This window comes from Coloeus monedula (assembly GCF_965178545.1).
Source record: "Coloeus monedula genome assembly, chromosome: 10".
NCBI lineage: Eukaryota > Metazoa > Chordata > Aves > Passeriformes > Corvidae > Coloeus > Coloeus monedula.
The window spans coordinates 25,810,041-25,880,896 of NC_138790.1; the positions used below are offsets into that span (position 1 = coordinate 25,810,041).

Genomic DNA, 70,856 nt, shown 5'->3' on the forward strand with positions numbered 1-70,856 from the left:
GGCTGGGTACCAGGAGGAGATACAGCTGCTGAACAAAGCCTACAGAGAGCGGGAGGAGCAGGGGAGCAGCAACTGAAAGGTGTTTATCTACACACCTCAACTGCTCTGACAGACAGTGCTCCCCTTGGCTCAAATTACCCAAGCAAATACAGTATCAGCTGTTTTTCTCCTAGCATACAAATTTTATTTGGGTGCACTGTTGAATAGATTCAAACTGTTAATGCTGTATCAAGGGGATAACAAATACTCAAGTGCTTTACAGCTTTCCGTAGTGAATTTTAAGTTACTTATTTATATATCTATTTATTTGAGGAAAACGTGTGTCTAAAGGGAATCCTAAATAAAGTCTTAAACCCCAGTTGTGGTGTTTGTTGGCACTGGGTGGTGTGTCTGCAGGAACCAGTGGAAATGAGGGGGCAGCTCCACAGGTGGGAAGTTATGGTGGTTTTGACGCACTTGCAGTTCTTGTCAACATCTAAATCAACATAATACTAGAAATACTTTTCTAACACCTGGACATCACTTAAAGCTCATTGGCTGCTCTTTGTTTCACAGATTCAATCTCCTTTCTTGTTGATTAGGCCTGAAAGTATACGAAGATCAGACGTTAACAAAATGACACGTCTTTCCCCATTCTGCAACACACCGGCCGGTCGGGGACTCGAACCCGGGACCTGGGCGGGTCGGGTTTGGGTTTGGTCGGGCCGAGACTCGAACCCGGGCCCAGCCGCGCTGAGGGGCGGCGGGCGGAAGTGCGGCGGCGGATGAGGCGGGCCGCGCCGGCGGATGAGGCGGGGCCGCGCCGGGCCGATTTGAGCCGCGCCGGGCCGGGCTGTGCCGGCTGCTCTGCGCCGGCACTCGCGGCCATGAGCTACGAGCACCGCCGCGACTGGGGCCGCGGCCGAGGCCGGGGCCGCGGCGGCGATGGCGGCTCTGCCTCCGCCGCTTCCTCCTCGGCGGGCGGGCCCGGCGGGCGGGGACGGCACCCCGGCCACCTGAGGGGCCGCGAGATCGGGCTGTGGTACGCGCGCAAGCAGGGCCAGAAGAACCGGGACGCGGACCGGCAGCAGGTGAGGGACGCGGGGACGCGTCCCGGGGACAGGGCTCATCTGGCCGGGGGGACAAGGGTCTGTGCCTCTGCACCTTGGAACTGCGCGTAGGGAAAAACGCAGATCTTTGGTCATGCCGAAGAGCCTCGGGAGGCGGAGAACGCCGTGCGAGTGTTGCTAACGTAATTGTGGATACACGAAGTCCGCGCTGATGGAGGCTGTGCTTTTCTGCCCTAGAGAGCTGTTGTGCGCATGGATGAGCGCAGGGAAGAGCAAATCGTGCAGCTGCTGAATTCTGTCCAGACTAAAAACGACAAAGAGCAAGAAGCCATGTCCTGGTGGTCTGGAGATGAAGAAGGGTAAAGAGATACAATTACTAGTTCTTGTATTTGTTTTAAATTGCACGAACTTTCCATAAGCTGACAGCAAGATGTATCAGAAGTTATTTACCTTTATTGAGTGAATTGGCTCAACAAATATCCTCAGATTTTTCCACATGTATTGTCACATTGAAATGATTGTACCCATTGCTGTAAAACGCTCTCATTATTGCTGAGTTTGGGGTGTTAAATTTCAACTTAAACTCATAAAACTTACAACTGATCTCAAGGCATACTACGGTACGTGTACTCTTCCAGAGGTGGCTTTTGACTTCTGTTTTCAGTTACTGAGCTGTCTTGGAACATTTTCTCAGTGTCTGAAGCAGGGTCTGTTCTGGGCTCATTAAGGATTTTCAGGAATAGCTGGAATAGGCAGGTGTGCTGAATTAAGGGGATTTGGGATCCATTTTTTTGAGGGATCCAGTTATGGGGCAGTGGATCAAGTGGCAATTGATGGTGCTTTGTGGCTTTTGGTGCAAAAGAATGTGGTTTTTTTAGAACCTGATGTCAGGTTTTCGGTGGTTGGTAGTTTGAGACTTTAATTGGTTTAATGACTTTCACTGTAGTGACAGACCCAGAGCAGCTGTGGCTGCCCCATCCCTGGCAGCGTCCCAGGCCAGGTTGGACAGGGCTTGGAGCAGCCTGGGACAGTGGGAGGTGTCCCTGCCCATGGCAGGGGTGGCCCTGGATGGGCTTTAAGGTCTCTTCCAATCCAAACCATTCCATGATTGTCTGTTCCCATGGGCTGCTGGTTCATTAACTGCTGGATGTAATTACATGCACTCTGCATGTGGCCAGGCACAGCTGGGAAATCTGAAGTTTTTGTTCTGTGTTTCCAGCCCTACTCCAGAACAGCCTGCCAAAGTGAAACCAGATGCTGAAAAAGCTCCTGTAAGACAGAGACCAGCCTTGGAAAAAACATCCCTGGATTGGGATGTGGAATATCTCTGTGAAAAAAATGAGCAGGATGCTGATTTAGATGAGCGGCTTAAAGAAGACTTAATGAAGAAGAGATCTGATCCCAAATATATTGAAATGCAGGTACTTTTCCCTGTGTGAAGTTGAAAACTTTTCATTGACTTTTTAAAAATTAATCTAACCTGAAAATGTAATATCTTGCAATTTCCTAGAAAGTTGTCATAATGTTACTTTTGCTAAGAATTATCTTTAGAATTCATAAAATTCATACCTGTTGATAGAACAGTAATTAAAAATGGGAAATTACAAATTTCAGAAACATTTAGAATCTGAAATTTGAAGCTGACATGTTGTTTCATTGGGTGAGTTTCTCTTTCTTTCTCATGGATTGTATCCGTGCAGTTATGTCTGAAACTGAAAGCACAACACTGGATTCTGAAGGAATTGCCTCTTGAAAACAGTGGTTTTGTTGTTAACATCCACCTATAGAAAATTGTCTTACCCTGAACACCAGTTCTCTCTTCCATACCAGGCTCTGCTCCTGCACCTGTATATACCTACCTTATCATGTACTGAATTGTTGGGCTGAAATCATTTTTCTAAATAGAATGCAACAGAAGCCATACATGGAATTAAAGTTATTTCCCATGGGCCTGTGTTTATACAAGTGTTGCTGAGCAGTTTGTCATTATTTTGCAGTTTAGCCCAGATTAGAGGCGAAATCTGTTCTGTTGCTTCAGTGTTGAAAAGGTGTTTAAAGAGAAATGTTTTTTTCTTTTTCCCCAGAGATTCCGAGAGAAACTCCCCTCATACGGGATGAGAGAGGTGAGCGCGTATTTAAAGAGAGACAGTCTGTGGTGCTGGGCTCCAAAGCAGGAGAAAGCAGTTGTGAAAGCCCTGTGACTGGCAGCAATCCTTTGTGGCCTTCAGGAAGGGAAGAAGCCTCCCAGGTTCTGACCCTGGGGGTGATTTCTTTCCAGACTGTACCAGGGGCTCACTGATCATTATTATGGGGCTCAATACAGTGTTCTCATGGGAATATAACTGGGAATACATGGCTGCTACATACATTTAATAATAGGTCTTCTTTTTCTGCCAGTTAAACATCTAGAAGGTTTGTGGTTACTCAAATTGTCGTGCTTTCTTCTGTGTATAGAATTGTGCCCTTTGTTGCACAATTAGCCAGTGTAGAATTGAATATAATGCCAATTAAGCCTTTTTAGCTTTAACCACAGACTTAATGGCTGCACTGCTGGCCTTCAGTGCCATTAGTTTCCCAGTTGCAGGATAAGGTCAGTGACAGTAGGGGCTGTTACTAATTGATATTAATTCTTCAGGTGGTATCCCCTGTATGCGGTAGGAATGGAGTATTCTGATATGTTTGCTTTTGCAGGCTCAGTGGATGATTAGTGAGCTCCTTCCTACAGTTTCTCTATTTGCCATAATGTCCTTTCTGTTAGCATTTGTTTCTTAAAATAGTCATACTCCCCTTAGCAGTCCTTGGGGTGGGGAGGTGGAGGCTGGGAAACTGTTCCTGTTGGTACAAGAAATGTTAAAATACTGTGCTGAAAACCTTTAGTTCATGCAGGCTTGGAGTCCAACCAGGCAGCTTTGTGTTCAGTCTCCAAAGATTTACAGGAGCCAAGTAGGAAGCAGAAAGTTTAAAAGTGTATTTCAGGCTTTCATTTTCGTTCTTTTATGTTTTTTTCATACAGGATCTAAAGTATTTAAAGCTAGTGTTGAGGTTGGGTGTGCTTTAAACCCTATGCATGGGAAGTGCAAATGTGCAAAAATTACTTCTGTGAGGTTTAAACTAAACTGGTTTTTGTAGCATTACCAGAAGCAGCCTAGCGTTTCTTCTGCTGCTGACACTTTGCTCAGCGTTCATCCCACAGGAGCAGAGAATTGTCAAAATCCTCTAAAATCCATTTGCAACAACAACACAGTAATTGTTTTGTCTTCGTTTGGGCCAGGAGCTTGTGAAGCTGATCAACAACAACCGTGTGACGGTGATCAGCGGCGAGACAGGCTGCGGGAAGACCACGCAGGTGACACAGTTCATCCTGGACGATCACATCGAGCGCGGCCTGGGCTCCACGTGCAGGATCGTGTGCACCCAGCCCCGCAGGATCAGCGCCATCTCCGTGAGTGCCCCTTCCCCCGCGCCCTCGCTCCACACCCCGAGCTTCCCGCCTTCCTTCTGGGGCGCCTCAGAGTCTGCTGCAAAGAACAGTTCTGTTAATGTGCACTAATTGGATATTCACAGGATCTGGCCATTGATGGAGTATGGCACTGCAGCCTTGTTCTTCCCTGGCTTTAGTCATGTGTTATAACTGTGATTTTAATGGATTTGGGCAGTGCAAATGTCAATTAAGATAAAAACTAATGTTGTGCCAGGCCCTCTAGAGGTGTATTAATGAGCAGGAAGGAATCTGGCTTTCAAGTTCTCTGTAGTTACTCTCCTTGATAGTTCAGTGTCAGACGGGCAAAGCTCATCCTGCTGAAAGTGGTATGTGCTGCTAATGCCCGAGTGGGTGTGTTTCTCTGAAGTCTTGTCCCTGGGTTGCTGCTCTCAGGGGAAGAGAAAAGGTTGTTTTCAGGGCATTTCTTTGTTATTTACAAACCATCTCAGTTCTGGGTGTTCCTACTGATGAGCAGCTCACCACAGATCAGCCTGATTTTCTTTCTCCCCCTCAGGTGGCTGAGAGGGTGGCTGCTGAGAGGGCAGAGGGCTGTGGCAATGGCAGGAGCACGGGGTACCAGATCCGCCTGCAGAGGTGAGCGGCTCTGTGGGAAGGGCCTGTTGTTATCCAAAGGAGACAATTTGAAAAGTAGTTCTAAAAAGAAATAACTGCTTTCCTGCTGATATTTCCCCTAAAGGAATTCCTTCGAGGAAGGAATGAGGTTTTTGAATTTTATGAAAAGGTTTGGGTGCAGTTACTGTGGTTTATGCCCCATGTGACAGTGACTAGCCCGTTAGACTTTGTTGAGTAAGTCCTGTTTTCAGCTCTTGTAAAAGGTTCTGCTGTGGGCAGAAATAAAACTGATGTCCCTAATCCCATGAATTTCAAGGAAAAGTGAAAATGCTAAAGGAGAGAATGCTCCAAACTGTATTTCTGTGGAAAGCTCTGTTTGCTACATGTATCTATGGACTAATTCCGTGGGACCATGTAATAGGTGCAGTAACAGGAGCTTGCAGAGCAAAAGCTCTTATATTTGGAGTTGGCTATAATTTTAAAGAGTATCTGAAGTGGTACCAGCACATAATGGAACCCTATTGCTGAAGCAAAACTGCTGGTGAGAGAGGACAGCTCAGCCCTCACAGCATTTTAACTGGAATTCATAGAATCTCTCTGCTATTTCTCTTTGTTCACAATCCTGTGCATGTGAGTGCCCTCTGTTCTGAGCCTGGAGAGCTGCAGGAGCTGGGGATCAGCACCTCAATGTGCAGGAGATGGCAAGGGATGTCTGGGAAGCCAGGGCCTCTCCCTGGTCCATTCCCCGTCCGCAAAAGTGATGCAACAGTGACCTAATTCCTTGTTCCTCCCGTTGTGCTGCGAGTGAGGGAGGCAGTGAGGCACATCTGCATCGTGTCTGGCATGGCACCTGCAGTTGGGGTTTAAGGTTTTGAAGTATTTTGTTAAATACAAAGGAGAACTGAGGAGTTGTTGTTGTGTCTCTTTCAGTCGGTTGCCAAGGAAACAAGGCTCGATTTTGTACTGTACCACGGGAATTGTCCTGCAGTGGCTCCAGTCAGATAAGTAAGAGCTCCTATTAATGAGACACTGAATGCAATTATGAAATGAATCCTGAGCTGTTCCAAACTTAGTCATGGCTTTGCTGTATAATTTTTCTAAAAACAAAAGTTTAACTTCCTCCCCTTCTATTTTAGGCACTTGTCCAGCATCAGTCATGTAGTTCTTGATGAAATCCATGAAAGAAATCTTCAGTCAGATGTTTTAATGAGCATTATTAAAGATCTTCTGAATGTTCGACAGGATCTAAAAGTCATACTGATGAGTGCTACTTTAAATGCAGAGAAGTTTTCTGAGTACTTTGGTAGGTGAAATGCTTCCTAGGAATGTTCCTCTTAAGTAATTTAGGCTTCCACAGTATAGTGCAGTTCTTGAATTACAGAATTTATTTGTATTAAAAGAAGAAATTACTTCAATTTTACAAAGATTTGGCAGCTTCTGGAGATGCAGTTTATCTCAGTTTTATCTCATTATGACCTGATCTTGCTTCTGGTTTTGCTTTTCAGACATGTTATGGAAGCAGAGTCCAAAGTGTTTTCCTAGTAAATATTTACCATGTTTTAGCATTCTTGGTGTGAGTGGGCAGGGAGATTGAGCTTTTAGTTGTTCAGTCTCCCAGCTTTTTCCAGCAGCTGGAACCAGCTGAACATCCTGGTATCCAAAATACTGCCTGCTGCCTGTGCTTTTTTATTCAGCAGCCTTATTTGGGGGTGAATTTGGCATCTTCCCTGACAATTGGAAATGTCCTGTAGACATGGCAGCTTTATTGCAGAAATAGTGAGGAATGTTTACTGCTTCTACTCTTCCAGTGCAGTATTTCATCAGTAGTTTTAAAACCAAGTTCTGCCTCCCTCCACAGACCATTGCCCAATGATTCACATCCCTGGGTTCACTTTCCCGGTGGTGGAATATCTGCTCGAAGATGTCATTGAGAAGTTGAGGCAAGTGTTTTTTCTGAACATCATTTCAGACAGTATTTGGGAGGGGGTTTAGCTTAGTGTATGTATGCTCTAAGAGTAACTTGGCATAAAGAAGAATTGCCTGCATTTTTCAACAGAAAACCTTTGAAGGGGGGCCTTGTACTGTAATTACAGATGACACACGGCTACCTGGGAATGTTGGCTTGAGGGGAAGAACAATTTCTCTGTTGGTGTGGTGAATTTTCAGATCTCTAAATCAAACTAGTCTTTCTTGCTGTTCACTTCTTTTTCCCTACATGTTCTCATGCTTACTAGGGTTGGTCCCTGCTTTTGTAAGATTTCTGTCAGAACAGAAACTGAAGGATCTTACACATGGGCCAGCTAAAGCACATCATATTGCCCATGGTTTGGAAAACTGCTGTGCAGCTGCTCCAAATTCCCTCAGTTTCAAATGGAATTGTGTTTGCTCCTCCTGTGTATAGGTACACCCCGGAAAAGATGGACCGTCGGCTGCACTGGAGGAAGGGCTTCATGCAGGGCCACGTGAGCAGGCCAGAGAAGGAGGAGAAGGAGGAGATCTACAGGCAGCAGTGGCCAGGCTACCTAAGGCAGCTGCAGGGCAGGTTGGGCCCAAGTTTCTCTTCTGTTTTCAGTTTTCAGGCAGCTCTGAAGTGAGAACCATAAATCAGTGCTGTATTGTGTTGCTGGGCTTTCATAACAGTGGGGTAGTGGCTGCTGTGGAAAATGATGATGGAATTCCCTGTGTAGTTGGCTGGCAACCAGTGAAGTGCTTTAGAGACAGCAGAATTAGCTCCCTTTGAGTTACTCAATGTAAATTTCAGTTCATTACCTAAATAGAGATTTTCAGTCCCTGGCTCATCCATGAGAAGGAGAGAGGTCATGTAAGTGCTTCAAAGACAATTCAGTCATGACACGGTAACTCTTCAGCTGTACTGAACTGACAATAATCCCACTGAACTAAATGTGGAGAGTACTTCGGAGGTGCAGGAACTGCTCAAAGAACTGAGCTGATTAGAGGTGGGTTCATGGCTGGGTGGCTCACTCAGAGCCTGGCAGCAGGAGCAGGAGCCCCTGGCTTTGCCTGTTCCGAGGGACCAGTGTCTGTGCTTTCCCTGCTGCAGGTATTCAGCAAGTACAATTGATGCCCTGGAAATGATGGATGATGACAAGGTGGACCTGGACCTTGTAGCAGCCCTGATCAAACACATTGTGCTGGAAGAGGAGGTACAGTGGGACTGAGCTGGGGGCAGTGGCAGTGCCAGAGCTGGCATGGTTGGTCACACAGAAAGAAGGGAAATTTTTGTTTGTGCTTCTAAGTAATTGAACAGCTTTGAATTAATCTTACATTCAGATAAATACATGTAGGTAGCTCTTTTATAGAAAAAAAGCCTTGATAGACTCTTCCAGACTGGGTCAGTGAGGTTTCAGATCTCACATGCCCACCATGTATGCAAGGAGCTGGCTCCCTGTAGTGTGTGATGTGTTCTGACCTCTCTTTCCTTCACTCCCTTTTTTCTCTGTAGGATGGTGCAATTCTGGTGTTTCTGCCAGGCTGGGATAACATCAGCACTTTGCATGAGCTCTTGATGTCACAAGTCATGTTTAAGTCAGGTAAAACCCAAACTCTCCGTGGGGGTTCTGGTGGTAGCATTGGTGGCAGACTCTTCTTGCATGGGGTTGCTGCTGTTGCACTGGATTAATTTTTTCCCCTCATCTCTCCTCTCCAAAATGTTCAGCAGTTTTTGTGTCTGTGGTATCTTTCCTCTGCTAACAACAACTCATTTTCCTCAGTGTGGGAGTGACAATCTGAAAAACAACCTGACCTGCATCTTCTTCCTCTTGTCCTTTCCTGTAGCTGGGAGAACTCCCATCCAAAATAACTCCATTGTGCATGTGCCTCCTCTGCGCTCCATCCTTGAGCAGCTTCCCCTGCTTTGCTGATAGTTCCTTAAATCCTGTTTATTCGAGAAGCTTTCTTACAGATTCTCAAGTACTCTGTGCCTGTCTGTCACACTTTAACTTGTCCCTTTGCATCTCTCATGTTTGTCTCACCTATCTTAGCTGGGCTCTTGACTGTTCACATGTTGACTTGCAGTGTGGTTGTGTACATGCCAGAGATGCAGAATTCCAGTTTATTGAAAGATTGTGTCAGTTTGTGTATTAAACTTGACCAATTATTAAATAACTCCAGAATTTAAAAATTAAATCTAAATTACTGTAAATAACTTCATATATTTTCTTGAACTTGTCATGTTATAGCATCATAAAAAAGGCCTTTATACCTTTTTACTTTAGAATTTACTGTTATGATACAAATACATGTGATCTCAGAGCAAGAAACAATAGCCTGACTTGCAGCCTATTTTTTCTGTTCTGCATAGTTGATTTAGTTGATTTTCCTGTAAAATTGGAAGTTTCTGTGCTTACACCATATCTTTTACTGATTTTTAACTTTCAGATAGGTTTATTATCATACCTTTGCATTCATTGATGCCTACTGTTAACCAGACTCAGGTATGCTGCTCTTTTATTGCAATATTTCACAACTACCAAAAAAAAAAAAAAAAAAAGAAGCACATGTTTGGTTTTGGCAAACACATCAATGGGCCCTGGATAATTACAGGTGTTCAAGAAGACCGCGCCAGGAGTGAGGAAAATCGTGATTGCAACCAACATTGCAGAGACCAGGTAAATGCCTGCCTGCCCAGAGCCAGGAAAGCTGTGTGTTTAACAAAAGAAATGGAAGTGATAATTCAAAATATAAACCTGTTCGGTTTTCCCAAAAATAAGTTTTGGTGTTTGTGCCATTCATTTATAACACTTTGTCTTTAGAAATATTTATAGACTAAACAGAGTTTCCCTATAATTGTTTTAAATAATTCAACCAACTACATTGTTTTGAACAATTAAACTACAGGAATGCTAAACAGTTACTAGAATGACTTGTACATGATCATCTGAGCTGCCTATCCTCTCTTCAGGACCCAAGTGGGGACTTTGGCCAGATCCAGGAGAATAAATCAGCTCTTTCTTGAACTGTTCAGTAGCATAGTTCTTAATGACATTCCAAACGGATTTTTTTAATTGCTGACTCTGTTTGGGAGGGAATAAAGAGAGGCCAAACCCGATTCTAGGTCACACATGCAAAGATGAAAAGTTGCTTTTTTTCCCTCTTTTTTTCAACAGCATTACAATTGATGACGTCGTGTTCGTTATAGATGGGGGGAAAATAAAGGAGACTCACTTTGACACCCAGAACAACATCAGCACCATGACAGCAGAGTGGGTCAGCAAAGCCAATGCCAAGCAGAGGAAGGGTCGAGCAGGAAGGTAAGAACAGTGAGGTGCTTAGGGAAGTCTGGGGATGTTGAGTTTCCAATAGTGCTGAAGGTTCTTCTTTCTTATTTGAACGTGCTGGCACAGCCCAGCCGGCTCCTGTTCCTGGGCAAGGAATGATTTCCTTGTCTTCCTGGGAAGCTGAATTGACTTGTGCTGCATTTAACTCCAGAGTTTCCCTCCTATAAAAGAAAGTCCTGCATTGTATTTTAATTTTGGTCACTGTTTGCCCTCACACCTGATTTATGGGGCTGATACATTAAAATGGAAATGGCGTAAAAACTAATTTGTGTTCTCTATGCCTTTTTCCTGCTGATGGGTCTGTGTTTCAGAAGACTGGTGTGGCTTTTACAGTTGGATACACTTCAGTTCTAATTCCTTGAGGAGTTTTGGGAAGGTTGTTGTAAGCAAACGCAATCATAGTGTCATAGTTTCATAGGAAAAGAACCCCCACAACTACCAACCAAACCCAAAGGAATTGTTTCTTTAAATCGTTGCAGAGTTCAGCCAGGCCACTGTTACCATCTGTACAACGGACTGCGTGCCAGCCTTCTGGATGATTATCAGTTACCAGAGATCCTGAGGACACCTTTGGAAGAACTCTGCTTACAAATCAAGGTAAACAGAGGAATCTTCAAATACATTTATTATCTACTTTTCCATTGGGATAAGTGGTTGAGAGAATAAGTTAACACAACTGTGACCCTAGGATTGTTAAGCCAAAATTCTGTTACACCAGAAATGCAGTGTATTCAGCCAATAATGGCAGCAACTTTTGTAAATGCACACTTGTATCTGGGTGCATCAAACCCAGGGGAAACAGAATTGTCTAGTATCAATAAAAGGTGAAGTCTACTAACAAAAATTCGGGCTGTGCTTTCCCCCAAATATCATTCAATCAGAGAAGCTTCAGTGAGAATGCCAGTGAGTCAGGTTATGTGATTTAAAAGAATTTCACTACAAAGCACTTTCAGAACTGGTGTGAATTTCCCTTTTTGGCAGTTTGCATTGAATTCCTTATGCAAGCAGAAGGAATGCCCTGTGTATGCGAACTGAATGAAGAAATAGATCCTTCTGCTACAAATTTCATCACTAATACTTTTTTTTTTTTTATCCTTAGTTCTTAACTAAAGAAATTCTAACTCGAGCTGTGAATTACTCACACTATTTCAATGAGTGTGGTCATGCTAACTAATTTTAGGCAACTGTCTCCAGTTGCTGTAGGCTTTTCTTGTGATGTGTTTCTTTCAGATCCTGAAGCTTGGTGGAATTGCCTATTTTCTGAGCAAACTGATGGACCCCCCGTCTCGTGATGCTGTGATGTTGGCCATAAATCACCTCATGGAGCTGGTAAAGTGTTGCTGCATATACAGGAATGATCTATTCAGGGCCATGGTACTGTGTGTGTTACCTGGCACAGGTCTGGCTGCACAGCTCTGGGCACTGCAACCCCCTACCCTTTGTGCAGAGCCCTGATGTACTCTCACTGCACAGAGGGAGCACTTCACATAATCCATGATGTGCTCATGGGCTCTACAGAGTAGTTCTGAGGGATTTGTTAAGTGACTCCAAACAGACATGTGACCCAACATTTAAGGTGTTGATATAACTCCCTACCCCTGCTGCCTCCCCAGCCTTCCTGTTCCAGGTGGATCAGTGAGGAGTTTGAGACAAATGAGGCATATGGGAGAAGTACCTTGTATGTCATTGTTCCCTTGGATGCTGGGGAAGGAGACATTAGTGACACATTTGTTCTGCTGATTCCTTGCTCTGGTGTTGTTTGTACAAATGAGTTGTAGCCATAAATAGAAATATCTGATTTGCATAGTAGTGGGTGATATCTGTGTACCAGTGGCTTTTCTAAGGAAATCCTCCCCATTTCACGTAACTGTTGTTCTTTCCTTTCCACCCTTGTCCTGGCAGAACGCTCTGGACAGGCAGGAGGAGCTGACTCCCCTGGGTGTCCACCTGGCACGGCTGCCTGTGGAGCCGCACATCGGGAAGATGATCCTGTTTGGAGCCTTGTTCTGCTGCCTGGACCCTGTGCTGACCATTGCAGCCAGCCTCAGCTTCAAGGACCCTTTTGTCATCCCTCTGGTAAAGTCTCACAGATGACAATTACATGTGGGAGTTTAAGAATCTCAGTAGGATACTGAGACTTAGTGAGGTGTTACAGTTTAAGAGCACTTTCATTAATGTCATGTTAATTACATTTTTACTAGTGAGATTGCCTTCACATACTATGAATTGTCATTTTTCCTGTGGAATATTGGAAATAACTGTAATTTTCATGTATGTTACACACAGAGTACTGTATAGATGTACCTGAATTAGGAAAAGAGAACTGTCATGTCAGTCTGGGTATTATGTAAGTTCTAATTTTTAGGGCAAAGAGAAAGTTGCAGATGCAAGAAGAAAGGAGCTGTCGAAGAACTCAAAAAGCGACCATCTGACTGTGGTGAATGCTTTCACTGTAAGCATGTTTTCATGTGGTTTTTTTTCTTCTAGAATTTTAATTTGAGTAATATAGATGATCCTAAGGAAAAAGCTGATCAGTTTATGCTCTGTAGGCTTTCTTTTTTGGCTTCTACAGAAACATAAAACCAAACTGATTTTCACCCTTCTAGTGTTGGAGAATCTTGTCTCCAGGCTCAGTAACCTGATTTCTGGTGGATAAGTTTGAAAAGGACAAAGGAAGCATAGTATTATAATTACTTTGCTGACATTGTTCATTCTTGTCCTGGCCTCTACGAGAGGCTGAAGCCATCTTCAGAAGTGTTGGACATTTTGCTGTATTGTGTTGGGGTGAGGAGAGGAGGAAATAAATGGCCTGGAAAATGCAGTTCCTGCCCAGAACTGTTAATTACAACAAAGGATGCTCTGGCAAACGCAGCCAGATATCACTGCTCACTAGGGAAACAGGAAGGTTGTGATTCAACATATTATGAAGCTGTGTTTTTCTGCACTGTGGTGTGTGCACATATACAGAGAATCAAAGGATTTACTTTCTCCCTAGTAGGGAACATGTGACTGTTGTTTGTTGACCTCCAGTTTTCACTGTCCCCAAGTTTGTAGTGTGTGTTCACTCATAAACACCTTAGAACTCTGGTTTTCATTTCCAGGGCTGGGAAGAGGCTCGGCGTTGTGGTTTCAGGAATGAGAAGGACTATTGCTGGGAATATTTCTTGTCCTCAAATACCATGCAGGTAACGGCATCCTGCCAGGTTAAAACAGGATCCTGTCTGTGGGGAAGATGAGGAGCCTTTGGCACAGCATCATTCTGGGGCAATTTTCGTTGTTTCCTAGATGCTGCATAACATGAAAGGGCAATTTGCTGAGCATCTCCTTGCAGCTGGATTTGTGAATAGCAGAGACCCCAAGAATCCCAAATCTAACACCAACTCAGGTAACTGTGGAGGGAAAGGGAGAATTTATCCCAGCTGAAATCACAGCTTGCAGAACTGCCTCACTTACTTTGCTGTCCCCTGCAGGTAATGAGAAGCTGCTCAAAGCAGTCATCTGTGCTGGCCTCTATCCCAAAGTGGCAAAGATCCGGCCCAGCTTCAGCAAAAAGAGAAAAATGTAAGGGTTTGGTTTAATGTTGGTTTGTATTCAAGATGTTTTCTACATGGCATAGTTTGGCAAGGTGAAGCAGTGGCTTGAGTGCATGAATGAATGTCACTGTACAGTTTCAGTCATGGTTGTGTGTTACTTCCTCTGAGAAAGGTGGGATTGTTGATTTTTTTTTTTTTTAACATCTGGATTCCTGCTAATGCTTGAAATATTTGTGTGACCTTACTGTGCCTTGGGTAGTATTACAACATCTCAGTAGCACTGCTCTCAAGGGGTTCTACAGCAGCACTTCAAACACTGTCACTTCTGGTTATTTGGGAAGAGGGACCCCAGGGATCCTGGTCTGTTGATTTATCACTTCTTGTATTATCAGACTCTTTTGTTGTTGTTTTTACTTTAAAGGGTGAAAGTTTGCACCAAGACAGATGGATCAGTTAATATCCATCCCAAATCGGTGAACGTGGAGGAAACAGAGTTCCATTATAACTGGCTCGTGTACCATTTGAAGATGAGAACCAGCAGTGTGAGTCAGGGGTTATGCTTGTGGGGTTTATTTGTTTTATTATCCCTTTTAAAATGAGCTTGGATCAGGGTTCAGAGGGGATGTGAACAGCTTTTGTTCTGGGGCCTTCCTGTCTTGGGCCATTCTTTGTACGCACCATCAGATTATGTCCTTTGTGACACTGGGGCTATTGTGCCACAACTAATGAACTTCTGTGGTTTAGTTCTTGGGGGTTTTTGGAGGATTGGGGTTTTTTTAAGATCTGGCAATAACAGGTGTAAATTTTTAAATTTTAGTTTATTTTTTTCATTTCAGTCCAGTCCTAACACTTCTCAATATGCTGATATTTTTTCCTCTCATTGTTATGGAGCATCTGGTTTAATTTCACCACTCTGTGAAAGACTTGAGACCATTTTTGCTCTTGTTCAATCTGATTTCATGTAACTTTTCTTGAACTGATTTGCTTCATACATCTTCAGAATTTGTGATTAACTGAGTAATGATCTTCTGGAATTCTATAGGAGTCTCATGAAGGATTACTGATGGCACTTGAGATATTTTGAGGGTGATCACACAATTCTGTTGTTGTGCAGATTTACCTGTATGATTGTACAGAAGTGTCTCCATACTGCCTCTTGTTCTTTGGAGGGGATATATCCATTCAGAAGGATAAGGAGCAGGACACCATTGCTGTGGATGAGTGGATTGTTTTCCAGTCTCCAGCAAGAATAGCGCACTTGGTCAAGGTGACTGTGTTTCAAAATAATGTACATAGAAGGCTCAGTTTAACACTGGTTCTGCTTGGGGACTTTTGGATTTGATATTCCTGTGTGCCTATTGATTCATCACTCAGGGAGATGATGTTTGAAATGCACTCCCAGCGAGCAGTTCAAGCACACAAAGCAAACAAAAGTGATCTAATGTTGCACAGCAGAAGTTGTAGGATGACTTGCTTAGTCCAGGAAATGTCCACATGGATATGGAAACATGAGGGTGGGGCCTCCTCAGTTAACAGGAATAGGTTCTATAGAACTGTTTAATATTAGGTCCCAGAAATCATACCTGACTCTTTTTTTAAATTTTATTTTTATTTTAAACCACTCTTTTTAATCCTGAAATAGTCAGCTAATGGATGTGTGGTCTGTTTGAGGCATCACATCCAGAGATGGTGATCTCTCATCAAAGGTAACACAGCTGGGTTTTGAGAGACAGCGTTTGATGCTGAAAATAGCAATGTGGAAATGAATTGATGGGAGAAGAGTGGGTGTAAGGGTCAGGAGAACAGAGGGCCCAAGGCATTGGAACCTCCCTGTTGATGCTGTGTGTAGCTCTAACTGCCCGTCTCTTTCCTTTTTCCTTTTTTTCCCTTTATTACAACACTTTCCAGAATTTGAGACAAGAACTCGATGATCTTCTACAAGAAAAAATAGAAAACCCCCATCCCGTGGACTGGAATGATATTAAATCCAGGGATACAGCAGTGCTGACAGCTATTATAGACTTAATCACCACGCAGGAGAACGAGGGCGTCAGGAACTTTGCGCCGCGGTTCCAGGGCGAGCGCTACAGCTGACACGCTTCACCCGAGCCACACTGCCAGCCCAGTCACCTTTTTTATAGCATTTCTTTAGCTAGAGGAACAACTTTTGTAGGGTAAGCTGGTAATTTCCTCATCCTGAGGAGCAGTTATTTGGAGCTAGTTGGCAGTATGTGTACGTGCATGTGTTCTGTGCTCAGTTAGCTTTGTGAGGGAGAGAAAGGCAGTTGTTGGATGGTGTATGGTTCTTGTCCTGCTGTAGCTTTTTCTTTGGGTTTTTTACCCATCAGGTAACAGATATTTAAAAAACCTGCTAAAATACTGCTTAGTAATACCTAAACTTTTTATTTTAATGGGGTGTGGTGAGTAATTACACTTGCTGTGTTATTCCAGCTGTGCAGCAGTCTGCTCACCAGCACTTCCACAGAAGGTAATTACAGCTTAATTAAACTAAACTTGAAAACACTTGTTGAATTTTTACTGTGGGAGGAAACAATATTCACCTTTCCTGCATTTCATCCCATTCAGTTAATCTTCCTTTGCTTTCTGTCCTTGTCCATCATCACTACTGACTGAAATTGTAGATTACAGAAAGCAGGGTTAGATAAAAGTCATGTTGGGTTATGCGTTAAGGTTTCATTGCATTCAGGTTGGGGGGTTTTTTTAAGAAGTTCATGTATGGGTTATAGTATTCCATTAAAAGTCTTCTTTTGCAAGTCATTTCAACTGTTCTCAATGTTTTGAATGTCGTTCTGTTTTGAATGTTTTCCAGCTATGGAAGAATATTTGAATAACAAAGTTTGTTAAGGATTTTGAGGTTTATCCTCGAGTAAAAAAGGTTGTGTCTCCTTTTGTTTGCCTGGAAATATAACTTTTCTCCCTTCTTTGGTGTTTTGTTGGTTTTTTTTCTTTGCAAAAGTGACGTTGATCCTCAAGCTCAGGAGGATTTATTGGCTTTATCCTGAAGAAAGCAAAGCAGCTCAGGTGAAACTTATTTTTTTTACAGAAATAAGTCAAAGTTAGTGGCTAGACGATGCTTTCCATTGGCTTAACAAAGGCTGGAGAGCGCCAAGCTCCTCGTTGCCACTGCCAGCTGCGGAAAATAGATCGTTTAACCTCCCTCCCCAACCACCAATTGACTGTTTCACCCTCAGGTGTTTTAAATGAGGAGGCGGAGGAGGAGAATCGCCCTGCCCCGCGGGTTGGGGGTTCCGGAGGGAGTCTGAGGAGGGTGAAAAGAGGCAGCGACGGCTGTAGGGAGGGAGGAGCGGGGACGGGAGCCTTCGCTGGGCAGCAGCCGGGCTGTGAGGGCCGTGAGGCTGCGGGAGAACCGGGCTGGAATGGCTTCGTGACACCCGGACTTGCCGGCGCCCGGGGCTCGGCTCCGCGCGGGCCGCGGCCGCTCCCAGGATGCGGCAGCCACGGCGTCGCTGGAGGTAAGCCCCGGACTCAAAGGGGAAAGCAAAGGGGACTAAATTAGTGATAACTGTGTGGAAATGGGAATGAAATAATTTGTAGTGGGGAATTTCTGTGCTGGAAACAAAGGGCGTCGCTAGGGCAGGAGGGAACAAAATGGCGCCCAGCCCTGAGGGGCAGCGCTGGCCCCGGGCTGCGCAGGGCCGGGTGCGGCGGGGGCTGGGCAGGGTGGGCTGCTCCGCATCAAAAGTCGGTGCTTTATTTGAGGAAAAGCTGGCAGTGGTAGCACTGTTACTGGCAGAGTTGGATTAAATGTCATGAAGAAAATACAGGCTGGCACATGGGACCTGCATTATTCCCCTTTCTCATGATTTTTGCAGTACTTAAATGATGGCTAATTTTCTAATTAATAGCACAAAAGGAGGGCCAAAAGGAAGTGGTAGTGATAGAGCCTGGGTAAAAATGGCAGTTTCGGTTGATGATGAGTTCCCTCAAGCCCCACACTGCGGAGGCTCAGGGTCAGCAGTGGCACAAGGGCCACTCCCAGAAGAAAGGCTCAAGGGGTCACAGGTCAGATGTTAGGAAGTGACTGAAGCGTAAATAGTGATAGTGCTGTACTTTTCCACAGTGCTGAAAGCAGACAGCCTAACATACTCTTTTGTGCAGAAAGGTACTAGAAACCTCTGTGTTCTTCAGAGTTTGAAAATGAGCATAAATGTTAGGGATACTGGATTAGAGTTAATTTTCCTTGCTAGTGTGTGTGATGCTGTGTTTGGATCTGTGATGTAAATTGTGTTATTCCAGGTATGGCTGAGCAAGCCCAGGTTCTGTCTTGGTTCTCGCCTTGCCAGCAAGGGGGCTGGGGACACAGCCAGGACAGCTGACCCCCACTGCCCCCAGGGAGGCCCCAGGCCATCATGCTTAGTCGATAAAGCAGGAAAGGGGGTTGATGTTTGGAGTGATGCCATTTGTCCTCTCAAGTCCCTATTCTGTGTAGGGAGACTGTCTGTCGTGGGGCTGGCTGAATATTCACCTGCCTGTGGGAAGTGGGGAATTAATTCTTTGGTTTGCCCTGCTTGCACATGTGACTTTTGCTTTAAACTGTCTTTATCCCAACCCATGACTTCTCTCACTTTGACCCTTAGAGTCTCTTCTCCCCCATCCCACTGTGGGGATGAGCTGCAAACCAGGCTTAAACCACCACGTCAGGTTATTAAGATATCAAAGAGGTGTAATGCTGATGTGTAAGGTTTGTAACGTAGTTTATATATGGCCAGCCCAAGACCAAGAATGGTCAAGGTCATGTTGTGCTTAATGAAGGCTACTTCTGTCTGTGTTAGTTTTAAGCACCTTCTGGAACTCTGGGTTATGGAATGAAAGAATTCAGTGTTGTAGTAAAGTCTTCCTGACCTTCATGTTATCACCACTTTGCCCAAATGATGAAGTTTTTATGCAGCTGTTGAAAATCATTTGCAGATCACAGCAGATAAAGCCTTGGAGTTCCTCAGCCTTGGTGTCAAGATTTACTGGTTATTTCCAGCACCTGTGTTCTATCCAGTTGTTTTGCCTGTGTGTTACTTTAGAAACAAAATACACCTGGGAAACCCAAGCATTTTTGTGAATCTATTTTGTCAATCCAGGATTTAAGGTATGTTGCTGAGCAGACTGTGCTTTCTGAGCATGTGTATGGTGACTAAAGTCATGCTATTTTTACCTTTTTATTTTCAGCAAATTAGCTTTGCATAATAGAAACAAACGTACTCCTTGCCGTGGAAGTCAAGCACAACACACTCTATTACAGCATTTGTTAAAGTTCAGCAGATACAAATGTTGTATTTGTTGCGTTGCAGGGCTGGTATAAAGCAGCAGAACAGACAAGTACTAAAAACTATTCTTAGGTGTGCCATGACTGTGGAGATGCTGGGCCAGGCTCAAGTCAGGTGGGCACTGGATTTCTGAACAGGTGCCCCTGTGGAGCCACCAGACACATGGGGGCACCTCGACTCACTTGGGAGACTTGATTTAGGCAACTGAGAGCCTTTTATTGTTGGCAACTTGCTTCCTGATTACAGAAGTTACAGAAGGAAGGGGACACATATTCCATGTCCTGCAAAAATGAGAGCTGATTTTACAGTAACAAACTCCCAGCTGCCTTCTGTCACTGCTGAGTTCTTAATTAAAAAGGAGGTACTGGTGTAACACCCACCTCCAGTTAAAAAGGACAGTGTGTGTTCAAAGTGCACATGATTTCCTTTGCAATAGCAGTGCTAATAGAAAAAAGTCAGTGTTCAAAATTACTTTTTTTTTTTTTTTGGCTAATGAAAATATTGTGGAATGGCTAAATGAGAGTGGCTGAGCCTCCCCTTCCCTGGGCTCCAGGGCCAGGAGGCTGGGGAATAATAGTTAAAGCTGAGATTCAGACTGAGCACGAGGAAGCAGGACTTCACTGAGGGAATGGACAGACCCAGGAACAGTACCCTGGAGAGGTGGTGATGCCCCACATCTGAGGGTGTTTTAAGAGGCTTTGGGGGCCCTCAAGAACAGGATTTAACACTGGGTCAGCCCTGAGGGGGTTGGACTGCACAGGGGTGTAGGTCCCTTCCAGCTGACCTGTGCCAAACTACAGGCAGCAGAGGGAACTGAAGACTCTCTTTTCACCTCCCTCTTAATGCTGTCTCAGCAATGAGATGCTGTCCCAGGCCACATCCAACAGGTAAATGGGATCTATGGCAGATGAAGTAGTAGGACACTGGATGGTGCTATTTACAGAACAGGAAAATCTAAAGTGTCAGTGTTTACTGAAGAGATTTAATTTCTCTGACCAAAATGACATTAACAACCAGAAGCTTTATGGTATTTAAAAAAAAAAACAGACTTCTTTTAGTAAGGATTTAAAAGAAATTTTATTGATTGTTGTCCTATAAAATCATAGAAGTCTTTTAATTCCTGGAGAACTGTGTCCAACAGTAGGAAAAATGTCTTTACAAAACATTACAGCATTTTTTGGAAAAAGTAGGTATGAAAAATATATACAGTATATTAAAAATCTGAATAAAATTAATGCTTGGATTTATACATTCAGTTGTGTTAAACATCTGCATGTATACAATAAAATTTGTTAAAACAGTAGCAGTATTTTTACTATGTTAAATAAGTCTTTGTTCAATTTACAGTTTCTCTCATTATGTTATCAGTCCGCTTATAAATTAATTTGCAAGGCTGTATAACCACTGTCCAGGTAAGTATTTCTGTACAAAATTATTGCCTTCCTAATGTAGTGTAAATTGTTAGAGATACACATCTTTACACCCAATTCACTCACCACTCAAACCAGCATCTTGCAGGATAAAAACCAGCATCCATCCCCTTCACAGAGGATGGGAAAAGAAGAAAGCCTTGGTACTACAAGTTGTCTCCTCATTTCTAGTGAGCAATTTCCACACTGCTGCGCCAGCAGCTGGTCCTTTAAAGGGAGGGTTTGTATCGTACAAACTCTCACACCTCTCTCCAGACACCTGCTCTGAACTCTGTTCACACTTGAGTACATTTGTTCCCAGAGCAGTGAGTGCATTTCATGTTTTCCTCATCACACTCCTGCTGTGAAACACTAAGTGAAGTGCAAGACCTCCTTAGACTCCTGAGGAAACCAGAAGCAACTGCCCCCACTTGCAGCAGCTATTCTGCAGTAAAACACCTGTGCTAGGATGGATCAGCAGCCCCTACTCTGCACAGTGTGGTACCTTGTTCTTGCTTTCAGAAATCCTTTGCCCACAGAACCTGGAGCCAGGCTGAGCAGCTTCATGCTATCAGAGACCACCCCCACTGGAGGCATAGCTCTGGATTCCTCGTTGAGGTTGTGCCAGCTCTGCCTGTGACAGGCAGGACATCCCTGGATTTACACTGGAGAGGTAGGTCAGCCTTTACAAAGTACAGAGCTGGTCAGTCGAGTTCAGGTGCTGACACAAGGGGAAGTGTCCTGCAACACAGTGGCTGGGGCTGTAGCACTGCAGCTCCTTAGGAGCAGGACACCCAGCACTGCTGTTTACCACCAGCTCTGGGTGTGTGGGCAGGGGACCCAGTCCCCTACAGAGTTCTGCTGAAAACAAGTTCAGATGCTCAAAACCAGATGGAGCAAGAGTGTAAGGAGGCAGTGATGGAGGAGCTGCAAAGAGTGCCCAAGACACTGCTGTAGTGTGCTCCTGGTGGAAGCAGGGTTCAGTCTGGAGCTCTCAGAATGCCAGCAGAGAAGGGATCGTGAGTCTCCAGCGTGCTGCTGCTGGATTGTGGCTCTGGTGTCCCTTGTTCCAGCCGGAGCCCACGGCAGCTGGTGCAGCCTCCAGGGTGCGGGGCGAGGATAAGGCTACACGTTGGTTTCCAGCCCCAGCAGGCGCCCCATGCGCTCCATGTTCTTGTCCAGGGTGGCCCTGCAGGTGATCTCCTTGGCACACTCTGAGGGGAACCAGCCCCTCTGGCCGTCCCGCAGCCGCTCCCCCTCGTACCAGCCTGTGGGGAAGGGACAACAGTGACACCTCTGCAGCTGACCCCACACACCTGGCTGGTGGCACTAAGGTGACCCAGCTGATGCTCATCACATACATTCTTGCCTGGCTGGGAATCAAGTACCAGTTTAGGATAGCTTTGGCAGATTTTTTTAATAGAGCCAGACCAGGAACGAAATAGTATGTGCACAGTATTGCATAATTTCCTGTTTTTTAAAATACTGTCATTCAACTATAGTTCGAAATAATGCTATAGCGCTGTAATCTGAAGAGAGCAATGCAGTACAAGTGACAGGATCTCTGATTTCACAGGTAATTGAGCAACAGAAAGATAGAATTTAGCTCCTCAGGTGCTGACAGTGTCCTGCATCCCTGAGCCAGCCCTTGGTGCTATCAGTGGGCAGGTCCAGGCAAGAATCACTTTGATCTTGGGCAATACTTGATCCTGTGGAAAACCTCAGCAACCACTCTGTGCCAGAGCTGTAGCGGCAGGAAAGCCCAGGCCATGGCATGACAGACTGGGGATGATTTTCTTGGACAACACTGGCACTCACTAAAATGTTTTTAGACAAATTCAATTTCCTATTTGTGGGCACCTCCCATGCCAAAACTGGCCAGCAGCCACGTTCTGCAGCTGGTTGTATCTGCTGCTTCCTTTAGAAACCTGAACCCAAATGCCCACATTTTCCTTGGAAGCTGAACCTCTACTCACTGCAAGCCCTATGATATTAGGAATAAAGTTTTTGTAGCTGGATCCCCCCCTGCAGAGGTGACAAATGGTTACTGACAGCAAAATCCTCACTCACCATCATTCACTTTTTGATAAACCAAAACAACATCAGCGACTTGGAGAGAGAGTTCGTCAGCCTGCTTGGCTGTGTACGTTCTGATGATCTCCACCTGAGCCAGTGCTGGGGAAGGAGCAAGCCAGGCTTAGTTAAACCAGTTACAGGGCAGGAGCTTTTATTACAACACATCACCATTTATTAAAAAGTTTTCCACTTTACACTTCCCCCCCCATCCCTAAGGGTAGTCCCAGCCCACCCCAGCCCCCACTGAGGGTGGTGCTGTTCCCCTGCAGAGCACGCACAGGTCCCAGCAGCTGTAACTTACTGGTCCTGTCCGTGTGGTGCCCGTCGCTGTCCTGGCCCAGTGCCGTGATCCAGCGGGCTCTGTCACTCCTGCAAAGCAGAACCCAGTGTCCCGACTCAGGCCCTGGATAATGGTCAGCACTGAGACTGCCCTTATTTCTTCCAGTGCCAGCATCTCTGTCTTCAGCACCTGTGAGTAACCCCTGTGTATCATCACCTCTGTGTATTCTGTGCCTTCTTCACAGGGCAATAGAAAGTTCTCACCTAACACTGGTACTTTTGTCCTTGGGACCCACATGCCACAGAAATAAAGCAGGACCAAACTGTGCTAAAAATCTTTGTGTCAGAGAAAACATTCCAGTTTTACCTGCACAAAACTGGCACACAACTCTCTGAACGTTTGGCCTTAAAGATTCCCTTCCCATCCTTCTCAAAGCACAGGATAAGAGTATAAAAATAGGTAACTTAAGATACAGGAATTCTTTTCAGACTCTTGCTCTGAGTGATGATCAGCTGGACTGCCATTTATACTGCAAACAGCATAGAACAAATCAATAATAAGTCTGCAGAACAAAATGTCTTTTCATACAAAGCCCAGACAACTAAAAATGTCCTGCATTTTTTCCCCAATAAAATTGCATTTCCAAACAAGTCTGAATCATCTGCTGCCTTCATAATGAGATATTTAATAGAAAGCACTGATGATCTTTTTAGTTCCTTTCACGGTTATTCTAAACTTTGAAAGCCAACCTAAAACTATCAAATTTTCCAGGCAGGGACATGTCTGGAGCACTCCCTTTCATGTCTCTGTCCCACCTCCAGCCTCCCCCAGAACAAATGAACTCTTTCAGTGCTGGGAGGTCGTGTGGAAGTTGATGGCACGTGTGCGCCTCAGAGCAGGCACTGGCTGTTGCTGGTTTCTAAGGCCGGAGACTCCTCAGTGCCCAAGAGAGCACGGAGCAGGGCTCCTCCTGCATGAACCCTGCTCTGTTCCCACTGCTGCACCATCCAGCCATCACCACCAATACCCACAGCACTCTGCTTGAGGCCCCGAGCACTCTGGGTGTGCCTGGGGACACTCCTGTGCCCCATCCTGGTGCTGTGCCCGCACAGCCCCACGGTGACACCCACCCGGCAGTGCTGACCCTCGGGGTGAGGGCCACGAGCACAGCGCTGGCCCTGCACAGGAACCTGCCTGAGGCACGGCAGGCTACACTGATCTCTGCAGGCAGGGTAATCGAGGCCTTACCCAGTAGTTTAAAGTAATAAACTAGAACAAGTAATAAGAATAAATAAATAAATAAATATTTACTACTTCAGCCAGGGCAAGAGGGGCAGCCTGTGGAGACAATCAGGTGAAGAAATCCCTGAAGTAACTGTACTCACTGAGTCTCTGCTCCCAGGAGCATCTCCACCCTGTCCCCGGCGTGGTTGCTGAGGAGCACGAGCCTGAAGAGGTGGGACGCAGAATTCCGTGCAGAGTGGAGCATCCCTGCCGCGCTCTTCCCGGGAGAGGAGCCGGGTTCCTCCCCGTCACACGGCACCACCAGCAGCTGCTCCCGCAGGGAGTACTCAGTGACGTTGTAACTCTCCTCACTGCAGGGCACAGCCGGGAGGAAAACACCAGGAAAAGTTTAGTTCCCATTCACTTTGTCTGGAAGCAACCGCAGTCACAGACACTGCATCTAATGCCATGTAGGGACAGTTCTTCCAGCACCTCACAGCTCCACACGGGGGGCACCAGCTTCTGCCAGCGGGTTTGGTGTAACACAGAGCCCCTGCTTCAGCTGGGGGGGGGGTACATGTTCACTGGTGTTCTGTCAACTGAACACTGAGATGGCTTTGGGGTCTTTCTCCAGAACAGCTTTGGGCACCCCCAAACAATGGACAGAGAACATGCTTCTAATGGAACCAATCCTGCTCAGATGCTCTGAACCAGGGAAAGGGTCGGTTAGGTTTTTTGGTTTGAGACAGGTGGGTTTGGTTTTGTTTGAGTGTTCGGGTTTTTTTGGGGGTGTGGGTTTTTTTTAAAGAAGTTAGTTCAGTATTTTAGTCTGAATAACTCCTTAGCCAAGGGAAAAACTGGCAATCCCAGCTGGGATTGCTGCCATCCCTACCTGGGAATCTTGCATCTGGAAACGTGTCTATGCATTTGTGCAATGAATAACAAATGCATTTTTTATGAATTAATCAACTAGTCTGTACATGTGCACAGCTAATCATAACAGCATTTCTTACTAATTAATCAACAGATAAACTTCTACAAATCCTTCCTACTCCTCACCTCCATCCCACAAACCAGTTGGATTAGACTCCTGCTAAAGGGACTCTAAACAGATATAAAAGCAGACAGTGCATTTCAAGCGAGCCCTCTGGAATCAATACTGCACTGATTGCCCCCACCCTTCAGCTCATGCCCTAATCCAACCCACAGCCAGGTCTGTGAGCAGGACTGGGCTGACCCTTCCTGAGCACCAGCCACACCTCGGCCGGCCTTTCCCCTTGGATCCAGCATCCCAGCACCTGCTGGCACTGACTGCTCCTCTCAAGACACTGCAGTAGTGCTTGGCAAGTATTATGTCTTTTTGTCATGATTTTTTTTAAATCAGATTGTGCCTACACACAGGAGGGGCTACAAGGACAACTGGCAGAAGAAACATTCCCCACAAACTAAAAGCTGGGCAGTGGGGAGAAGCAGATTTTTATCCCTCTTCAAAGCCTTGTGCACCGTGACACATCCCAAGTCCCCATGTCCCCTCCTGCCCAATCCCAGGGAGCAGCCCTGTGACTGCAGAGCCCTTTGGCTCCCTCCTCTGCAGGGTCTCCAGCAGGCCAGAGCAACAGTTCCTGAGCAGTTCCAGCACACAAGAGCCGGGACAGAGGTGGGACAGAGCCAGGCAAAGGCTGCTGAGCAGGGGCTGGAGAGGAACTCTGGGTAAAGCCCGAAGTGCAGCCTCAGAAATGGCCATTTTTAGCACATAGTGAGGAGAGATGTCTTAGTGCAATGTTAAGAATCTTCTGAGATTCAACTGCTCAAGGAAAACCACAAACATGCAACCTCAACTAGCAACAAACATTTCTGTCCACTGCTGTGGTGCCATGGCAACACTGTGGGTGGGAACACAGCTCACCCAGAGCTCCAGCACTGTAAACGAGCTTTGGCACTTGGCAGGGGGAGCTTCACGCTCTGGGAATCGTGGGAAGTGTGGAAGGGAAAGGACATTCCCAATACTTTACCCTTCCCAAACTTCTGCCTTTGCTAGGGCATCAAGAATGAACTTTTTAATTCGTCTGACAATTTGGAATCTTAATTGTGTTTGCTAAAAGTAAATCCTGTTTAACAAGCAGTTACTTGTTATTTGTAACCCACGATAGAGACTCAAATAACTCCTGAACTCATTCCACAGCCAGGATCATGTTAAAAGTCACGGTGATTCAAGGACTGAACACAAAAGCAGCCTTATACTGGTGAAGCTCTTACCTCTTCTTCTTAGTGATGATGAGGACGTCGTTGAAGAGGAAGAAGTACACCTGCTGCTTAGAGGTTCTTTTGGAAAAAAGTCCAGTGTCTTCTACATATGCTGTTAATTCGCCCCTTTTCACCAACCACCGTGAAGAGGAAACCAATGGAAATGGCTGCAAGGCAAGAAAATCACATTGTAATCCTTCAAATTAGAGAATTTTTTAAAAATAGAGAACAGCGTATAATCTATTTGGGAAAAATGCCTGAATAAACTCAAAGGTCAGAGATTACAAACATGAAGAGGTTACCAAAGTTTAAGGGACTCCATCATTGCTACAACACACAGGTAACAGCTGCAAATACCTGGGAATCACTCGGGCACCTGTCATCACCGCTCACTGAAAATAGAAGTGAACAGACTTGACTGGTCACACTGGGGATGGAACAGACTGTGAGACCTCCTGAGGGCACAGAGCAAAGCCTGACTTCAGGAATGCTCTGCAGGGTGAGACAGGCTCCTGAAGCGCTTGGGGACACAGGAGCGTCCTTGGTAGCTCACAGCTCGTCTTGGAGCAGAGGTGACATTCCCTGTGCCGGTGGCACCCGGGAAAGGCGGGCAGGGTTGCACAAACCTTCCTCCCCCGGGAGGTGCCGGTACAACCTCCTTCCTCCCCACACCTCTGACATGCCCTTCCTCGGCAGTGGGAGGGGAAGGTTTCCATGGCCTTGCTGTTCTCATTAGGGGCTCCTGAAGTGCCTCAGTTACCTGCCAGGTTTTGGTTCAGATGGATAATTAGGGATCCTACAGCTCCTCTCTTTATCCAGCTCACGTGGAGCAGGAGCTTCGTTTTTCTCTAGGTGAGGACCAACACCTACAGCAGCTGCAGCAAGACACCAGAGGATCTGAGCTGCCTGAAGATGTGCCTTTATTAATCCAAATTATTCCCAGCTGCAGGAGACACAGAGAGCACAGGAGGACTTTTTGTTTCTCTGGGCTGGGAAGGTGGAGGGAGATGTGGGACTGTCCTGGTCACACAGATCCCTTTGAGGCTGCGCCGAGACAGACGCTCCAGGCAGACCAAGGTCCACACTAATGAACACAACTGCCTGTTTTCCCCTCATTTAAGCACCTTTCACATGCTTTTAATAAACATCCCTTCACACAGCTTGTCAGCTGCCTTCCCTATTCTGCATGAGCTGGCGTTTTGTATCTGTTAATCCCTTGGCTGAGCCAACTGCAGCCTGCCTGTACCTGCTGAGCCAAACCCCAACCCAGCGCTGGGACTGAGACCTCGCTGCTGGAGAACAAATATGGACTCCCTAAAACAAACCCCCACAACTTCTCTGGTGCAAAAGATGCAAAATTTAAAACAGAAACTGCTGAAACTTAATTAAAAATTTAGTTCTACAGTTGAGCCATGTACAAAAGCAATACAAGATTTGAGTCACTTCCCTTGTGCTCCCATGAAATTCTCCACAGTTACATCTAACAAAATAATAAACAAATCCCCAAAACTCTGTGAGGCTGGGCAAGAACAGAAATACTTTAACTAATTTATAATGGCTATAAAACAGAATTACAGTCCCACGATGATTGGTTTACAAGCAAAAAATACTTTAAAAAGTTCTATTTGAGGATGAACAAAAAATTCCTCTAATCTGTACTCCAAATGAGTTCATCCCGTTTTCCTAATTGACTCTCTTCCAGAGGCAGCTTGGTTTTACTTTAATTTTTCCTTAATTGCCAAAGGAGCACATCACATGCACCATGTCCCTGCTGCAGAAAACAGGCTCTCAGAAGTGAAAAATGCATTTAACCAGAGCAGGGCTTCCCCGCCCCACCCGGGCCTGACCCACTGCAGGGCTGGGGTTTGGATGCACAGAGGGAAATCTCACACAAAAGCACAGAAAGACAAAGCCCCCAAAGCTGCTGCTGCTGCCATGGCACCAGCACGAGCTGCTCATCACGGGGTGGGGTGGGTCACCCAGGAGCCACAGAGCTGGGAGGGACAACCAGCACGTCCCCTCCTGGGGGAAGGTGAGGGACTCCAGACCCTGCAGGCCCAGATCCCAAAAGGCTCCTGGGATCTGAGTGGAACCACAGAGCAGCTCAGCCCTGACACTGGCCTGGACTCACTGAAGACTTGAGTCTGTTACCACCCATCAGAAAATGCTCTGATGTCACCTGCCCTGAAGTGTTTTATTTGTTGTTGCTGTTGCTATAAGCAAATATTATTACTGTCAATTTTTAATCAAAGTTTGAGAATAAAAATACTTTAGGCAACTTGAGCATGTCTTTTTGGAGGCAACATTTGCCTCCAGAGCCTTTCAAGAGCTGTGCTTTGAAAACCATGAACCTCCACTCACTGCATTCCTGACAATGAAACAATCTTCTCCCAAAAGAATCCTCATTATGTAACGATGTCAGACATCAATTACAGAAATGGGATTGTAGCAAACATTGAATAGAAACAATAACTGTACTTGAAGAAGCTCCAATAAACCTCCCCTACCTATGACTGGGTCTGTTGTTATTTCCAACAAAAGACTGATTGTACAGGCTGTTTTTAATAGAAACCCGTGATATCCCACCCTTAAGGGGAAGGACAAACGCTCCCAGGATCCTTCCCCGGCCTGGAAGTGCTTTCCCAGGCACACCTTTCCCACCAGGTACATAAGCAAGTCTCAGCACTGAGCAGCAGCCTTTGGCCTCTCTCCTAATGCCAAAATCTTCACAGCAGCTTTATCTTTACAGCAAGGAGTACCCTTCATTCAGTATTTATTCAAAATCCCTTGTGCGATCCTCAGCCTACCTTGATTTTGAATTCCAGCTGGGAGTTAATCGTGTACATCATCTCCGTCCTCTCCATCTTGCGGGCGCCCTCGTTGCACAGGCGCACGAGCTGCAAAGGAGACAGGGGCTGAGCAGGGCCTGGGGCCTTGAGCCTCCAGCACAAACTGCTGCTGCCTTGGAAAAGGCACTTCTGGGGGCACAAACCCCAGCAGGGGCACGTCCACCACGACAAGGGGTTTGCAGGGCCCCACTGACCAGGGCTGGCCCCACAGCTGCACCGCCCCGAGATTCCCCTCACCCCAACGATCCCACAGGGCCCTGAGAATTTGTGATTCTCCAGGGGGAACAAAGGTTCAGCCCAAGTTCTGGCTGAGCAGGGCCGCTGCTCTGATCCAGGCTGACAATCGGCTCCAAACACACACCCTCCTCCCAGCTGGATTAACTTCCCACACTGCTCCCACACACAAACCACCACGGTATCATCCAGTTTGGGATCTTTTCCCAAGTAAGAACCAGTAATTCTGCACAAACCAAATCCCCAAGGCCTTTCCTGAATAAAGCAATGTAGAGCTTTTATGCTTCAGTGCTCTTCCCACCTGCATTATTTATGCAGGGAAAACATCCATTTTTCCCTGCAAGTACACAGGAATAACTTAATAACTTGAGAACATACCTTGCTGACTTCTTTCAGAGCCTGCTTGCAGTTCTCGTATTTTGTTGAATCCTTGGGGGTTTTCTGGCAAATAGTCTGAAATAAAACATCAGTTACTTCAGAGGACCAAGCAGCACAGATTGCAACCCACAGACATTTCACATCTTAACTGAAATCCAGGAGCTGAATCACAGCCGTGGACTGGGATAAAGAGGGAACACTGGCCACTTGGTCACACTGAGGAATGCCTCTCTGGAAAGCTTCTGGGAGCAAAGTGATGCTTTGCACCTCTCAACATAAGGTTTACAGAACCATCTCTAAACAAAAATCAAAACTGAAAGAGTGGGAAATAAAATGCTTGATTTGCTTGTTTAGATTTCAGTCAAAGAGGGGAAGGAGGTACAGGAAAGAAAAACCCAAAAGGGTAAGGCACCCCCAGTTACACACTGCAGGAATACTGGATTATTACATTTACCTGGAAATGTACTGCGAAGAAGAGAGAATTCAATGTCCGTGAATGAACTAACTGTCCAGGTGATCAAATTAATGAGTGCTCAATTAAAAAATATACAGAACAAAATGATCAGTTCTGTTTCTGCTCCTACCAGTGCTGGAACCAGAGCCTGATCACAATCTGCACTCCTGCTGGCTCCTCATTTAGTTCTGGCACCTTAACTGAAATACCACAACTCCTGGTGTGAGCTCTGCCTGACAAACACTCCCTCTGGCACTTCCATTGCTCTCTCCAAGCCCCGGGTCACTGCACAGGGAGGGACAGCTCAGTGCCACTCACACACAGCTCCCTTGGGAATGGAGTCCATCCTTCAGGTTCCCAAGGGTATTCCCTGCCAAAGCGCCCTCACCCCACCCACAGGACAGCAGGTCTTGTTTTTCAGCTGCAGGGTTCATTTCAATTCTAGCACTACATACAATTTCTGTGCTGGCTCCTCCTGAGTTTCAGAACCATTTTGACCTTTTACTGTACAATTTTCCTATTAGAATATCCAAATATTTAACTTGTGAATGGGGGAGCAAGAGGATCCAGTCCCAGTCAGCAAACAAATGCAGCAGGACTTCATAATGCACAGCCCAGGACTGGTGTGAGGGAGAAGACGTGAAGAGACTGGAGTGAACCAGAACTGAGTATGAGAGAATGTTACCACTGCAAGAACATGCAGCAAGGAAAGAGGGGAAAAGGTGTTCTCACATCCATCAGTAAGGGGAGACGAGTGACTCTCTGCATGGGGAGGATGAGGAAGGAGATCATGGGCAAATTCCGGCAATCCTCGTGGGACTCGATCCGGGACAACACCTCCTTAAACGCTGGATTTGTGGCTCTGGGGAGAAAGAGGATGAAAGAATTAGATGGTGTATTTTACCAAACAACTGTGCAGTTTTACTAAATTTTAAATAAACCATTATTTTATTAAAAAGGCAGCATGATTTGCAAGAGTCAGACCACCCCAGCCTTCAGCTTTATTCCCTCAGATCCACCAGCCCAGCACTGATATCAAACCTCAGGCACTGCCACCCCTGACCGTGAGGGCAGACCCAGGTGTGCCACACAGGGCCACTGTCACACTGTGTGACTCTGAACCGATGGAGGAAGGGGGATGTGAGCCATGACCTCTGGCAGGATGGGGCTGTGCAGCCAGGAGAGCTCCCAGAAGGTGCCCCTCAGGGACAGCCCAGCCTGTCAGCAGCACACGCCCACTCGTGCCTGCCCTGCAGGGAGGCTCTGCAATGCTCACAGCAGCCTCTGCAGGGTTCTCTGCTGGTACACCTCGTTGGTGCAGTACTTCACATAGGGGTCGAAGGTGGAGCCTGCGTGTCTCGCCACGATGTCGCTGATGTCATCAATGAAAATGTTGTTCTGGTGCCTTGCCTCAAGTTCTTCAAAGAACCTGTGGGGTTAAAAATCAATTGCTCACTTGTACACACATACAGCATCTTTCTCTCACAACATTCACATGACACAACCCACGGTGTTATCAACTAATGACAGCTGGACTGGTCTGTGACAGGGTGAGATCATCCCTCCTTTGGCCTGGCAGTGAGGGCAATCCTGGCAGGACACAGGCCCGAGGGTGCTGCTGGCCCCTGGCAGCTCAGCAGCAGCGCTGGCAGAGGCACTTCCCACTCTCCCACTGCCAGAACCAAACAGCATCACTGAGCTGGTCAGACCAGAATTTCCAGAAATGAGGTTGGAAAAGAAATGAAACTACTTCAAACACACATTAACACATTTCCTCTTGCAATTAAAGGCAGCACAACACCAGAAGTGCTCAGTGAAATACAGGTATGTGTGGCTGCTGAGCCAAGGACAAAAGCCAGGTGGTGGTGGAGCAGGACACGGTGCTCCACATCCTCCAATCTTCCACTGGAACCAAACACAGATTGGAAACACCAAAAATGGGCACAGAACCCAAAATCCTGAGCTGGCTCTTCCCCTAACCATGCTTGTTCTGACAACTTCCCTATTGTCTGTGCTCTGTTCCACATGTGAGTCTCTGGCCACTGGAAGTCTCCCACTGCTTTTTGAACTCCCAACGTTCCCAAAGCACAAGCCCTGATTTCCACGATGCCCACTGGAAATCCCCCACTGTCTGGGTGGAACAGCTCACAGATCAGCTCTGCAGGTCACTCCTCACACATGAAAAGCTGTCCTAGCTGCAGCCTTTGTACATCAGCATTCACTGCAAGAATCCTCAACTCCCTGAAGTCAACAAGCTCATAAAAAAATTCTCATATAGCACAGAAAATATTAAGGAAATACTTAGAACACATGAGCTCACATTAAGCTCCAATATTTTGAAATCTGCTTTATTTAATTTCAGTATATTTATTTAATATATATTTATTTAATTTCAGTAATTTTCATCACTAATAGTGGCTCTTCAAATCTACCACCTTTTTTCAAGTGATGTTCTCCATAGTTTGCTTTACAAACACACCTCAAACGTGAGAGGAGCAGACAGGACAAACAGCAGCTGATCATCCACACGTGCAGCATCAGGGCTTGGCTAAATTAAGGCGCTCTCCAGGTGTGCTCAGAGCAGCTGCTGCACGGAGTGGCTGCCAGGCACTCACTGGGTCAGTCGGAGCCACGACAATCCAGGGGATTTCCCTGTCCCTGCTGAAGGCAGAGTCCTCCAGCACCCTTCTGTCCCTCACGCAGCCTCTTCCAAGGCACAACATGTTCTGAGTTGTCACTCAGACGTGTCCTGTGCTGTGGATTTTGGGCACATCCCACCCACTGCTCCGAGAGCTCCAGCACACAGGGACAAACCCTGGAGGGAAGAGTTCCCTGAAGTGTCACTGGGGTCCAGGAAAGAAAAAAAAAAAAACAAAACAAAAAACTAAAAAAAGCCTGTAAATGTGGAGTCTGCAGTGTCTCAGGAGCCACAGCAGAGCCCCACCACTGACCAGGAACTGCCACACTGGATTTGTTACTCTCTGCTCAGACATGTTTATGGCTGGGAGAACTTCCCACTGCTGCCAATTCATTTTGCTCAGGAAATGAGGAAATCCAACATTTCCTGCTGTGTTATGGCACACTGACAAGGTGTTGGACCCTGCTGGGCCACAACTTCCACCTTTAGAATTTATCTGGTGCTTCATCAGTGATATCATCAGAGACAGTCACTGTAAGAGCAGTAAAGATCTGGGAGAGCAAAAGACTTAAGAAAGGAAAAAAGGGAAAAGAGGGACAAAGAGGAGCAGCAAATCCAAGTCCCATCTCCGAATATGTCCTATAAGGAAATCCTGCATCAATGTTTGAATCAAAAATTGTGGTTTTCCACATCTAATCTGTTAATTATTAGATACAATCAGTGAACCAGACACATCATAAACCCTTTCACTTACAATTTTAGGACAGATTGTGTCATAAAGCTCAGGACTGAGGGATGAAATGATTCCATTCAATTTAACCAATGAGGAATTTGCTGTGATGTGTGCAGCTTTTTCTGCTGAATGCCAGCAGGATTTATTTCAAACATCTCTTTCTGTTAAATTCAGAACTTTTCTGGTTAAAGTTAGATCCAATTAAGTGAAAGTCAAACAGCATCATAGGACAGAATTTGATTTCCCTCATCTTGCCCTTATGTTGTTTAAAAGAACCATGCACTCTGCAACACTCCTGAAGTCCAAGGAGTAAATTCAGAAATGCAGGTTTAGCTCCAGGGTGCTGCTGACACCATCCAGGGACAGAAACCACTGGAGTGGCAGCCAGCAGAATTCAGCTGCTTCTCCCTGGAGACAGGGGCACTGAAGTAACAACTGCCACCTGGAGATAACTAGAAGTAATAAAGATTTCTGATTAGCCTCTCCAAATCTGAATCCTCTCATCAGGAACAGAATCTGAACATCTGCAACACTATTGTTATTTAGGGAAGGGGAGTGGGATTTAAAATAGTGAAAATGGGAAAAATAAACTTATTTCCATAGAATTTTTATGCTGAATCAAAATCAGTTTTTACCAAAAAAACAAAAAAGGCTGAAGAGAGGGTGATTGAAGTGCTGAACTGAAATCAGTTTATCTGGTGAGTTTCCACAGTCTCAATAATGGAAACCAACGTGTACCTGCACACACAAAAATAGCACCAAACCCTGCAAACTCACAGCCCATAAAACACCTTTTACTGGGCAATATCCACGGAGCAGCTACAGAGTCAAACAAGGAAAAGCCGACCCTGCAGCCTGTTTGTTCCCTCTGTAACCCAACCAACTCTGGGCCAGCCCATGCCCCAGGGCCTGTCCCACTGGGGAGCCACTTGCCTTTCCAGCTATTTATAGTGCCCTGGCAGAAATCCAGAGCCATGGAAAGGCCACAGCAGCCCTGCCAAGATATCCTGTTCCAGAGATTCGAGACAGCAGAAGGTGCCCACAGCACCTGGTCAGAGGTGGGACCTGCAGGACAACAAATGTCCATTCAGCCAATAAATGCACCCCCAGACGCTGGGACAATGAAATGGGAACATCTTTGGTAAGTCATGAACCCATCACAGCCAGGGTGTTCATGTTCTGTGATCCTAGCATTAGGACACAGCATTTAAAAACAGTCAGAACCTGTTAAAATGTTTTTGTTAGTATCTTTTTCTGCTAATGCTGATCTGGTATCCCAAAAGCATTTGCCTTTTGCTGGCCTAATGGCAGAGAAGGCACAAATGCTACAGCTTTCCTTTCTCCTACAAACTTGGAGATTTGACCCTGCAGACCAACTGCTCCTCAATTTCCCTGTAACTCCTCTTTCCCCAGAGGCTCCTGGGGAGCTGTGCCCTCTCTTGCCCCACATCCAGACCCTGACACGGATTTCTCAGACTGCATTCCTGACTCATTCCTGGCTGAGCTGTTCCCTGGCATCCCCAGCAGCCCAGCCCAACAGCTCCTGACCAGGGCTGGACCTGTGTGAGTCTGGGTTCCAGCACTTCTGAGCTGCACATCACACAAGGGCCAATGGAACTCCAGCTGTCTGAAGCCACCTTCCGAGAGGTTTCCATAAACACCCACAGCCTGTGCTGCACAGATTAGTCCTCTCCAGTCCCCTTTGTCAGAGACATTCCAGGGAGCTCCCAAAAGCAGAGACCTCTCTGCATTTTGCTTCCAACAAAGGCAGCTTTGTTCCCCAGGAATGGCCCTGTCAGGCACTACAGGCCTGTCCTGGTGTTGCTGGAGAGTTTCCATTAAACACGATCCAAGTCAAAGTTCCTAGACAGAAGCTTTAAGCAGTTTTGACTGAAGGTTTTTATAAAGTATTTTTATCAGCTCAAGTTCTCCAGCTCACCAAACTTTTGTCCAAGCAACCAAAACCACTGGTAACTACACTCATACCCAGGTCTTGGACTTTCAAGCAACATCGGCTTAAAATATGGACAAATGGGAGAGATGCTCCATTTTCTAACAAAAGGGTGGATTCTGCTACTTTGAAACACCTTGAAAATGGAAAGCAACGATTTGGAGATAGCAAGAAAGAGGTTTCTGGTTTAAAATCACTTCCATTATTTACACAAATGACGTTGCTCAAAGCCAGCACGAAGTTTTGTTTTAGTTTAACAGTATTGCACAACTTGGGAAAGAAATTTAAAAAGGAGTTACGACTTCTGATTGTACCCCAAGTCATAAAAAACCAAGTTCTTAAACCATTAGACTTCACAGACAAGAAAGAATAAGATTATAATTCTAGGCTAGTGTGGTATTTTTCCACTCTTTTTTTTCCCTCCCCCTCCCACTTCCTTTGAAGACTATTAATCAAAAGGGATGTAAGAGTTCCCCTACGAGTGCTGCTCTCCCCACCCCCATTGTCCTTTACTTTTACACCTCACACTTCATGCAAGGAGTACCTTTAAAAGGAACTTTTCCTTGAAAATAAAGACTTTGATAAGCTGCAGTCCCCTGACTGGGGTGGCTCTGGGGCCACACAACCCCCAACCTCTGGCAGAAGACCTCAACTGCAAGAGACAAACAAAGGGGAACGGGGAGGAGAAAGCAAGGTTCCCCAACCCAACCCAAACATACTCCTGCTCTGTAGCTCCTGAACTGGGTTTGCACTTGATGCAACACATCAGCTTCCATGAAATGAGATCTTGTTACTGCATGAATTTCAGAAGACAAAAGTCAAACTGCTGCCCAACAATGTCAAGTTCCAGAGACTTTGTGGTGTCTCAGAGAAAAAAGTCAGGAAATTATTTTATCATGACTGGGAACATGGAACTTCTCAAGTTCCACCAAGGTAAATGAGGGTTAAATGCTAAAGAATTCAGAATTTTGCAATTGCTACAAAGGGGACAAAAGCAGGGGGAACAAAATGAAAAAACATTCAGAATCCTTATTCAACCTTCGGCCCCCCTTCTGAAAGGAGGCCAGTGTTTCTCTGTTCCACAGGTAAAGAGATCTGTGTAAAGCTGTACAGAGTTACAGCTGGGACCACTCCATACCTTCACTAGGCCACGTGAAACCTTCAGCCACTATGCTCACTTCAGACTGGAAATCAGGGATAAGAAAAGCAAACCAGACATTTTGATGTTTTAGTTATGTAGAACACAGTAATCCACTTGCTGCTGGGAATGCAGAACAAATTGCAAGGAAGCAAAGCAGCACTAAGCAACTTTTTTTGAAAGAGAGTGTGAAGTACTCAGAGTACATACATATGCATGTCTGGATTAAATAACATTGGCAGTAATTACCAGCCACAAACAAGACTTTTCTGCATTTGTATCATGTAAGATCTGCCATTTCCTCCTCTTTAGGCACTATCTGTAGTGTGTCTGTTTCCCTTGCTGGCTTCAGGCTGAAGGAATGTGCCCAAAAGCAGCAGCAGCAGCAGAGCAGCTCATCCCCCTGGCAGCAGAGCCAGGCCCTGGTGCTCACACAGGGATGGCAGTCCCAGAGCACAGCGTGGCCTCAGGACAGCACCCTCTGCACCACCTGGCAAGAGCCAGATCCTCAGGGCAAGTATGAAACTCCAGCTCAACTTTTAACAGGCAGACTAAGCTTTATTTGATGCACTGGAAGGACTAGGTTGGAATGCCTGATGTTTCAGCATTTAGCTCAGAAATGTTTAGATTTGAAGGATGCTGATTTCCACTACAATTCACTCTGTGCTTTCCTTCCCTCCCCATTTTCAGAGACAAATCCCAGGCCAGCCCCATTAAAGGTGAGGCTCTAACACTCCAGTCTCTGCCACTTGTACTTTCCCTCTTCAAACCAGCAGGAGTTTTGGAAGAAATGGTCACCACTAAAATGATTACCTCAGCTTCCAAAATGAAACCTGCTGCTATGTTTAAGGATGTACAGTTCTGTTAAATACAGAAATGCCACGCTTACTTTTTGCTTGCTTCATAAACATCCGTGATGTTGGAGAAGAGGTGGTGGCTCTCTGTTTTGGTCATTGTGAGGCTCAGTTCCCTGGAATTTTTAAACATCCGGATCAGAATCTCCAGGCTCAGCAAATATGAGTGCTCAGAAGATATCACCTCAAATATTGCCTGCAAAGTGGAGGGAGAAAAGAAGAGATTTACTAGTGACTGGGCTTTTTTCCTTAAAAACAAAAGAAAATGTTGAGCAGGGGTGCAAAGCAAAATTTTGGATGTAAGCTAGAGTTTATGACATAAATATTCATCTCTGTAATAGCTGCATCATTAATTAGAATTAAATTATTTAATACTAGAAAAAAGAGTCTTTTTAAAGAAGTCTATATTCAGAGTTTTCAATGCAACTGCAAACCAGGAGTTTGAAGACAACAAGAAGTGTGAGCCCAACAGCACAGGAGTGAGGCTGCAGGCACGAGGCTGAGGTCCCTCAAGCTCTTCCCACACTGGTAATGAAATCATCAGCATAGGCAGGAATGGGGCAAAGACACTTTGCTTCTGATGTGCAAGGGAGGGAGAGAGAATCATCTCACCATGATCCAAACACATTCTGGAGAATAAAAACCAGAGAAGGGTGCCTGACACACACCCAGGGACTGGGGGCAGCTCCCTGGTGCTTGCTGGGCATCCCTGGGTGGCACCTGAAGCCACACTGGGGTTCATCTGCACGAGATCAGGGTCAGCAGATGTGTGAACCCCTAAGCACAGTAACACTCTCAGGGGGCCAGGGTGCACCCTGCAGTTGGTACACACATACACAAGTACTTTCAGCTTGCAAGAAAAGATCTACTGAAAATCATTTTAGTTCAAATCAATCTGTGACACATTTTCTTTAGCCAAAATATGCAGAGAGATCCATCTCACTAACAGATTCTGAAAGATGGGATGTGTATGAAGACAGGACATGGACATTAATCAAGGCAGAAAACCAATAAATATATTTTTCTGCAGTGACAATGTATATAATACAATTACAAAATCATCTAATAGGCTCTAAAAAGCAATTTAAAGAACAGATAAAGAATAAATGATAGAAGGCAGTTTAAAAGAAATACAGCAAAAGCATGACTTGGTAATGTAACTACAGCTTAAGAAGATTTATTCAGGCTCCCTCTGAAAGAACTGACCTCTAAAATTCAAATAAAATCCCCTCAGGCCTGAAAACATTTAGGTAACATTAAAGACTTTACATTTAAAAGGCATCCAAAGAACCTGTTCTTTTTGAAAGGATGCAAGTATGGCTCCAGGAAACACAGACTAAAGGCTCCTAAAGGATATTACTGAAATATATGCCTTGTCTCAGAAGCTTCCCAGCAGGAGGAGGCTGAGGTATGTCCTGAAGAGGAATAAAGATACTGGGGCAAATTCCCATGGCAGGTAATGCTACAGTGTTCCTACCAAAGCCCTGTGTTTCCTGTGGAAGGACATACCTCAGCAAGGAGCTGCAGGGACACAGCTGCCTAGGCCAGGCTACGCTTTTCAACACCTCTCATTCACTTTGACATAGCCCCTGTAGTGAGGAAGGAGGGTACAGCAGATGAAGGGGACACAAGGAGCAAGGGGGGAGAGGAAAGTGGACGAAGAGGACAAAATGAGCGAAGGGGAAAGAGAGAGAGAACAGACAAACACCCCAGTGCTGCTGCTGCCAGCACAGAGGCCCCTGCCCCATTCCAGGGCACAGGAACCAGCTGGGTCCCAGCAGGTACACGGCGCTCACGTGCCCAGCACTGCTCACAGGGACTCTGTAAAAGCTGCTCTTTGCTCCTCACTGCTATAAAAATTCACGTGCCACCTCCTCCCTCTGTGAGCTAAAGGTTAATGTCACCCCTTCCCTGGCACAGCAGCGACCCCGGTGCTGCTGGGCTGGAGCTGGTGCAGGGAGCACCCCAGGAGCCCCTGGCAGGGACACAGGCACCTCAGCACAGATTGGGTTTATTTTTATTCCCTGAGGAGAGAGGACACTTCACTGGAGGGCAGGAAGCCAAGCAATGGGCTCTTATCAATGTCTCCTTATCAACAAACAGAGCACTGACCCAGGCGAGCAGTGCAGCCCTGAGCAATCAGCCCCAAAGCACAGAGAGTACCTCCTGTCTTTTCCTTTCCTCCTGGCTGATCGCTTCTGACAATCCATTCTTCTTCACCTAAAAAAACAAATCAGTCAATATCTTTAACACCTTTTGTGGGAAAATGGGATTAAAAAGAGATACTGGACTATCAAAACCCACAAAGCGAAGCACCAAGGAGGGCCTGGCTCTACAGGAGTGCCAAACACAGGAGCCCAGATCAGGAGGGACACCACGGGAAGGGAAGGGAAGGGAAAGAGCCACAGCAGCACACAGGTGGAAGGCCCTGTTCTCTTCATGGAGCAGAGACACATCACAGACACAAGACCTCACATGCACTTCCCTCCTACCATTTCTGTCAGTCTTCCCCAAAAGCTCCTAACATAATCTCACCAACAGCTTTCTCTTCTTGCTCCACCTGTTCCCTGGAATTTTAAAGGACATACTATTCCTCATTTTATTCCTGCACACCAAGCCCCACAATGCTGGACAGCAGGAATAAAGAGGTGGCACGCTTTGGTCTGCACACCGAAGTACAGACTCACAGGTAAATGCCTGTGAAAGGAACATCAACGCTCCAGCGTGGGAGCCACTGTCCTGTGGAACACAGGTCACAGATTCCCGTGGCACCACAAGGAGATGCTTCTGGATGCTGAGCAAGAATTAGATGCCTTTCATTTAAACAATTAAAGTACATTTCAATCAGCAGCCCGAATGCTTCAGAGCATTCCCGAGGAAGTGCAGTGGCACTGAAAGGTGCAATGTTACTTTTTTCTGGATGCAGTGCAAGATTTTTCAAAAAAATACACCAACACAGGAAATACCTACGAATACAACCCCCAGATTTCAGTGCTCCCTGTCAACATAGACACTGCCAGTGTCCAGGGAGGTCCATGTGGCACCTGCTGAATTCATGCTCCAAACCGCAGCTGTGCTGTGTGGTCACTGCTGTCACACGTGGGTGTGTCTCACCAAGTACACATGAATTCATGGTACAGCAACTCACAGGCCAAGGGCCCAGCCTTACACTCCCAATCAACAGCAACACTCCCAAAGAGACAGAGGCCTAGATATGGAGACTAGTGTGGGCATTTTTGTGAAAGAAAATTCAATACCTAATTTTGACATCTCCAAAACGTTTAAGCTGAAATAACCTTAAAAATGTCACGTGTGATACTAAGCAAACAAAAACTTCATTTAAGCTAAGAATATGACCAGAAGGAATGGAAGAGGCCCAACAACACAGCTACCAAAGCTGTCTGTCATCACACTGGACTGGCTTTTCCCCAGCAATGACTGATTCAACCATGGAGATGACGAGCAAAGGATCAAAGGAGGACAGGTGAACTCTAGTTAGGGACAAAAAGTTCCTTCAAAACAAGGAGGTGCTGAAGGGGGGGAACTCACCAGAAATCTACTGCGTGGCTGCACATACCCAAAGCGAACATAAGCCCTTTGATACAGGGAGAGAAAGGGGAGCCAATGCAGAGATCAGCCCTGAAGGCCCCCCCAGTCACACCAGGGGTCTGGGCTGGTGCCACGGAGAGGAGGCAGCCCTGGACAGTGACCCCGTCTGTGGCTCCATAAAGCCACTCACAGCAGCTGATTTTTACATGAAAGAGAAACCAGTCACAACCAGGATCAATCTCTGTTTCACATGTGTGAATACACTTCAGCAAGACAGAAACACTCTTTTTTATTACTGTTATCATAAAGAATTTGACAATTCCATACCTGAAGGGCACTACCCCTCAAACACAGCGTGGTCAGAGCTGCACCAGCTGGCAGGGAAACCCCCTACAGAGAGAGGGGATCCCTCTGCATCTGTCCTCGCTTTCCCAGCACAGGCACTGCTAACAAACACCAGAAACATTATCCTCCTCCTCTCCTAACATATGCTGAACCCAGGACTGACATTTTCCAGCTGACTTCCTGCGACAACTCCAGACTCACTTTTTAACTTTTTAATACACATTGACAGCATGTAATTTTTCCAGAGTTATAAACACAGTCACTATAAGTCTCAGATTCCCAGATTTTGTTTTCTCCATGCACCACCTTTTCCCACATACTCCCCACTTCCAATCCTGCAAATCAAATACAGACAGTGCACAAGTTTCTGTGCAAGGAGCAGTAAAGAACAAGTCAGTTTCTCTAAGAGAAGCACAGCACAGAACAGTTCTCCTTCTGAGATGGTCTTCATGCTATTTTTGTCTCACAGCAAATTTGTGTTTTGAAATTATCATTATTATTACTAAATAGCATTCCTTCCAAAATACCGCAGCTGTTGAACATTTAACTGCTAGTTTGCCCAGAAGGCAGAAAAAACAATTTGACTCCATTACAAACACTTTTTTTGCAACATGAAGCAAATGAACTATATTTAAAGTATTTGATTGTTGAAAAAAAGAAAATTAAAGCACTTCTTTTCAAAACCGCATTGTCTTGTCTTCTTTGTAATTACTAAATCAGAGAGATTCATCTTTCAATACTTTAAAGTGCAAAAGGTCATCAGCATCTCTAAGACAGCTCTGCTATTCAGACCATCTAACCAGCCTTAGGGGATCTCCCTGAGGCTTAATCCCTCATTTATTGGCATATACAGAGCTGATGGTCAAATACTCCAGGTGATCTTGTCATAGCATCATCTCTCTAATGCCAGAGATGAGGATCTACAACATTACAAGTTACGTAAACAAAAAACAACCCCAAACCCTTCATTTCAGGGATATCCCTCCAGAAGCCACAGAAATTATCAAAGAATAACCACATAAACACAGAATTTTTAAGGTTCCTTCAGTCCCAAAATTATGCGTACAAGAAAGAGCTGTGGCAGTACCACCTGTTATCAGTAATTTGTCAGGTTATTAGCAGGGAAGGCAGCAGGACTGCAGCACTGAGGGAACAGCTGAATTTACTTTGTTTAACGATGCTTCCCAGCCTGTGCAAGGGACAGCACAGCACCACCAGCTCCCCTCTCCACTTCTCAAAATGCTTTCCATTAAACATCTGCACTTGAGTCAGCTTAAGAGCTGGAGTGGAATGATTTAGAACAATTCAGCAGCAACTTGTTTGTAACTAACTGAAGCCTTTCTTTAGTACAAATCACCCTTTTAGTGAACTCACACAACCCTTTTTTTAATGGATCAGTAAAACTGTGTCTTTGCCAAATACAGGACTCTAAAATTACCTCGGTTTCATTGGTTTTTATGTGATACAAAGGCCAGTAACTGATTGGGACTTCCATGTTGTTCTTATGAGATGAAAAAGATGATGACAAATTTCAGCCAAAAACTCCAGCAGTGAGTAAGAGAAGACTTTGCTTCAACCCACCCTGAGATCCTCTCTCATGCCAGACAAGGATCACAACTCACCACAGAGAGCTGGCTCCACGTTGACCTCAGGGGCTTATAGTGAAAAACAACCTTGTCATCCAACTTCTGCTCTTGGGGCTCAGACTCTTCATCAGAATCTATGTCCAGAGCTTTTTCCTTATAGTTCTGATATAATACAGCATTTTCTGTCAAATAATAACAGTATGTCAGTCATTGCTGGAAAGTTAGTTTAGTTGCTCTCATAAAAATTTAAAGTAACATTTAAACAATGAAAGAAACCAAAGTGTCACTGTGCTGCTCACACTCCACGAGACAAAGATAGCATCTGATTTGGGCTGGACAATGGTGCAGTACAGTGACAATGGATCACTGTACCCAAAGATCCTCCCAGACCGAATTAAAGAACAGATGTGGCCTTTGTCAAGAAAAAAAATAGCAAACAATTTTTTCTTCCTTGGTTTGCTGTACCCAGTTCTGTAATTAACCAGCAAATAAAAAATGGGATTGTGTGTCAGTGGAGCAGTCACTGATCTGCAGCTCTCACTGTTGTCATGTCCATGAAAAGCACATTGCCCACGCCAACCTTTCTTCTGTCAACTTTAAATGCTGTCTTCACATTCCACTGTTTCCCAATTTCAGAGATCTGAGCTTAGAACTATTCCAAATAGGAAGTTAAAAGCTTGCCTGAGTAAGCATGAGACCTATGAACCTTAAGACCAAATACACTCATCATGTACTTGAGTTCTGCCATCATTAATTCAGTACTATCAGTGGCAAAGGAACACAGGCGTGGAGCACTCCTGCTGTTGCCCAACTTCCCTGGCCACACACCCTTCGCAACAGCAGTGAGGAAGGGCAGAAATTCAACACCACAAAAACCCACAGATGCATGAAGCCATTAAGCAGGCAGGCTCTGAAAGGTACTTTCAGATGGGCCAGGCTTTGGATGACATCCAATCTTCCCCTACAAGAGAAAGGGCAACTGAAGTTGAAGTTTGGCTGCTCCAGGCATGGCCCCAACTCCTGCAGTCCCACACCTGGCTGGGTGGGTCTGTCCCACCTGCTCAGACCTACAGCCCTGCCCCAGTGCCAGACAGGTGTGGCCTTTGGAGCAGTTCTTTGGGAAGGGTCTACAGAGTTTATACACTTTTAACAGAGGAAACTGTTACAGCAACTGAGTTCTGGGAGGCATTACAGAAAAAGTTATTAGCTGGGATCATCCAAGACAGAAAGGAGCCATTGGAAGAGAATCTAAAAACCATCACCAGGAGATAGTGTGAGAAGAGATGAAGAGTAGGAAAGGGGATGATGCAAAGAGAACACAGTGGGAAGCTTTGAAAACAGAAACAAGAGGAAGGTAACACAGCAGCTGAGATAACCTCAAAGACGCATTAAGCAGAGAAAAGCCAAGAGAGTAGCAGTTATTATAACAGAACTTCTCTGGACTCATCACAGATGTTTTTCTTTTTGAAATATTGGGAAAAGCAGCAAACTTGGCAAAGCCCAGAATTAATGAGTAACACAAAAATACAGATCCACAGTGTTTTTCTGGCACTTAAACTTGAAGCCTAGGTAGCAAGAAAAGGAAATGCTTACATTTACAGAGTCCAAAGATTCACCCCAGCACCCTCAGCTGATGAGAAGGCAGAAACAGCTGTGTGAACCACCAGCCCAGAGTAACGATTCAGGTGTGCACTGCAGGGATGGCCCCAAACCCATAAGGGATCCACAATGTCCTGCACCTGGGCAGAGTCCCAGGGAACAGGCAGGAAGGCAGTCCCACATGGAGGAACCCACTATGGAACTGCACAGAACTGTCAGGGCTGAGGCAAACACCCAACAGATTGCTTTTTGGGAGGGACAGGAGCTTAAGTGGAAAAGAAGCCCTTGACACACCCTTTTAGCCTGTCATTTTATAGTCTTTAAAATATCCCTAAGGTATGTCTAGTGCCAAAACTACGGTCCCATACTGCAATCAGTTTACTGAAAAACAAGGTACTGAGTCTTTGACTCTATACAAAGAAGCGTGTGAAACAATCCTGAACTTCATTTCCCTTGGAAGTTATTAGCAAGTCTGGACAGAACAGGGCTCACCTTCCCCATCGAATGTCCCTTGTCCTTTCAGCATCTTCTTCAGATAGTTTTAACAGAAAAGAGAAACACGTTAGAAGGAGGAGAATGCCAAATAATCACAGTAACAAGAACTTCTGTTTTATTCAAGACTTGGGCTCCAAATCAACAGGCCCTAATCTGTGAACTTCAGATGTTGGACAGGAGTTCAGTGAACACAACTGTGCCACCACAGAAAGTGAAAAGCTGCTCTAGTTTCATTTCTCTCATGCCTTGGTTATATGTGTTTTCCCTGTGTTTCAAAAGCACACTATACTGGCTTGAGAAGGGTTCAGTGAACTTGCAACTCATCCCACTGTCTCGGGGCTTTCCGCGAAGGCGCAGCACTGAGGCTGCCCTTCCACACTCTGCAAACAACAACCACTCTGAGTTCTTTGTAAAGGAGCCTTCTGAGAGCACAACAAATCTCTGAAATAGAACAGCTGTTCTGGTGCAACAAGCACTAGGGCCCGAGAGTCTATTTAATAAAACGCTACTTGCAGAGAGCTCTGTAAGGACAGGACAGCATCGTGTCCTCCTATCTTAAACATAAGTCACTGTTCTAAGTCTACTACCAAGCGAAACCACCCCACACTCTGCAGCTGTTCATAATTTCATCGATTTCTATTTCACTGCTTGCAGTATTTTCACAGGAGCATCCACTACCACGATTTCAAATTGGCTGAAAACTGCCATAAAGCTAATAATTATTTTAAAAGTTACAGCATCAGCTCTTGGCCTGAACTACACAATTCCAAGCACTCCACAGAAATCTACAAAGATATGTCATACAGTAACAAATTATATTTAAAGTAAGGAAATACAATATTACAATATGATAAGTAAAAGAATACTATCACTATGTCTTTATAATTTAATACACTAGCATTCAATATAAGTCTACTACGGGTTTGTAAGGGATTTACAACCAAGATTTAAAAACAGGCATGCTGCTTTTACTTCCAGGCATTAAAATTAAGATACCCAAAGTGATTTCTATCAATTTAAAAATTACTCGGTGATTTTTAAAAATACTTTAAAAGTAATGTCTCAGATAGAGGAGTGAGGGAGAAAGTTGATTTTTCTGTTTCTATTCTAGCACGAAGACTTCATTAAGACAATGTCCCTTTTTTTTTTTTTTCCTGTTTATTCCTTTCTGGGACACAGGTTTTAAGCCAGTGATTCGGTTGTGAAAACTGGAGAATCTGTCAGGAAAGACTCTGAACCTCCTGAATTTCAACAGAGCCGCATCCCTGCTGTCTCCGACACTTCGCTTGGAAAACAGCACTTGTAAGGCTCACAGTAACTACGAAAAGTTTTGTGATAGCAAAAAACCAAACTGAAAACCCCCAGCATTTATGGAAAATGCAGAATCAGCAGGCCACGCTCCCGCGGAGACCACACCTTCAGCCACCAGCGCACCTTACCTTTATCCTCCCCAGGCTCGAGAACTTCTCTTTATCTTCAACCACCGCTTTCAGGATGGGCTGGGACATTCTGTTTTTCTTCTTGCAGTTGGCGGAGCCGTCCAGGTCCACGCCGCTCACCACGGCCCGGCGGTAGGACGTGGAGCGCAGTCCGCGCCGCAGCGCGCCCGGGCTGCCCGGGCCGCCCTCGGGCTCGTCCTCGGGGTCGCTGCCCAGGGGCAGCCGGGGGGCCTCCACCAGGCTGCGCACCTTGAGCCCCCGCTCGTGGCCCTGGGCCCGGCCCGCGGGCCGGCTCTCGGCCAGGCTGCGCGGGATGAGCTGCTGCGAGCCCACCCTGCGCGCCGCGGGGCTGTGCGTGCTCAGCAGCGCGGGGGGCTCCGCGCACGGCACCGCCGGCGGCCCGGCGGCCCGGCCGCTCGCGGGGGGCTCCGGGCACGGCGCGGGGGATCCCCCCGGCACCTCCGGGGGCTCGGCAGCCCGGGGGCACGGCGCGGGCTGAGCGCTGGCTCCGAACACGATCCGCTCCTGCTGCGGGGCCAGCGCGGGCAGCCCCGCGGTCCTGGGCGGCCGCGGCCGGCGGCCCTGCCCGCTGCCCGGCGGGGAGATGGTGCCGTTGGCGGTCGAACCGACGGGGCTGTCCGGAGCCAGCGGGAGCACCCGGGAGCGCCCCTCCGGGGACAGCGCGGGGGAGCCCGGCGGCCGCACAGTCCCGTTGGACACCGATCCCATGGCGGGGCTGCCGGGCGAGGGGCTGCCGGTGCCGGCGGGCTGAGTCACGGAGAAGGCGCACCTGTCCTCCACGGGGAAGTCGGTGACGAGCACTCCGCTGGGGCTCTGGTACGACTGCGGCCGCGGCTTGCTCCAGGCGAGGGGCTGCGGGCGAGGGGTCGCTCGCCGCCTCCAGTGCGGCGCGGCGGGGCCCGCCGGGGGCTGCCCGTCCATCGCCGCCCGCCCGGCGCCGCTCGCGAGGGAGGCGGGCGCGGAGCGCGGCTCGTCCGCGCCACAGCCCCGCCGGGCGCGGGGCCAGCGCGGCCTGGGCCGGGCTGGGCGGCGGGGGAGGGCCGGGGAGGGCCGGGCAGAGCCGCCCCGCTCGCACCACCCGCTCCCAGCGCCGCTCCCGCGCTGCTCCGGCCGCGCCCGCCCCACCTGCGGCTCGGCTGGGGGCGGGCGGAGCGGCGCTTCCGCCGCCGGCACAGCCCCTGCGCCTGCCGGGGCCGGGCTGTCCCGGGCCCTTCCCCTGCCCCGCGCAGGTAGCGGGGCCCGCGGGGGGTCCCGGCCGTGCCTGGAGGCCGCGGGGGGAGCGGGGTGGGGCCTGCCGGGAGCAGCCGCGTGTTACCGCGGGGTTGGGCGAGGAAAGCCGCGGGCAGGACGGGCAGCGCTTCCCCGGCCTCTGCGGTTCCCAGCAGCGACAGCCCCGGGCTTTCTGAGGCAGGGATCCGCAAGTGGGCTCCCGGAGAGAGAACGTGTTTGATTTTAGGCTGGACGCGGGGCCGCGGCGGCAGTGCGGTGTGGCGCGGCTGTGCCGGCCCGGGCGGAGCCCCCTGTGCCCCTGCACCTGCTCGTTCATTAGAAGCACCTGGCCGGCTGGAGCTGCCCTGCTGCCTGCCAGCGAGCGGGGAGAAAGCTGGGAAAGGAAGGGCTTTGTCGTAAAAAATTGGACATAGACAGTGAATCTGCTGGGAATTCTGACAAACTACATCACCCTGAAAAAGCTGTGTCTGTCAAAATGGTGAAACTTAGCTGTGACTTTGGGACAACATATAGCTCAAACATACATCAAAGGGGAACAAAGTAGATTTTAAAAAGCAAAACAAAAGTTATGCTCGTGTTTCTGTGCCAGGACGCGAGCTCTGCCCACTCCAGCAGACCAGCCAAGGATCCCTGCACTCCCAGGAGGGGAGAAGCTTCAGCACAAGAGTACTAAAATAAAGTGACACAGACATTTTTCTGCTCTGTTACATTCAGTAGTAATTACAATATGCCTTTATTTTGCTATCCGCTCCTTTGCAGTTAAAATCTGCCTCTGCTTCCACTGGAAAAAAAATAAGGATCCCTATGTTTTAAAAGCCATCTTGTCACAGCACAGGGAGCATTTACATGAGGAATTAGCACCACTATGAAATGCTTCATTGGCTAAGAATGTAAAATACAATATAGAATGCTTCCCTAGTACTGAATCCTAAAGCTGAACTGTTTGTCAGGTTTCCCTCAAACGCATGAAAGGCAAACTCTAGGTGTGATTGTGTTCCTGTGTAATGAACACCTCCGTCCGGACTGGCAGAGCAGCGATAGCTGGAGTGTTCGGAGATGCTGGAGGACTCAGCGCGAGGTGGCTCCTGTGAGCCCTGCCCTGCAGCCACGGTGTGAAACAGCCGGGTCGTTCATACCCGAGTGACCCGCAGGAAACGCCGCAGCTGCGGCAGGGAGGGCTTTGCTGGCAGGGCAGTGCCCCACACCTGCCGGGAGCGCACTTGGCTTTCTTTACTGCAAGGTGCAAACGTGGCTTCTCGGCGGAGTTGAGCTGGAAGCAATGCCCAGAGCTGCACACACAGGGATGGGCTAGCGCAGCGCTGGCTGCTGAGAGCTGGACACCTCCTGGGGGTGGAGAAGAGAGTTCTGGGGGGTGCTCAGCAAAATGACTTGCTTATTTAAGGATGGGCAGCCACTTAGGCTCCTGGCTGAACTTGAAGGGAGAAGGGACAGAAAAAAGATCGTTAGATTTGTAATTGCCCTCTCCATACTTGTAAGACTTGAATTTGCCAGATTTCATATATCACTGAATCAGGAAAAAAAAAAACAGAGTAGATTGGAAGTACTTCCTTATCTTTTCAAATATATGAAAAATTTAATTTATACTGAGTCTGTTCAACAATCAGAAAAAAATGTAGAGGAAAATGTAAGGACCAGCCAACCCTGCATACATGCACTTACTCAGATGTATTATTAATTCTTCTGCCAGGAGAACCCAATAAAACAAAAAATCTTGCTAAGAATCAAATTAAGCAACGCACAAAAAAATTAAAATGAACAAATGTGTATGGCCACAAATGAGACAAGACTGAAAATTGCCACTTCAGCTTCAAACAGCCAGAGCTGAAGGGAGAAGCTACAGGCAGAACCTAAGATGCCGGTTTAGTTGTCACTTGGGATTTCACAGTGGATTATTTCTAAAATTATCTCTCAACTTTCCACATGAAATTGCCAAGGAATTGGATACAGTTGCAGCATATTACTTAACTCATAAATCCTAATTATTAATAATCGAGGTAATCAGCTTTTACAAGATTATTCTCTTGCACATACTTATTCACTGTGCTGCAATTACAGGAGTAATTTTGATTCCTGAACAGCCACCTCAGTGTTCCATTTCATACAAAGTAGGAGAGAAATAAAACCTTACAATAAAATTGCCATCGTAAGAAAAGTAAAATCAACTCTGTAATTTAAGAGAAGAAAGAAATGTAAACATGGTTATTAAGCCCTCCTACAAAGCCAGGTCACTGTGAAATCACCGAGGCTCTTGTGTAGCAGTGCCCAAACCTGAGCTGCTCAGAGCCCAGGCAGGGCAGCTTATCCTTCCCTAGGGCCAGATCCCTGCCCAGCGTAGAGCCTGGAGTGCTGCACCCTTGGGATGGGGGGCAGGAACCTGCAGGGAAGCTTTCCACCCATCTTCACAGCACTGCAGTTAACCCAGATACTGACCTTGAGCATTTATGAGGGAGAGTTTTAAGTGAACCTCCCATTTCCCAGCCACAAGACCTAAAAGCTGGTGTCAGGAATTGGCACCAAGCCAGAAGCATTTCAATACCTGCCTGCAGCCAAACGCTCCGTGATATCCAGAAGCCCACGTTTATCATGACCAGCATGAGGCAGGTGGAGGTTTGAGAGTGTGAACAGTTCAGTGGGGAATGTGGTTATTGCCTGAAAATCTACCAAGGAAAATGGAGGACTATTCATCTTCTCCCTGCATCCACATCAAAAGCACGCTTTGCCTCTCTGTGCAATCAAAGAACAAAACCAGCAGTGAGACCTGGCTTTATGACCCAAATGCTTCACGTCTCAAACACAGTGCTCACTGTTTGTGTCCTGTAGGATGGTTTTTAATCAGTGCAATCAGTGTCATACTCTACATATTTTAGGTCTATGAAATACACCATTTTCTTCTCTCCAAATCAGTACAGCAGAATGGTATCTTGTCGCTCAGAACAAATGAGAGATTCTCTCAAGATGACAAGCCCACGAGTAATAGTCAGATTAAACATAGCTTTGGAAAGGTTACAGGGTTGAGTGCATACTTTTGTGTAAGATCTTAATGTAAAAATCAGATTTAAATGTTCATGCAGTAATTTACAGGAGATGTAAAAAAGACTCAGAGTCGGGACTGTACTTTCTGGCAAAGAAGAAAAAAGGAAGAAAAGTCCTTGGACACTTTGTATGTTCAAGTTCAGAACCATTTCACATGTACTGTCCAGCTGCAGGCTGTCTCTGGTGTGTGCTGGGCATTAGCTCTTCAATCCTGCAAACACCTGGAGGTGTTGGGCAAACACCTGTAATTCAGTGCTTCTAACTAAACTGACTTATTCTGTTTGTGGTGTCAGTACTTCTTAACCCACTTTGATCAGTTCTCTCTATGCCCCAGCCAGTTTTGGGGTGTCAGGAGGTGTGGAGTAGAGTCTGTGCCGTGGAAGCTGCAGCCAGGAGAATTCCCGTGCATGTGCTGTGAGCTGTGTTCCTTTGGAACCTTTCCCAAAGCCAGGTCCTGGCCATGCCCTGCAGCCTCAGAGCTGTGCAGGTGACCCTAGCTGCTGGTTGGGGCGCGATCCCCACTGCCTCCAGCCGCCCCAGGGGCATTCCCAGCACATCTGTCCCCTCTGTGCCTCCCAGGGAGGGGAGGGCTGGAATGGCTCCAGGGGAAGTGCCCAGCTGCCGGTTAATCCCCGAAGGAATCGGCTGTACATCCCGTCTGTATTAACTGCCAGCTAGGGAGCAGCAGTATAAATAACATTCTTTCTAACTCCTCTGTTTCCCTGGCTGTTCACAGGCAGCTGAAGAAGACCCAGCCGTGCTCGGCTCAGAGCAAGTCTCGGTCCCAGAATTAGCATGCAGGGGGAATAAGGCTCCTTCTGTCCCACAAAAACCCTCCCCAAGCACAGGAGTGACAGGGGTCAGCACAAGCAAAGAAAAGACGAGATGTCAGTGTGACAGAGCCAGGCACTGGTGAAATCCTTCTGTCACTGGTTTCGCTGCTTTTGCAGGGACATGAACCAAGGGAGTGGAGCCTCTTTCCAATGCAAGCAGCAGGATTTTCCCATGGAGGACACAGTTACTCCAGCAACACAGGCAATCCCACAGCACTGCCAGCCACAGCACTCAGGAAGGGTCGAGCCTTCCAACCTCCTGCCCCCTCTTTCTTTTCTCTACAACTGTATGTAGGCTGTGAGAGACTTTACTCTGAACACTGCCAAATTTTAACTGTAAATCAATCCAAGATGGCAGAAGACATTTAATTATTCCTATTTTCCTCTTAATTGTTTTTTGCTGCTGCTAAAATATTCAGCAATAACAGAAAGCTTTGCAGCATTAACTAAAAGCTTTTAGGGGAAAACCACATCTCATTGTACTGCAGGAATAAAGGACCTGGTAATGCCCATGGACCATCAAAGTTGAAACAAGATGCTGTTTTACTGCTAACTGGGATGAAAAGAAAAAGAGTAAGAAAGAATGTGTACCCAAGAAACACAACTGAGGACTGAGGTACTGCTGCTTCTGTCACTCTTGTCATGGAAGTTTTAAATTCTTGTCTATATTATTGTAAAAATAATTTTGTATTTGCTAATATTTAGACTGATATTACTTGTTTTGCGGCTGATTTACCAGCACTATTTCCTGATCCTGTCTCTTCCTTTACTGCCTCAGAGGTGGGTGCAGAGATTGTCTCCTCTGTGAGAGAAGGAGGGTACCTGGCAGCTTCATCATTTATAGAGCTGACTGGGAATTTTCCAACAGGAAGTATTTGAGATTTCAATATGTTAACCAAATTTTGTGTGTGAGTATTTCATATATTGATGTGAAAAACATTTCCTGCCTTGTTTGAATTATATGTCCTTCTTTGATTTTCCTTTTAATTTTCCAACACAATTTATATCTCCCAACACTTTCACCAGTAAAACTCCCACAGGCTTCAGGGTAGATAATCAGGTCCAATAGGATTAGGTCAGTCTAACAGCAAAGTAGGAAATTTCTGTCAAAGGTTATCAAACTTTCCAAAAGTTACACCTATTTCTAATTTTTGTTCAGTGAATATGAGGTGAATCTGAATATTAAAGGAGAATTGTGAAACTGGGAAGTGTGTCCCTTCACCTCCAGTTTAGTTATATACATTCTTTTTTCCAGTTTTACAATTCCATTTTGAAATTCTGACTGAATTTCCTCTCAGTAATTCAAAGACCATTCTTTCCATAGGAGAACAGTTAAGAGAAAGTCCTAGAAAATGTAGATAAAACCTCTTTAATCTGAGCACTGTAGTTCATAAGATGTTGCTATTTAAAGAGTTTGCAGGATTTCAAACATCTCCTAACAAAAAGATGGCACTGCTTGCCATAGCTGAAGACTTTTTGTGGTTGCCATTAGAAACTCAAGCAAGCTGGGAGCCAGCACGGACAAGCTCAAGGATGGATTGCTGGGTCTGCTTTGTTCTCCCTTTGTGCACAGAAATGCCTGAGCAAGTGACAGGGGGACAGGGGGTAAGTCTCCAAGGAGCTGCTGCTTATTCCCTAAGTTTGGTTGCTGCTGGGTTTTTTTTGGTGTGGTTTTGTTTTTGTTTTTTCTTAAGGAATGAACATTCTGCCCATACAGAAATTTAAAAAAAAAAAAAAAAAAAAAAAGAGAACCCCAATGTTTTTTGTTTCCTTATTGATAGGCAGTAATTTCTGTGTGTGGTACATCACTGCCACTGTTTGCAGTGGGAGCAGGAGAGTCAGCTGTTCTCAGCCCCTCTCAGGCTGTGGCTCCCCAGCCCTGTGGTGTCCCTGGGCTTGGCCAGCCCTGCCCTTCCCAGGAGGTTCCAGGTACCCACTGCTGACTGGCCATCCTGGGGGCTCCACAGGCCCCTCGGACTCTGCAGACGGGGCAGCTGCTGTGAACAAACCTGACTCTCTCAGGTGAGATACATGAGCCCCAGGGAATGGCTTGCCTTGATTGCATGGCTCACCTCAGTTCTAGTTGACAAGGTAGAGATCAGTCAGAGGTTGGACTCCATGATCTTAGTGGTCTTTTCCAACCTAACTGGTCTTGTGATTCTGTAATTGGGGTGATTTTAGAAATGCTGAACCTGATTTAATTTCAAACAACTGATTAACATGCAGTTATGTGCCAGATTTCCCCTTTGCTGCATTGAAATGCTGGAATTTTATGAATGCCATAGCAACAGAATCAGGAAGGGAGGAAATCTGGAGTGCAAGGCAGGGAAGCTTGTGTCTGTTTTTCTCTAATGAGCTGAAGCTCTGAAGTGTGCCTTTCCCCCTTAAATTCCAGTTTCCCATTTGTACTCCCCACAGCCAGACTCCACGCCTCACTTGGCTGTAGTCCTTCAGTGGAAACTATGCATGGATGCGTGCAGAGCCCGGGCCTGCCAAGGGCTGGGGGACTTTCATTACTCACTTCTACAAGCCCGGGGTTTGGGCTGCATTAGGCCTAATTGGACCTAAATAACCACAAGTTTGACTGAATTCCCTGATCTACTTAGCGAGAGGCCTCTCTCACATTTTCCCCGTCCCCCTGCTCCTTTCCTAAACATTTTGAAAAACTGGCACTTCTCTTACTATCTTTTCTCTCCAAGCTATTAAAAGTGTTCCTAGTTCAACTCTGCTCCTACTAATTAGCTCAACTACATTTTAATTAGTGGGATTTGATCTGCTGTTGGACGTGCCAAAATTCAACACTATGGTTTCTCTAATCGCAGTTTCTTCAGTTGTCTCCTTTCCAGTCGGAGCCAAGCTCTGATTTTCTAGAAGTCACTTCAGTGTTCTTCTCATTTGGAAATAATTTCTGTCATATCATCTAAGTCCTTTTTTCATCCTTCACCTTACCGTGACTTATTTCCTGACCTACCACACAGAACAGGGTAGAAATTCTAGACCTGATAGGTGCAGTGCTGAGGAGGACAAAAGGAGAGGGGGTGTGTAAACGAGGATATTGCAGGAGAGAAAGGCCCTTCAGCTGGAACAGCAGCACGTCAGGAGTAGTGAGAGTCTGAGAATTCATACAGCACTTCTAACAAGACTGAAAAGAGAGAGAAGAGGGGAGTAGAGACACTCACTGAGCCAAAAACAGATTCCCAAAAGAAAGGAACTCTGGTTTCAAAAGGAGGGGAAAAAAAAGTAGTGGATAGAGCAAGTCCTGCTTTGCCAAGGCCTCTGATGCAGCAGCATGGCCAGTGCACTCTGCCTGTGCAGTAAATCTGGATGAGACCATTCATTTTATCAGTGAAACAAGTCCCCAGAGACAACACAATTTTATTGCTTTTTAGTTGGTTTCAAAATTAGTCACAGGCTGATTTCATTCCTTAAATCAAACTGAAGGTGATCAAGACCTTGCAAAAGGCTTTCTTCCAGAGAGGCACGGCTGCACCCAAAATAAGCAGAACCCTTGCCCAGCATCACTGCCATGGAGAATAAACTGGTTTATAAATGTTAATAAAGAGTTTAAATGCTTTTCAAGTTACTCTGACAAAACTTGGCACGAGAGCCATGCAGAATGATTTCTTCCAGCAGATCAGCTGGCCAGCCTGCGCCCGGCACGGAGCAGAGGCTGGGCAGAATCCTTCCACATACTTTACCTAGTTGGGAAGAGCTGCAACAGGCAAGAGCCTCTCTCGGAGCATGAGGACACACCGAGCTCCGCTGGCTTTGCAAAGGCCTTACAAGTACCTGGAACGCGAAGGGACGGCAGCATCCCCCCGGTGGCCATGGAAACAAAAGAGGAGCTGCCCTGAATGGCCGGGACAGCACCTCCCGTGTCTGCAGGATCCACCAGGCTGAGCAGCACCATCAGCGCTGCTGGCTGTCCCCGGCAGGGCTGGCTGTGTTCTCTGGGGAGCTGAGAAAGTCATCTGAAAGGACTGAACCCCCACAGTGCCTGCACAGCACAGTGACAGTGCTCTGTGGCCTTCCAAGTGATGACGAGGAGCCTGTGGATTGTGATTCCTGTTACAGCACTGCTCCTATTTGTACATGGTCTTACTGTGCTTTGCATTTCATTTTTACAGGCTATTATTGCATATTTTGTGTGGAGGGCTTTTTAATGTTGAGTTATGCTCCTCTGGGGTATAGAAGACAAAAGGTAGGAGTGGATTAAGATACCAGGCACGAAGCAAGAACATTTCTTTCTCAGAAAATGTTGCCTGGCTTCTTCCTAGCAAGTTCTGTGCTGCTAAATACCTCCGGATTCATCTGTGGTGTCAAAGTGCTTTTGTTTCATTTACAGTTTTACTCAGTTTCTCAGGAGATGAAAGGCAAACAAAGTGACTGAAAATGTTTGCAAATGCAGTCTGAAAGCAAGAGCAACCTTTTGTTTCATTGCTTGGAAACCCCAAAAAGAGAACTGCAAGGAGCAGTTTGCCTGTGAGACTCAGTGCTTCCTGTTCTTCTTGTTTCTACATGTTCTTTCTCGCTTAAGAATTTAGACAAATAAGAGGGACACAGCTTCTGGCATGCTCTGCCCCGGGGTGCTGAATTCAGCTGGCACTGCCCAGGCCCCGTTCAGCACCTCCCCGTGCAGTGTCAGTGCAGCCACGGATAACATTCCTTGGGAATGCTGTGATGCACTGCATGACCTCGTGTTTTTCAGTGATAAAAGCCAGACACTAGAAGGAAATAGAGAACACATTTTTCCCACTATGACAGAAGAGAGAGAACATGTGTTACCAGCCAGTTTGCTCAGCTCAATACCTACTTGCTCTGTATCATAATTAATCAATTCTTCAAGTAGCAAAATAACCAAAATACATTATTTATTCATCTCACTGTGAGTTATATGGGCTCTTTGAACAGAGCAATTATTTTAAGCTCAGAGATACTAAAAATCAGATAGGACTGCTTTCATGAGGTGAACTCTCATGTTCAGAAGGGAGAGAATGTTCGTTTTTATCAAACAAGATTTTTTCCATCCAGATATTTCTATGGATTTCCCTGGGTGCAGTTTTGCATGTACCTTCTGGACTCCTGTGACTCGGCAACAACTGCACAATAAAGCTCCCAGAAAGGAATTTGGTCTGACAGTGCAGCGTGAGCTTGGCACAGCCCACACCTCTCCCATTGTGCAATGAAGGATTCTTAACGTCCCAGCTGCTTTGGAAATGCTCCTACAGGAGTTTGCTGATGTAGAATTAGCTTTTAAGCTAATGCCAAATATAAGTTTAAATCAGTATACAATAAAAATCAAGTTCCTGGTGTCCGTCTGGGATGTGAGGGGAGTCCTGCAGCAGCTTCAGCACTGACCTTAGGCCACTGAGGGAAACAGCAAAGTGCAAACCATCACCCATTAGAAACAGTGGAACAGCTTTTTTTATAGCTTCATTTTCTTAGTGGGATAAAAATAAATAATTTCTTAGAGGAACTAACGATCTGAAGAACAAAACACTAATTAAATGGGATGTTTTCAGATCATGAAGCCATTCATATGCCTTAATGAAACAGGCACACAACCCTTCAACTTGTACCCTGATCCTCTTTACTTTGCTGTTGATGTTTAACTTGATTTCTATCCGTGGTAACATTCACTGCAGCACCTCAGGGCAGGAGGAAACTGAGTCTGGAACAGCCATTTTTTGCATTGCTGAAAGCCCTCAGCCCCAAAACATCACAAGAACTGGAAATACTCAGGTTCTATCTGAAGGCAGAAACACTGACCAGAGACAACATCAGCCCCTGCTGTGTTTTAACCACTGCCCAGTGTCCCCAGTGCTGCAGGCCCCAGCACGGCACCCGGCTCCCTCCAAGGGCAGAATCCAGCCTTTCCAAGGGCAGAATCCAGCCTTCCCAAGGGCAGAATCCAGCCTTTCCAAGGGCAGAATCCAGCCTTCCCAAGGGCAGAATCCAGCCTTCCCAAGGGCAGAATCCAGCCTTTCCAAGGGCAGAATCCAGCCTTTCCAAGGGCAGAATCCAGCTGCTCTGAGGGAGGCTCCACAATTTTAACAGGTTTTGCCTGGAGCACAGGATGCAACAGCCTGCTGGGTGTCAAGCTACAGCCAGCCAGGGATTGAGAGTTTAAAAAAACATTCCCAAAGCTCCTGAGAATTCCAAGGGAAATATTTAAAGCAGAATCAAGAGACATTAGAAAGGACAGACAGCTGCAGATGCTCTTATCCTTGTGAGTGAAAACCTAGGAATACTTGAAATACTCCAGATAGTTATGACTGGGCAGCAAACACCACAGCAAAGGTCTCTTTGTTTTAAGTAAATCATTAACAGGGCAGCCCAATCACAGTGATAAAAATATCACACTGATACTCTTGGACTAAACTCCCTCACTGTAACTGTCCATCCAAAACTAAAGCTGAAAAACTGAGATGCTTCCAATAGGGGGAAAAAACCATATAAAGAACAAACTCCTGGGACACAAAGTTTGGAAAGCTGATCATTGAAACACAGGAGGTTTACTAGAAGTATGTTGTATTACAGCAAAGGAGGTCTGCTCTAAAATTTCAGTCCAAAAATAGCCTTTCTCACGGAGTCCTACTCTGAGTGAAAACATAATATTAATATAAAATATTTAGAAACCTTTCTTTGTCCTTTGCACAGTCAAATTCTAATTCTTAATTACCCAACTGATTTAATCCATGGTTATGTTTTCAGAAAGAAAATTGTGTTTTAACAACAGTCCATACCTGGTTTCCTAAACTCCTTGCATTATTGCAGGAAGGATTTAGGTACCAATATATTTGGCGTTATTTACACTGCTCCTATTTTGAACCAAACAGGTTTGTGGAGGAAAAGAAAACTAATAAAAATAAGTGTTTCTCAGTTGTCCTGTCCTTTATGTCACCACGTGCACAGGTCAAACACAGCAAGGAAAAAGTCTTCAGTTTTTATGTGGAGTTCTATACCCCCAGTAAACTGATATGGAAAGGGAGAAGGTAAAGATAAGGAAGCCCTTTTTTTCCAGTCTCACCCATCTCAGTCCTGCAGGACCTTTCATTTATAAACCCCATACAAATAATTTCTTCCCACCATGCTTCAATTAATTGCACAGTTTTGAACAAATTAGAGCATCAGCTGGTAGCCCCTCTGCTCCTGCACAGGTCGTGTCTGTTTGACAAGATCAGCCTGGACTGTCCCAAATCTGCTCATTCACCTTGTTTTCATAAAGCACAATTGTAGTTCTTTCCTTCCTTGGCAGAAAGCTCAACAGAAGTACAGCCTTAATCCATTAAAAACATTAAATCACATTTGTAGATGTGAGTCCTTGGCTCCATCCCTGCCATGGGAACCTCACTGATGTGCTAACACAGGCCTTGCTGGCAGCCCTCACCCTGCTCAGGAGAGGCCACTGGAGCCAGGGACAGGACAATGTCCCCATCCTGATTCTGGCAGCAGAGCCAAGGACAGGGTAAATCCCCCATCCTTACTCTGTCAGTGTTTAAGGGAAATGTGGCCACAGTTCATACCAAGGGTGCTACACCTTGCATTAATCACTGTGCATTCAGCAGAGAAACAGGGAGGAGGGATGCATTATTTGGGGCTGAATATGGAAACACTGCATTTATTCTTCACACTTCCATTAAGGAATTCCTTGAGTATTTTAGGCACAGTATTAGATATCTCTGTTTATATGTACAAGTGGACATCTTGTTTTCCCTAGAGAAAACAGAGCAAGAGAAAGGCACGCAGAGGGGGCCAGGGACAAGGCCAGTGCCACTGCACTGGGAGATGCCCCCAAAGCTGAAAGGGCAGAAGCAGGCACATCCCATTAAACAGGAACAGGGCTGCTGGAGAAGCAATGAAGGATCTGTATGGAAGGATCTGAGAGACCCTTCAGGGCTGTAAGAGCATTGGAAAGTCCACTGTGGAATGAGGGGGTCCCAGAGGGAAGCAGGGCTGGAAGGGGAGCTCTGTCTCTCCATTCCATTCCTCAGCTCTCCATCCAGGCCTGGTGATGAGCAAGGGAAGCTTAACGCAGGTTCTTTTCTTCTTTTAGCACATGGATTTCATTAGTCTCGTACCTGTGTGTGCTCATATACTCCCATAAACCTTCATTAAAAAATGAATCCCTCTGTGTCAAGTTCTTTTTCCCAGCCCTGCCTCTGCCCAGCTGTGCTGCCTGCCGGGGGTTTCCCAGAGCAGCAGCTCACGGACAGCCCGTGGCTGTTGGGGAAATGTTGAGTATTCACAGCTGACCTGTCACTGACAAAGAGTCGGGGGTCCCTTTACCCTGGGGACTGTTCTCCATTGTCCCACTCCCTCCAAAGGGGACAGATATTTCTCTCATTTTATGCAAAGGGAGGACAGGCAAATAATGAATCCCAAAATGGGTTGTTCCTTCAGAAGTTCCGAGTAACCAGAGGTGATGCCAGGATGGCTGTTCCCAAAATGCACTGAACTTTGCACAGGGCTGCAGCACAGGACAGCAAATAGAAAGCAGCCACTGCTCACACATAAAAGCTCCTGTCAGGGCAAAAGAAAAGCTCAGCATGGTTTTAGTTCTGTATTTAAAAAATACAGTAGGGAAAGCCCTTCACAAAGCTAAACAGAGGCAGGTGAGCTGGCAGCCTCACATTAACGAGCTTGGAACAGGCCCATTCCAAATCCATTAGGAGAAAGATTGCAAGATATTATTTTTAAAAGATCAGTTTCTCCACCAGGCCATGCACCATCATTTCACTCACACATACTTCACATTTTGTCCATTCCCATTTTCTATGGAGAAGTGAAAAGACTGTTCTGAGAAGCCAAAATGGAACAGAATAGATTTAAATGTGCCTTTGTGATAAACACTATTAAAGACTGTTCACTTAATAAAGAGCAAATTATAAAAGGAGTCCTTTTAAAAAAATAATCACATGTAGGGATCATCACTATGCTTCTCAAACAACTTAGGAATTATTTCATTCATTTCAATACCTATTAAGGGTAAGACAGAGAGCAGAAGTGTCCTGCCTTGAAGATAAGTTTATTTTATAAGTCACTGCTAAACAGACACTGTGTCTTCAGGGAGATGGATGAGATGGAACAAAACATGACTGGAAAGAGAATGTCCAAGACATGGAAAAACAAGTGAAGAACAGGCAGTTCCAACTTCTGTATTCACAGGCCAAACCCCAGTCAGTGAAAATGAACAGATGACTCAATCACTTTAGTAAATAAGGGCTCTGTTTGGATGTCCCCAGTTTGAGAGAAAGTTCCTGTCAGGCTCCTTGCTTTACCCTCTGCCCTGGATGCTGCAGTGCAGGGCTCTGCAGGGCAGCAGGATGAGCTCCAGCAGCAGCTGCAGGGCACCAGCACTGCCCCTCCTCTCCCCAGCACTGCCCCTCCTCTCCTGAGCACTGTCCATGCCCTCCCCAGCACTGCCCCTCCTCTCCTGAGCACTGTCCATTCCCTCCCCAGCACTGTCCGTGCCCTCCCCAGCACTGTCCCTCCTCTCCCCAGCACTGTCCCTCCTCTCCCCAGCACTGTCCATCCCCTCCCCAGCACTGTCCATCTCCTCCCCAGCACTGTCCATCCCCTCCTGAGCACTTTCCTTCCTCTCCTGAGCACGGCCCATCCCCTCCTCAGGGCAGACAGGGCCTTTTGTTGGGTGCAGGTGGCCCCGTGGTGGCCCAGGCCACAGAGCATTGTCCCCAGGCTACAGGAGGTGCTGTTCATGCATCAACCAAACCCAAGTTATGTGTGGAACAAGTCCTCTGAGTCTCATCCAGGGCCTGAGCCAGAGGACCAGACTTCCCTGGACCAGTGTCCAGAGGTGAGTGTGTGCCACTCTGTGCCACTCGCAGAGCGAGTGGCTGTGAGGGACCTCAGCCAGCAGTGCTGGGCACCGGGCAGGTGTGGGCAAGTCACAGCCCCTGTGGGCCCCTCAGGGAGCTGCTCCATTCTGTGAACACAGCGATGGACAGAGCACAGCAGGACATGGGCTGAGTGCCCAGCAGCTCCTTCAGCTCATGGAAACGTTATCAGATGCTGGGAGGTTTATGGAGCTACATCAGAAATCCCACTGGAGTGGCTTCAGAGAATGGTTTCACCACTGTCCTTTCCTTGCTAGCAAGGAAAAAGGGAAAATGTTCTTTCCTTCTTTGCCTTGCTCCAGGACACTCTGGCTCTCCTGGTGTCCAGCCAGCAGCACCCATCCCTGCTCAGCAGCCAAGCTGTCAGTGCCAAGCCACCCACGGGGCAGATTTGTGTGCAAGGAATGACAGGCTGACAGTGACTGGGCTGCTCACAGCCTGCTGTGCAGGAACAGACACAGGCATCTGGGACACCAGAATCCAAGGCCTATTAATCCTTTATTTCTGCTGCAGTCAAATTCTGTGGAAGATAAAGAGCTGAAGTTGTTCATGACTTACATTCCTAGACTGATAAGCTTGTTTCCAACCGACCTTTACAAGTCTCCAGATGAAACTGTAGTGTGACTAAAACTTCGAAGGTGGAAAAAGTGTGAAAGTGTTTGACCTTGGTCATTGGTTCCCCTAGTAGCAACAGAAGAATTACATTCAATCTTTTTTCACCTTATTTTATGATGTATTTCAAAAAAGAGCCTTGCAGCAGGAGAAATGTGAAAAGCAAATGGAGGAATTTAGATTTCCCTGTCCTTGAGGAGATAAATTTCAGCAAAGCCAAAGTGACCCTGTTTAAACTACTGGATAATAAATGGATAAGCCTTTCTCCCGAGCCTCCCTGGAAACTTAAGACTCATTCCTAACAGCATTTTTCATTTGTTTTCAAAAGCTGCCCAAGTTGAATTCACTGAGGTTTTTCTGCATCTGACTGATCTCACCTGGAGACAGATGATAAATAAAAGTCCATCAAAGAGTCCAAAACCCACATTCCTAATCGGGCTAAATTACTGCTGACCCAATCCCATTTGAGTTCTCCCCACCTGAAATAAAGCTGCAGCAAAGACACCCAGTGCAATAATTGCTATTAGACATTAACTCTTAGCTATTTTCATTTTGCAGTGTTTTGCATTCACCCAACCAGCAATTAAATAACTTGCAAACCCCAGTTTGTAAGAGATAAACCAGTTTGAACAGATCCCACAAGCAACGTGTGTGTGATTTGCAAAGACATCGAGTGACCCTGAGCTCCAGACACTGTTTTTTCTCGCACTGCTTTAGACTCCTGCGATGCCTTGTGCACACTGTCCTTATCTGTTCCAGCCTTCCATCCTGCATTCCTGCTCCATATTCCCGAGGCTGATGCCTACCAGTGCACAGACAGGGAGGGATGGGGTTTTCCTGGTTTCCCCTGTGCCTCCCCAGCAATCAGACACCATCCATGGCAGTTCTGGTGCCACTCCCTTCTGGAAAGCCATCCACAGGCAAACCCCTGCACAAACCAGCTGTGCCCCAGATTCCTGCTTCCAGCAAAACCCCGTGTCTGGTCTGGGACCTTCCTGCCCCCTCCCTTTTCCAAGGCTGCTGCGAGAGCCTTCCAGAGGGCTTTCAGCACAAGTGCTGTTCAGTGACAGGTCAGTGACAGGTCAGTGACAGGTCAGTGACAGTTCTTACAGACCAGCGTGTCTTTAATACAAGAACTTAAGGAGCAAACCAGTGAAAGGCAGTTTGGAGGAATCACTGGAGAGCAGTACCCTGAGATTTACATTTCAGACTCCACTTAAGGCACAATTCCTCTGGTATTCACTGCAGTATTTCAGTTGTGATGAACACATGTGGCATTAATAAGAAACACAACAGACTGTAACAAGAGTCCCACTGCTGTCAATGCAGCTCAGGAGTGTAAATAGAAAACAGTTATTTGTAGAAACACTAAATCATAATGAGAGTATTCAAGAGCCTGTGACAGAGAAAGCTGCACAGTTTATTACTGGACTTGGAGTTTATATGAACCCTCAGGCAAAGATAAATAAACCTCCTGGCTGGGAGCTGGGGGTGTGGATCAGCCTGCACGATCCGTGTGTCCGGGAGGTTGGGAGAGCTGCTGGGGAAGCCATGGGCTGATGCTGGGGCCAGCACGGGCCCAGCAGGAACCTGAGCTCCTGGTCAGGCTCCAGCTTGTGGAGGACACCACATACAGATAACATATCGCACATTCTTTGTTCTTTCAAAAAGCACCAAACCAGGCCTTTGATAGGAACTGGACCCACAAGAGCAGCAGCAGAATTTCAGAGCAGGACTGATCTTGAAGGAAGGCTCAGAGATGTGTTTGTAAGGAGAACAGAGGAGCTGCCTTCCATGAAGAGGCATGGATGTACACATTGGAACTGACATACTTGTTCCAAATTTGCAGTACTGATCAAAGGGTTGGCATGGAAAAACATCCCAGAATTTCTTCTCCCCTGCAAATTAGCAAGCTTTGCTCATTCAGTTGTACTTGATTGTGGGAAATGCCCTTTATAGCAAATAGGAAGAACACTGAATAAAATTGTCAGAATAACGCGGTCTGTCATCTCTTGCCTTCCCCAAGGCTGTCAAAAATGAAAGTGTTTAGCATATATAGATCACTGGAGCATATTAAAACTGTGAATTTTGGTTTATCTACAGACTATCTCTTTAAAGAGGCAGCTGAGAGCCCCTGCACTTTGAATAAAGCCTCCAGGAGCATATTGAAACAAATCTCTACACCACCCTTTGGAATTCAATCTGTTCCAAGTCAGGTCATGAAAGAACCTTCTTATTTTCCTTGTGCCTAGAGAGAGTTCAGCACAGGGCCAAAGGAGAAACGGTTAGAAATATTAAAAAGGGAGAGGAAATAAAAAAAAGGGAAAAAAAATCTCAGGAGAGCAGATCCTAGAAATACTGAAGTTTAAAGCCTGAGAATTGGCAGGCATCCAAGTAACATAGTGGAGAGACAGTGGGGATTGCAAGGAATTGGCAGGCAGACAGCATGGGAGATGCCAAATGAGAGCTCACAAAGAGTGAAATGAGTCAGAACCTAGAGAAGGAGATGTGAGAAAGAAAACTCAGCACAAGGGAGAAGGAGGGAAAGGAGGCACGATCCAGGACTTGCAGCTTCAAAATGTTGGACAGAAATAACTGAAAAACCCCACTTCTCCAGATTCAATCTGGGTTGTGGCAGAGAAAGGCAACACCTCGGGGTGATGGGGCACAGAGCGAGAAGCGCTTGCAGGGAACCGGGATAAAGCAATAGTCAGAGAAGGCAACGGAATCAAAGTCTGGGATCCCTCCTGGGCAGGGGAGGCGGAGGTTTCTGTGACCACTTCTCTCCTTATCTCCAGACTTTGCTATGCAAAGCGAGGCAGGGCTGCAGCGATGCTGCTGGAGGGAGGGAGGAGCAGATTTAACAGGAATGCATCCCTTTGGAAATTCTGTTGGCTTCATTGGAGATTTCAGAAAAACCTGCAAGTTTAGACTCCAAATGAAAGTTGTGCTGCACATGACTCTCAGCCAGTCATGGCTTTATTTCTGTCTGTACCTGCTAGCCACAGTAAAGGAGCAGAGCCTTGCCTGCTAAGAAAAGGTAGAATCCTTGTTTCAAGAGAGATTTAAATATGAAAGAATGTGCCACTTGCTTTGTGATCTCTGCAGCATCTGCTCTTCAGCTATGACCTGGGCACACAGGTAGCACATGGGAGCTCTGTGCTGTGGCTCACCTGAAATCTTGAGCAACTTCCAGTGCGCTCACCTTCCCTCTTCAGGCTCTGACCTCTGGTGCCCCATAACCTCAAGTCACTAAAGGATACATGCTGAATCTTTACCCTGAAATAATTAGTGCAATCTCTTTATTATTCATGCTCACTAATTTTGATTACACAGGTAACACAGGCAGCTGTACTGCACTGCGCACGGAGGCACACGCACACATCCAACACAAACCACTCACTTCTATTCCCAACAACTTCACTACCTTCTCCCTTCACATCCTTTTCCCCTTTTGACACAAAGCTGTTGTTTTACCATCATCATCTTACATACAAGTATGCTTGAATCACTTTCTAAGCAGCAATTGGGGTAGATAACAGTGAGTGGGTGGGTGGGCGTGGAGGAGGCAGGTGGGCTGCTCTGGGCTCCCAAAGCTTGCTGAGCTCACAGCTCAGTGTGACAGAGAAGAAAAACCAGAGCCTGTGGGTGGGTGTCAGACTGCTCAGACTTGTCAGAGATAAGGCCTTAACACCTGGGAGCTGCTGAGAACGAGGAGCACCCGAGCAGTGAGCTCTGCCCCCACCCCGACTGCGCACAGGGGAGCGAGCACACGCGGGTTTCAATGGCACACTTACCCGAACCTCAGGGTACTCAAGCTAGCAGTGCTGGCATCCAAAACCTTGGGATACCAGGACATCTGCAAACACAGCAAGCACTTGCTGTCCCCTTTCTCCAGGTGGAACACCAGCTCTTGCCTTTGTGCCAACCTGAGCACACCCGGAGGTGCACACTCAGAGCATCCCTCAAGATAGGAAACCCAAAGCTGTTACAGAATAGCCACCAGCTGCTATGTGCACTGCTGCTCCCATTTCATACATCACATAATGAAATTTGCCATACAAAAATCATGAGAATAAAGGAAATTTTTTGAAGAACATTTTAATAATTAATTTTGATATTTCAGGGGGAAAACTCCCATCATTTTGTGACTTTTTTTTAGACAATATGAAGTGATTTAGAATTTTTACAGTGTTTTAGAACACTTCAGACTGTAGCAAGCTATCCACATGGCTTTTATAAAGAATAACCAATTTCATACATCTTATATTCACTGTACAAAACAATGAGCCCAAAGGTAACTCACCACTTGGCCACATCCTGGGAGCTAAAACACAGAGAGGGGTACACTGGTGTCCTGTTTGTAACTGGGGCTTCCTGAACCAGGACCTGTCCACGTTTAAAACTGGTCAAGTGAGAGATTCCCCCACCGCAGTTTCTGGCAGGGTCCAGAATCATTTCCCCAGTTGTGTGGTTTTGTTAAGAATACACAGAGCACTATCATGGAACTCACCCAAAACCCAAACCAAAGTGACTGTGCCATACAACAGGATTGTGAGTTGGGATGGATTTGGGACATCAGCACCAAACACCTCAGGGGGAGCGAAGCATAGGGCCCTCCAAATCACAATCACAGCTTTAGGAAAGGCAAAGCCTCTGGGATTTTTATTGCTTTTGGTGAAAATTAAATAAAGGCAGTAAAGCTCTTAAAAGAACAGAAAGCTCATGGCAGAGTGTGGCCTCACATGTTTATCCCATGTCTCCAGAAGTACTTGGAGCATTTGCCATGTGGAAAAGCAGGCCAATCAGCTATTTTTAGATTCACTTGATTCAACACATATGGACTGAATTCTGTTAGAAATAATGACCTGATGTAGTTATTGCAAGTGCCACTAGACAGAGCTGTTCATCTGATTTCTAACCTCAGAAATATTTATGAGCACAGTGATGTGCTAGAAATCCAGGAGGAGTTTGTATTACAGACTCCTTCAGAAAAGTGGCACATGCTTGTAACAACTGCCTGGCATGTGCAGCCAGGGTGTAGCTTTGGCACACACTGTAAATAATCTCACTGGAGCTGAGAGCTGCATCTGCCCTTTATGAATTCTCTGGTCACTCACCAAGAGCCAGTGATAAAGAAATGACAGATGAAAAAAAAAAAAAAAAAATCTGTTTTTTCTTGGTTCAACTACAGTGTATGTGTTGAACTTGAAAATGAAGAATACACCTGGAGATCTAAAAGTGCTGTGACAAGTCCCTGCCTGTAGAGTTACTGTCAAAGACATTTTACTAGAATTTGGGAAAGGCCTAAACAACAGTACCTTTGGAAAACAGAGAAGTTTTCATTCCAGGCAGGGAACATGCATTCAGACAGTCCTTCAGGGAGTACCAGGGGACTGGACTCAATGATCAGAACAATGCAGGTTGTTCAAACCCAGTATTGCAGTTAATCACTGGGTAATGCCTGGCTGTGACTGGTGCAGGATTGCTCAGTCCCTCTCACCAGGTAATGCAGAAATCACCCAGAACTTAAATGCTTGGAGCTGTGCCGGTTGATAGCATCTAATTATCTGCTCTTTTCTCATAAATTTAAGGTAAGCCACATTTTCTTTAAAGGAAAGCAAGCCGTCGTTTTGTGAGGAAGCAGAGAGAGATGAGCATTAGCGCTGGTTCTCCCGGGCTCACGCCCTGATTTGCATCACAGGCAACCCGAAGCAGGAATTTCTGGAATTTCTGCAGCTGTAGCTGCAGCCTTGATTTCCCCTTGTGGTTGGAGTGAAGCAGCTGTGCAGCCACAGCCAGCTCCGGGCCATCCGCGCAGAGCAGGGCTGGCGGAGCGTTTCCAAAGGCTCGGCTCACGTCCCTGCTGCTCCCGGCGTTCAGGTGGGGTTTCCGTGCCAGGCGCAGGGAGTGCTGAGGCAGGTCACGGCCTCTGCCGGGCAGGGACCCTCTAAGGATGTGCAAAGGCCCCAACAGGGCTGAACCTGCCCACACGCCACACCTCAGGGCCTCAGTTAATGTCTTTGTTGCTTGAGAACATGCCTGTGGCTCTTTTTTCTCACTTACTCAGCTAACTCTGGCTGTCGCAGTTATGTTCTGTCAGTCCTTGCCCTGGTCCCACACTGGCGTTTCCCGCAGTGAGCTGCTCTGCCCCAGTCACCCTCCTGTCACGCTACATCCTGCTCAGCAATAACTAGAGGTGAGAGAAACCCCCCCCGGCTGACTTGGGGTTCCGTACCCTCCTACACAATACCGCAGGCGGTGGATGCACGGCTTGGTTTTGCTCTGTCGGCACCATCCCTGCCCCACAGCCCGGCCATGAGCAGCCCGGAGCTGCTGCGCTTCAGAGGGAGCAGCGGGGCCGGAGCGGGGCCGGAGAGGGGCCGGGGAGGGGCCGGAGAGGGGCCGGAGCGGGGTTGGAGCGGGGCCGGAGCGGGGCCAGAGAGGGGCCGGAGAGGGGCCGGAGCGGGGTTGGAGCGGGGCCGGAGCGGGGCCAGAGAGGGGCCGGAGAGGGGCCGGAGCGGGGCCGGAGAGGGGCCGGAGCGGGCAGCAGCTCCTGCTCTCTGCACACTGGGACAGCAGGGCTGAGCCCCACCTCCGGCGCTGGGCAGGGCCCAGACACCAGCGCGTTAAACCAGGGTAATGTAGTAGTTGCAATTTCCAGTTACTAGTTATTGCCTAAAGCTTCTGAACTCAGTGGCATTTCTTGCACCTATGGCCTCCTCACTCGTTGCTGAATTTTGAAAGAATTAAGGTGTTGGTCATATCCACGTGGAGATTAGAAAAAGGAAACTATGATCCCTTTGTCAGTTCCTCTGATGATCTCTGGACATTGGCAAAGGATTAGTCAGGTTTTGAAGATGTGTAAGGCAGGAAGAAGCATCAGCAGATGTGTAGGAAACACTGCAAGGAAGATTCAGACACGGATACACAGCCCAGAGGTTGAGCACCCATCTTCTGCTTTATTCCAGCTCATTCTCCCTCTGGGACAGCTCAGTGGAGCTATGTCAGCAATTTAACATTCTCTGCTATGCCCAGGACTTGCTTTTCTGGAGTTCAGTTCTGCCGTGGGACTTCATTGAGGACATGAATTCCAGATCCTTGGATTTCAGTCACAAGGATGCAGTAGGAAAACACAAGAGGAGATGAAATCACCAGCAATATTAATGTTGGCCTCCTGTCACTTAGCAGGAGACAAGACAAAAAGGCTCAAAGAAGCCCCATCTTTCTCCCCAGAGACAAGAATGAAAACAGGGCAAAGCACTGACTGTTTTGTACGGTGCCCTGAATCTCCCCAAACCAGCATCTGAGTGCTGGTGAGTACAGGGATGCAAGAAACCACAGAGCCATGGAGATGGTAACTGCTCTGAAGCAGATTTCACTTGAAAGGAAACCAAAGGGTTGTTGAAGGCAGAGCAATACCATAGGAACCAACAATTCCTTCTTTTTACAAGTGTCCTCAATGGCTTGGTGGCCCAGATATCCCCCGCTGCTCCATGAGAGTGTGGTGGGGAATGAGACCACCAAGCAGAGCAAGAGAGAAGGCATCAGGCTGGCCACATGTGTCCCTGGACATGATGGCAGTGGGGTGGGTCAGCAGTGAGATCACTGGAGATACAGGACAAGGCTGTGGGACAAAGATTCTTTGGCATATCCGGTTTTCCGTAGGATGCAGCTTTCTTTTCGCAGAGGCTGGCTTGTGGGGCTGCATGCTGCAGCTGGAATGAGGCAGCCTGGGATTTGTAACTTCAAAGGGAAAATCAGAAACACCTCGTGGATGACATGAGGAATGATGACACAAAGGTACCACAGCAAGGACAGTGTCACTGCCTCAGTGACAGCCACAACTTCCAGCCTGCAATCTGTGACTTCAGTTCTTGTGCTCATGTTGGATGTTGTTATTTCTTTTGCGCTTCATAGAGTCATCCAGCCCTGTGTGGCCCTTTCTCCTTCCTCAAAACCAGGCAAACAATAAACCTCCAGTAAACACAATGTGCCCTCATGACCTTTCAGCCTGGACTAGAAGATCACTTAACCCTTGTCTAAATGTGATTCTTGGAAACATTTAGCAGTCCATGAACCAAGAAGGAGTTCTTGTAAAACCAGCCTTTGTTTTTTACTATGCAAATGTGTTTTTTAAGGAAACACAACATTTTTTGGGCAAGAAATGATGTAAATATTGGCTGACAGTATCATAGCAGCAAATCTGTGCAGATACTGGCCGCACTGAAGATTCTGCTGTGTCTGTGCTAATAGAAGCAGGATATTGTTCCTTTTCCAGCCTCCATGCAAGTGGTGGGAGTAATGCTCCACTGCAACCAGGGAAATCACACCAGTATGGTTGGACATGGTCAGAACAGCATGCATGGAACGTAAATTGATTTCATTTTGATGTCATGAGAGTTGATGTGATAATGCTCTCTGATACTGAAACACAAAGCTCAAGTTTGAGAAACAGATTCAAGAATAGGCTTTGTTTCAGAAAAGTGACACCTCTGACATTTAAAAAAGAGAAATTCATGGATTCTTGAGTTGGTCAGC

The 70,856-nt window shown here is 46.5% G+C and overlaps 3 protein-coding genes across 3 annotated transcripts in view; 2 read left to right on the forward strand and 1 right to left on the reverse strand.

Annotated features, from left to right (window-relative positions):
* The window catches only part of GPR149 (G protein-coupled receptor 149), a gene marked incomplete at both ends in the record, with an annotated part of 9,356 nt that extends 9,280 nt beyond the window's left edge, over window positions 1-76 (forward strand). Inside the window, one exon of the mRNA XM_082287757.1 lies at window positions 1-76. This exon is cut by the window's left edge and continues 497 nt beyond it. Within this exon, the coding sequence (XP_082143883.1) occupies window positions 1-76 (76 nt within the window).
* A 720-nt stretch (window positions 77-796) lies between these two features.
* Window positions 797-16,864, forward strand: DHX36 (DEAH-box helicase 36). Its single transcript, XM_082288360.1, has 25 exons — window positions 797-1,070; window positions 1,287-1,408; window positions 2,269-2,470; window positions 3,134-3,172; window positions 4,321-4,491; window positions 5,045-5,124; window positions 6,034-6,108; window positions 6,240-6,406; window positions 6,962-7,043; window positions 7,505-7,645; window positions 8,165-8,267; window positions 8,567-8,654; window positions 9,502-9,557; window positions 9,667-9,731; window positions 10,230-10,373; window positions 10,880-10,997; window positions 11,631-11,729; window positions 12,303-12,476; window positions 12,766-12,852; window positions 13,502-13,585; window positions 13,686-13,785; window positions 13,871-13,961; window positions 14,355-14,475; window positions 15,048-15,200; window positions 15,842-16,864. Exons 1-25 carry the CDS (start codon window positions 867-869, stop codon window positions 16,025-16,027), a joined length of 2,952 nt encoding a protein of 983 aa, XP_082144486.1. The 5' UTR covers window positions 797-866; the 3' UTR covers window positions 16,028-16,864.
* A 3,481-nt stretch (window positions 16,865-20,345) lies between these two features.
* On the reverse strand, window positions 20,346-47,650 carry ARHGEF26 (Rho guanine nucleotide exchange factor 26; the record flags this gene model as incomplete). Its single annotated transcript, XM_082288274.1, has 14 exons — window positions 20,346-21,910; window positions 22,713-22,817; window positions 23,020-23,087; window positions 24,384-24,593; window positions 26,479-26,633; window positions 29,274-29,363; window positions 29,928-30,002; window positions 31,114-31,243; window positions 31,658-31,810; window positions 37,731-37,891; window positions 39,859-39,915; window positions 43,212-43,357; window positions 45,267-45,303; window positions 46,709-47,650. The coding sequence occupies 14 exons, from the start codon at window positions 47,648-47,650 to the stop codon at window positions 21,768-21,770; spliced, it is 2,472 nt and encodes an 823-aa protein (XP_082144400.1). The 3' UTR covers window positions 20,346-21,767.
* Between the last annotated feature and the right edge of the window lie 23,206 nt (window positions 47,651-70,856).

Bases quoted from the DNA above. Each gene is read 5' to 3' on its own strand.
- DHX36 (XM_082288360.1), top strand. From the start codon at position 867: ATGAGCTACGAGCACCGCCGCGACTGGGGCCGCGGCCGAGGCCGGGGC. The intron at 10,998-11,630 runs GTAAACAGAGGA...TGTTTCTTTCAG, and splicing joins AACTCTGCTTACAAATCAAG to ATCCTGAAGCTTGGTGGAAT. The intron at 13,962-14,354 runs GTAAGGGTTTGG...TTTACTTTAAAG, and splicing joins TTCAGCAAAAAGAGAAAAAT to GGTGAAAGTTTGCACCAAGA.